The sequence below is a fragment of the Leptonotus elevatus genome, chromosome 2 (assembly GCF_054856555.1).
Source record: "Leptonotus elevatus isolate MCC_2025b chromosome 2, RoL_Lele_1.0, whole genome shotgun sequence".
Taxonomy (NCBI): Eukaryota; Metazoa; Chordata; class Actinopteri; order Syngnathiformes; family Syngnathidae; genus Leptonotus; species Leptonotus elevatus.
Genome location: NC_141240.1, coordinates 7,253,494 through 7,325,582, shown reverse-complemented (window position 1 = coordinate 7,325,582; position 72,089 = coordinate 7,253,494). Strand labels below are relative to the sequence as shown.

The 72,089-nt window shown below is 40.0% G+C and overlaps 1 pseudogene; it reads right to left on the bottom strand.

Moving 5' to 3' along the window:
- Window positions 1-33,793: 33,793 nt before the first annotated feature.
- On the bottom strand, window positions 33,794-70,671 carry LOC147178297 (zinc finger BED domain-containing protein 4-like; annotated as a pseudogene).
- Window positions 70,672-72,089: the final 1,418 nt, after the last annotated feature.

The window sequence follows — 72,089 nt, the reverse complement described above, 5'->3', positions numbered from 1 at the left end:
CCCGCGACATGGTCGAGCCTGCTGAGACATTGCTTTGGCTTTTCTGTATAATCAAAGTGCCAAGTCCAAGGGCATGAAAACTTTGTATTTCAGTTTGAGTGCATTTTTTTTCCATTCCCGCACGCTCAGGTCAGAAGGCTCTGTTTTTGTACATACATCACCGTTATGGCTTGTAGCTTCTCATCTAAAGCTCTCACAAACTGTGATTTAATACACAGTTTGACCTGTATATTGTGTCTGTGGCTTTAGAGCAGCTAGTGAAAGTGGATCATTAGATCTTTCTTGTCCAAGTGTCTTTTACTTATACTGATCATTCTACATTCAACTAAAAGTACTTCCAATGCAATGCTGAGAAAGTTTTATTTGATCGCTTTACCTACTGTACACTGCAGGTCTAACGTCCACAAAAAGTGTCCTGAACCCACTTTATTGAAATGGTCACCCTTTTGGTAGAGCCTTGAGCACTTTAAACACAACTTGCAAACATATTTTAACCCACTAAAGCATATGTTTCACTTTGATGCAGCTGTGTTGCATAATGGTAAATACATTTTGAAAAAGTGAAACTAAATTAAAGCACAAATTCCCCCAACATTACCAGAGCCTCTCAAAATTTATCACATTTGGCAAATGATGTGAAGAAACAATTCTAAGCCAGTTCAATGAGCATTGCTTGTTGAAACTTCACTATAGATGGAGACAATCAGAGAGACAGAGGCAGAGTTAAAGGGACATTCAGTGATCCCAAGCGCCATCTAGTGGTCAAAGAATAGCATTAGAAGCACACAAGAGAACGCACACTACGGTGGCTCAGAGAGACCATATTTCACAAGCATGCCACCAATTCTTATTTTGCATGAGCAAACGAACATCTCGGCAAGCGACGGCAACTTGGCAGCCGTTGTGAAGTCTGGCGAGCGACGCAGAAACACCGAGCGAGCTGGAATTAGCCGGTGCAAATAACAAGAGCGGCTAGCGGAAGTTAGTCGGAGCCATAGGCTGGAGTGGCTAACAAGAGCGGCTAGCAGGAGGAGCTACAAAAAAAAACTAGTAAAAGCTTGCGAGAGCAAAGCAGAAGGTGACAAGTGACGGGCCCGAATCAAGGGAGTTAGTGACGACCATCTGCAGGCACCAGCTGTGGAAGGTAAGCGGTGGTCGACCCATTGGGTCCGACACTCTATGCAATATCACCTGGGCTAACTACATTCACGAAGTTGTCCTTTGGGCATCCATAGCAGGAAGATGGCGGCAAAACATGGCAGCTGTAATAAGGTGAGATTACAGTCATGTGATATAATTAGTGATTATTAGACCTACAATTATATATTGAAAAACTAGTTTATGTGATACAACATATATATTTTGCATACTATTGACATAAACAGTCCTTTTAATTTAAATTAATTAATTATTAGTTCACCACTAGATGGCACTATGGATCACTGAATGTCCCTTTAGGGCTGCATTCAGACTGCAAGCATATTTAATTCCAGTCAGATTCCTCCTTGAATCCGATTTTTAGGGCTGACTATCCACAGTGTTTTCAGCAAGTGTCCAAATGGGATCTGGCCCTGTTCAGACTGGCCACATTTTCGACCCATCTGAGAGGTTGCTGTTGCAACGACATCGGAACGGAGGCTCTAGTGTTTGAAGTCATATAATTATGACAGCGGCAACGACAACAATGGGCTTGGTTCGATACATGCCCTCGAGCTTTGCTTGTATGGCGCTATCTCCCCACAGACCGATAAAGCAATGCATTTCCTCTGTGTCTCGGGACTGCCGTTTTCAACTACATCGGTGTGCTCCATTTTGTTTTTAATGCAAATGCATTTTAGCGTAGCGTGAAAGAAATACAGTAAACTGTTGCGTTCAAGTGCGCCACAGAAAATTGCAAACACATCTACACCCGCAGTCACAACTTAGAATGACGTGCTTCGGAGATGAAATATGGCACCGTTTCTTTCACATGAATCCGTTCCGTCTTTGGTACCCATCCCAAACGGAGTTCACTGATACACTCTCTGGTTACCTACAACACCCACATATTTTTTCATCGGATCTGCACGATTCACGTAAGTGACCTATTTTCGTTTCAAAACTGCGAATTTTGTCGAAAGGTGAGGGATTTTCATGCCTGCTGTGGTGCGATGTAAGGTATTGAGGCCAAGCCTGTATTGATCGAAATTTAGACAGATAAAAGTAACAATACGCCTTGACAGACTTGAATGGTTTTCCATAGCGAATGTGGAATGTGGGCAATCCATTTGAGTTGTGAGTTGAAGGTTCAGGTGTCGGTGTCGGTTCAGATGGCATTGCAGCAGATATCGTTTTGAGAGTAGCTTGTGATATTTTCGGACAGGCAACATCAGTGTTTCAGAATAGAGATGATCTTGGTTGGCGATTTGATGGCATCTAGTAGCAATTGTTCAGGCTGTATGCATTGTAGAGCCATGTAGTGTAAATCCAGCCATAGTCAGCAAATTGGAATGGGTTCTTCTTTGGCCCACGTGGTTTGTAGTTAGTTTGCCAAAATGTCAAAAGCATACTGGCACCAAAAATTAGCCCTTATATTTTGACCCGAATCCCAACCACCCCTGGCTACCACATAGCTCTGCCACTGATGTTGATTGGTTCAATTTGTTGTCTATATTTTTAATGAATGAATGGGCTGTTCCTTCTAAATTGTGGGGTGGTCTAATAATAATAAAATAGCACCACTTCAGCTCCAAGGGAGGCCGACCCACCGGGCATTTGCCCAGTGTGCCAGATGGCCAGTCCAGGCCTGGTCAAAAGTGACTGCTGTGAAAAGGGTCATATCAAAATGTATTTGTAATAACTGGTCACACATCAATTCTATGCATCATTTGCCCTCAGATTTGTCTTTGCTGTGTTATGGTAAAATGTAACAATACAAGGCTAGAACTGACAAACAAACACAGATGACAATGTCAGATTATACTGTACTAGCTTCACAAAGTTAGTGGTGGCCTTTCGTATGTACAGTACTGCAGTGCATGGTGACCAAAAACAATAAACAAAAAAATTAATGTCATGATGCTCTCTTGAAGGTTTCATGAGCTAGGCCGTTTCAAAAGGCAAACACGCCTGAAATGGAGCACAGTTAAAGTGAACTAAAATGTAAGGCGCTCAAATCGTAGCCTAGATATTTGCAGCACAGCACAACAGCATTGAGTATAATTATCCAACAGGAGGCTTGCTGGTTTGTTTCAAACAGCATAGCATTTTGGAAACAAGAGAGTATGGCCTCAAAAGATAAAATGGAGCTATTACTTTCATGCCCTTATTGAATGCCATTTATCTTTTAGGAAAAACACCTTCATTAAAGATTAATTATAACCCTTGCACCCTCTGGCTCAATGTAGTGAGTGGGTGTGCAGGTTTGGCTGCAAGTGGATACTTGCTACCTAATTAGGCCATATATAAATAGAAATAGCATAGCGATGGGCTGACTTGCTCTGAAAGTTCAGTAAGGGCCAATTTAAAATTGAACATTTGAATGCAAGTTTTATTTACATTTATATTTCTCTGATGTTTTGTACAGTAGGCAATATACAGTATTCCAGCGTCCACCCTAGAATGGTTGCCACTCAGTCACAGACCACCTCACAGACATCCAGTCACACTCACATGAATGGCTATAGTCACTGAGCAGGAAATAATGCCATGATACCTGCAAGGAAGTACACATTTACCACTACGCTTGATAATCGCACAACAGAGTTCAGCTGAGTTGAAAAGCAGCATCTGTGTGCAGGAAGACAGTTCAGTCAATTCTACATAAATGAAGTCATAAGAGCCGATGATCCAAGTTGGCCTTTATTTTATTCTTTCATCTGGTTCATAGTGAAACAACATAATTCTGAATGAAGTATTTCACTTGTCCAGGTAGCTGAGTTTAAATCTGTTTATGATTATTTAAAAACCCGTCAGCTTCAAACTAAAAAGCGACATTTTCATACCTCACTTTGCTTAGGCCGATCTTTATATTTGAAGGGATTATATGTCTGTGTTGACACAATACCCTTGCTGATTTGTAATATTTGAACACTGTTGCCTAGATACCGGTCAAAGGGCATATCTGAGCAGGTTGTTGGCAGAATATCATGCTGGCAAAGGCATCTTTTTTTATTTCAATGTATTTATTATTTATTATTTATTTATAGCATTCAGTTGGGGTGGAAATGTTTGACTGTCTCACGATTTGATTCTGATTTTTGGGTCTGCCATTTGATTCAGAATGATTTCTGATTCAAAATGATTTCATTGACAATTATTTCTGCTTCAATTTATAGATGTGCAAAGAATCGTCATGTTCTCCTTCAGTCTGATTCGCTAATGCTAATTAGCACACTACTCTAAACACTTTTATAATTTAAAAGAACGCCTATTCATACAAAACGCTACAAGAATGTATACAGAGAAGCATTTTAACATTAATCATTGGCATATGCTCCTCCTACGCTGCAAAAAACAACTTTTATTGGAATAACTTGATCGTGACATTTTCCTTTTACCGTCTAATGTGGCTACAACTTAACAGTGTATCAGAACCTGCGGGACCACGCTGCCCCTAAGTGGCCAAATCGTGTACAAAATGAACAGCGCTCCCAATAAAGGCCCACACAAACAAGGGCAAGACAGTATAAAATAATTTAAATAAAATCGATTTTGGGACATTTAAAGTTGATTCTGAATCGTACTGAATGAAAATCGCGATTCCTATGAGAATCGATTTTTTGGCACACCCCTTGTATTCAGTATCTTCTTTTGAAGAAATCCCAAATTTTTATTGAGGATTAATAAAGACTGCAAAGCACAGTCACCATAACAGATGTCCATGGATAAAGAGTACAAGCTCTGGCTATGATAGACTAAACAGCTGATGTAGTGGCACAAACTTTTGCCGCAAACATATGCATAACAGGGAAAACAGCTTCTCGCGAAGGTGCAGGCATATGGCCGGCCCGTGTCTCGACAGCAAGATGCTGTGTCACCTTGCTTGCCACCTGTAGCTGTTCACCAGCCCAGAGAGGAGGATTTAAGGTGATGTGTGCAAACATGGGTCAGCATACATATTTGCCTCTATTATCTCAGAGGCCATATGCTTATCTTGTTGATCCATGCGGCATCCGACAGCGTGTCACACTCTGTCGCCGTGGCCAGGCAGGCGTGAAGAGCAACATAAGGAGTCACAAAGGCCTTTAAAGAACATGGGCGTCACCTCCAAGTCTATACTTTCTCCACTTCTCCTTTTTTTTTCCTGATTGCGGGCACGTCCTAACAAGTCACAGCGATTTGCATGATATGATCGACCTCAGCCTTCCTGCAGCTACTTAAATGTGTAGACGTTTGTGTTTCCTTGTATTTAGGGCACAGTATTAGTTGCCAATGAATTCAACGAAGAAGAGGAAGACAACAGAGTACAGAATTGGATGATATATATCCTTTTTGGGATATTTATTCTTGGCATGTGAATTTTTATAACACTATCTACCATATTTGTATTATTCTTGGCATAAGGCTGATTAACTCATTCAAACCCCAAAACGTGTTAATGTGTTTTTTAATGCTCTGTCCTCCACGCCTCAAAAAGTATTCATACATTTTTTATGTTTTTTTTTTTTAATGCAAGGACAGGCTTTGTTGCAGCTTTTGACATGAAGAGGTGTCTTAAAGCATTGGTATTTATTTAAAAAAGTGACCAGCAGGTGGCAGCAGAGTATAAGAGATTTAATCTTTTGGCGGGATCCATGTTTTGATAGCAATAGAACGCAATATTCTGTAGGCCTGGCTAAATCAGTCAAAATCTAGTAAAACAGCCAGGAGCGAAGGGGCTTGCTTCAGTGAAAATGGCTGAGAGTGAAAGAGTTAATATGAGAAAACAAGTTTATTTATTTATTTTTTTGAGAAAGGTAGTTACCATGCTACATTTACACAGTGGCATTTACTTAAAGGGATACTTGACTCATTGAGCCATCTTCAGCAGCAAGAAGTTAATATTTTGTCCAGAATGAATTTTGGCAACTTAGTTATTTTTCTAATCCTAACCTTAAACCTAATACCTTAAAATACAAATTTTTCCACCTAGGATGGCATCACGTGTGCTGAGGAAGTAGGTAACGACCAATCATGTCTCAGTTTACTAACCAAACCCAGAAAACAGGTGAGCCATGATTGGTCATTACCTACTTCCTCCGCACAGGTGATGTCATCTTCAGTCAACAAAAAGTGGAAATATTTGTTTCTAAAGTTATTAATTGTACAAGAAAAATAATGAAATTATCAAATTCATTCTGGAAAAAAATGCTAACTTTTTACTGCTGAAAATGGTTCAATGAGTCAAGTATCCCTTTAAAGTACACTTTTTTTTGATATATTGTACTTGTCAGAGTTGTTTTCGATGCGGCATACTCATGCACAAGTACTTTGGTTTAGAAGAAATGCTCTTACTCCGTCTCACTGAGCCACATTGCATTTGCTATCATACACGTCGCCGTGGGCGGGCCACAGCAGGCCGTGACCGCCCACCAAGTTGCTTGTGCCTTCCCATCTGAGGCACGGATATCTAAAAATATATATTTTTATGTATTTAATTCTATTTTACCATAGTAGCTCTTTTGGTGTTAACAAATATCACTGAGTTCTCTATCACTAAGACAATAAAATTCGAAAGAATCACTGGTGTGATTTTGTTTGATTTACGGCCAATCTAATTTGCAACAGTATAAAAGCAGCAACAGCTCACAGCTTTACTAAAAATAATGCTAAGTGCAAAGGCCTACAGTACATGACGAATACATCCAACACATTTTTCAAAGCAAATCTGCAAATGCATGCCGTGTCTTTATAGTGTGCATATTTGTAAATAAGTAAAGCCAAATTAATGGGTATGCTTCTGTATACTGTAGGCACACTCCATTGCAGCGCATTGCAATGTCAATCGTTGAAGTTAGTATAGAGCTGGGGGCGGAAACTCAAAAAGCCATTTAGGCCCATTTCATACAGAAGAGAAAACACGGGAGCCACAAAACCCTTTTGATACCTAACATGAAGATGTTTTATCTGTCATTTCTTATTTCTGGTACTGACATCGCCTTGTGTGGGTGTCCCTTTCAGTGTGATGCGTCAGCATGTGATATGAGCTACAAATGCTACAAATGATGCTCGTAAAATGGTGTTAAAATAGACTAATACAATCAAATGTCTTAACCCCATGTGTTTAAGCTTTAAGTGTAAAATGGTTGATACATCTCTAAGCAGCAAATAAACAAAGCATCTTCATGCATCGCCTCACTTTGTCATAATCAATATGGCTGCAACGTACATAAAGTTGTTACTACTGTATTTTTCGGACCATAAGTTGCTCAGTAGTCACACCAGTCCCAAAGTGAATTATGAAGAGGGGGAAAAAACATTCACTGTCCCCTTAAGAGGAACCCCGATTGTAATGACAAGTTTGCTCTATTATTTATTTGGTTGTTACTAACATAACTATGAGATTACTTTTTCATAAATCATTTCATACATTTTGTAGAAACTTTATTTGGACGTACGCTGCCATTGTTATTTACGTCGCAACGCATTCAGTGCGTAGTGACGTAGAATGGCGTGTCTTTACCAGATGTGACCTACAAATGACGTCAGGCTACCTGATTTGCTGGAAATTGTCAGTTTACAATTGTTCAATAAAGTTATACGGGGGGAAAAAATAATTGTCACGTCAAAATATTGGAAATAAAATATTAAAGATGTCATTTAAATAACAAAATGTATGGACTAAAATTTTAAAAACGTAAATAGACCTAAGAATATAAAAGCAGGATACTTTAAGATTGAAGAAATTATAAAATAGCTTAAAGCGCCTTCAAGCTTGCCGGTGACATCAGTACAATACAGCGCTAACGAAATGCGTAATTCAGATGTATTCACTTCACTTCGGTTTCTTTTTTAGCTGTTCACAAATCACAATACATCACAAAAACAGTCTTAATGATAATAGGAACACATTAACAATCTAAACTGACAATATTTGTCTCATCTCAGGCAATTAATTTGTGTATTTATCATTTATTCAATCAATTGTATTATTTATTCAATATATCTTGCTTTTATATTCTTAGGTTTATTTATGTTTTTACAATTTCAGTCCGTATATTTTGTTATTTAAATGTCATCTTTAATATATTCTTTCCAATGTTTTCCAATGTTTGACGTCAACTGGATAAATTCCAGCCAGTCCTGTAGCTTGACGTGTTCTTTAGGCGACCCCGATACGATCTGGCAGCCCCATCACATCTGGTACCGACAGCGGCTCACTCTCTGCCAAGCAATGTGAAGTAGTTATTTGGAGAACTTAAAAACTACAACTTTTCTTCTTTGTGCTCCTTTTCATTCAACGATGAAGAATATTGTTTTACTTGAGTCATACATTTCTAAAATACTCTTGAAGTACAATTTTTGGCTATACTCATTAGGTACTATACCTTTGTTTCCATTACCCCAATAGAAATGTTCCCCAAAGTGGCTAACAGTACAAATTTGATATATTGATCACAACTTTTGACCATATATAGTAAGTAGTTGTAAATTAAGTGTGCACTGTACCACCATTGTGAGAAGGCAGCAAATGATGCTACAACTACATGCTGTACCCATCACCATAAATTCTGGTCGGTGTGGCAAAAGGGAGCCAATTATTTCTCTACTTCATGGCGATTGCTGCATGTTTCTCGTTCTCAAATGTGACAGATTAGTGCAGAGAGCAGTAATGAAAGGGAGGCATGTGGATAATAAGTCTCACTTGCACCAGTGTTAATTAAACGAAAGAAAAGACAGCATATGGCTCGGTCTTGTATGCATTAAAGTGCTGTTTCGGAGTGTTTTCGCCGCGAAAACGGCTGCTTACATTCTAAAGCTACGACGAGTAACACCTTCAAAGGAGGCGGAACGTCTTTGTTGACATGTCACATTCGGCAGCTTAATGAGGGATTCCAGTCATAGGCAGGCTGTTTCTCACTGCAGGCTGAGGGCAGGATGTGCTCCGAGCAAATGAGGGATGGAAGAAGCAAGTGTGAGAGCGGAGGGGAGGAGGAATAGGCAGGATAAAGTGGGGCAGTTTCAAGCTGCTGCGGGATGCGGGGAGCGATGTTTTCAGGACACATGAAAAAGGAACACCAGGGGACCTTGGTTGGAGAGGTCAAGGTTCCAGGTTGCTCAGTACGTACCATCAAGCTGAGATAACTCAATGAAGACGCAGTGTGGCTTTAAGCTTGGTGTGAGGTGCGAAAAACTTATTCCACCATCATTTGACAGTAACTGGTAACCCATGGCAACGCCTCCCCCTCTGACTGACTCAGAAAACATAAAAAGATACTAATAGCAGTCAAGTCCACATGGTGAGAGGGCATATAGCGTTAACTTGTAATTAAGAAGATATCACATACATAGTGTTCATTCTGCTTAATGATCCACTGACTTAATTGACTACCAATGAATATTTAACGACAGCAGCTGCCACATTTGCAGTGGAAATGAACCAGTTGGAGCAGCTTTGTCTGAAAGTCAATGTGGGCGGTATCATTTCAATATTTTCTGACATTGTACACTGGGGGCTGGGACAGGGGTGTAATTTTAACGCTCTACTGTATACCAACATGTATATTATTCATACTCAAGCTGCATGTGTAAACTTGAAAACAGTCCCAACAAAAATACATACACAATGAAAAATAAATAAATAGAAGCACAAATTGACCATAGTTTGTGTCCTGAGAGATGACTTACGACTGGAAAATAAAGGAGTGAAAAAATGTGAACGTCGTTTGGAAAGTAGGTTGAGAAAGTCAAAAATAGCTTCAAAGGGTCTCAGACTTGAGAACAAAATCCCAAGAGTAAGCCTTCTGAGGTAAGAAGAAAAAAAAATCCAAACTCAATGAGGGTTTCTATGATGTTAAGCATATTTGATGGTTTCTTTCGGCAGCCTTTTTAGTCATGTACTACACTGTAAATAAACAAATGGGACAGTAGGCGCTACTGACATTGCATTGGAATATCATCAAAGCTTTATTACAGAATACAAAAACATGTAGACTACGCTGGCTTCACTGAATACTCGAAATGGCCTGCATGTCTGAACGTAAACGACTGTCTGACTCTCAGTGGACCAGCTCTTGCCTAAAGTTCTGGTAAGAAATGGCTAGCAGTGTCAAATAGAAAGCGTCTGTAAACAACTTCCCGAGTGACATCTTGCATTTGCATAGTGCATATATCACCCAAAAAACATTGGCAACTTTAATGGAAGTTTTTATGGGGCCAGAATGGCAAACTAATCCATGCCAGAGGTCAGACTTTGTGGGTTCAAATTGGGGGTTGCTGAGTGTGCTGCGTGTTTTTTATTTCACTCTTTAAAAAAGAAGAAGAAGAACTGTAAAGGGAACAGAAAGAAGTAACATTTGTGATGTCTGCCCCTGATCAACACAAAATGAATGACAGCAAGCTGTCAAGACGTTTTCAGCGTAAAAAAATTTACACTCTGAAAATGGATTGGTAAAAAAACAAAAAAAACAATCTAGTAGGTCAAGCTCATATTGGCTTGATTAACCAATAGATTGGTCAGACATTGACCATTCCGGGCATACCAATTTTATTGGTTAGCCAAACAACCAATAAAATTGGTTACAATAGAAAGTAAGTCTAGATAGATTACTTGGAAATATATTTATTGTATCAATTAATTGTATTCTAAATTTATTTATTTATTATTATGATTACAATATATAAATATAGTGTTTAAAAATGGAAATGTGGGTCTAGATAGATCACTAGTCCTGTCCAGCTCAGTGTCCTAGTGGTAGAGTGTCTGCCCTGAAACTGGAAGGTTGTGTGTTTAATCCCTGGCCAGGTCATACCAAAGACCATAAAAATGGGACCCATTTGCATCCCTGCTTGACACTCAGCAATATGGGATGGAATTGGGGAGTTGGATCACCAAATGATTCCTGAGCACGGCCCCTGCTGCTGCTCGCCGCTCCCTCAGGGGATGGGTCAAATGCGGAGAACAAATTGTGCCCCACCCATGCGGGTGTGACAAACAGTGGTACTTTATTTTCCACGGATCACAGGATAACTACCAGCTTGATTGGTCAATTTTAACCTTTTTTTGTGTGTGTGTGTGTGTGGGGGGGGGGGGGGGGTAAATTTGACCAATCTGTTTTTAGGGTGCTCGGGTGTTCACGATTTTATATATATATATATATATATATATATATATATATATATATACATATATACACACACATACATACACAGTGCTGCTCAAAAGTTAGGGTTTATATTATAAATATTAAAATAACCTTATTAAATATTTAGTCATACCCAAATCTACAATGCTTACATTGAAGATAATGGACTAGAACAAAAATAATGATAATATTGTCATTCATTCTTGAACAAAAGTTGTTGATTTAAGAAAAACTCATGGGTGCAAAAAAGTTAGTAATTGTGCTTTTATACATTAAAAAAATAAATAAAGATAGACTGAGAGGATTTGGTTTTACAATATAGATTGTTCCACAAACTGAAACCTTGAATTGAAATACATCGTTCTTTTTTATTTGTTCTGCGTTTAGGTTTGGATAAAATATTGATTCCTCTTCATTTATACTCACTTTTTAAAAGTCACATTTGCATGTTATTTGGTAAAAAACAATTATGGGCTTTATACAGTATTTTATGGCGTTTATACTCCATTAATTCATTAAAGTGTGATCTCTGTATCCACATCCGAAAATTACACGAATATCACATTTCTGTAGAAGAAAGATGGGTTCAGTATAAGTTTTGCCAGCACACCCCCACATTTCAATGCAATGGGTCAGTTATGGAACAATCAATAAATTATATAACAATAAAGCATTCTTGTTCAATGATTTTTTTTAACCTTATGTAAAACGGCTACGGTTTGGGATACCTTAAGTTTTACGTATTCTATATGCGTTTCCCATGTTAAATGTTCATCAATAATAATACCTACAAACTTAATTTAATTAGTCCTTTTCTATTTCTATTCCCTGCACTGTCAGTGTTGCTTCGACATCCATAACTGAAAATCATAAATCTGGTGTTTTACTAATACTTATAGACAGTCTATTGGCGTTGAACCACTTCATAATATTCTTAAACTCTTTGTCTATTACTTGTAACACATTATATATATATATTTTCCCCCGGCATAAAATAAAGTGGTGTCATCTGCAAACAAAATACATTTTAACAATTTTGAAACAGTTGTAATATAATTTTTCTCTGTGTTTCAGGTTTCCTCTCCTGTTCCAAAGGCATGCATGGTACTGTAGGTCAATTAAAGATTCTAAATTGTCTGTGGATGTGAATGTGTGTGTGCAAAGCTCGAAATAACTTTTCTTCTTTGCGGAACAGTCTGGCTACTCAATGATTTGAGGAGAAACTTTGTAATTTTGAGAAGCACATACTACTACTCATCTTTCTAACTACTACAAAGAAAATAATCTTTCAAAACTAGAAAAGTAAAAATTCAACCCACATTATCCACTGCAGGTTCAACTCTCTTATAGAATACATTGCAATAGAAAAAAAATGTTGGCTCAAAAAATAAAAACGATGTCAGTTCATGTTAGCTCCAAATCTTACCCATCAAAAACCTTTTAAGTTCAAAACATTAGAATTTTCTCTCCTTAACACATAAATAAAAAATCAAACACAATCGCCTTCTTTCCTTTTTCTATCTACTATTTGGCACCCACTCTTCCACCTCTTTATTATTTTACTTTTTTTCTCTTTCCTTAATGCCACTATCATCTCTCTGTCCTAAACATTGTTGTATTTGTAATTTTCTCTTATCCTCCTCTTTTATTATTATTATCAGTGTTAATGATATTATTGATATATTACTATTATTTTTGCATTATTTTAATCATCCTCATTCACCATCACTCAAATGATAATCATATACTGATATAATTTTTATCTATTTTTGTCATACTATATTAATTTAGTTTGTTATTGTATTTCTTTAGACTATTATTTTATGATCATATATACATAAATATTTTGTTTTTCCTCATGTAGCTATTATTTGGGTTGCCGTAATGGAACCACCAACCGCAGGGCGGGCGGAGACGTGGAGTCACAAAACAGAAAGCCTTTAACTAGACGAAGCCTTTGCAACACCGAGAGCAAGTCTTTCAAATCGCTGTCGTCACATAACGCGTCAGGCGAGACGGGGTTGGTGACACGGTCAGGCAGGTGTAGACTGACTTCAAAAAGCGCGGGGTCGCCGGCTTGCTGGGCGACCAAGTTGGAGGACCGAACGGGCGATATGCACGCTACGGGTAGCCCGTGCAGGAGTGTCGCAAGAACCAGCGCGGCGATGCCTGAGACCTTGAAACTACAGGGTGGGTTGGGAGGGAAGCCAAGAGATATTGAATGTCCCAGAAGTCCCATTCAGGGCCCCTAGTACATTGTTGATGGCGAACAAGCAAGTCTGCACCCACCAAAAGGGTGTGGGGCGCGTCCAGGGAACCAGGAAGTAGTGGGTCAGTGAGCGCCGAGTCCACTGAAGGTTTAAAGCACACACGCCCCCTTCAGAAATGGAAAGAGAGGGTTCCATGTTCAACGGAAACCGGCAAGACTTGGAGACGAAATAAATGTTTGGGTCATGATCCCGCAAGTCGTCAGCAAAAGCTGTAGAAATGGCTGATTTGTCACGGGGGTGCCACGTCCAGTTGATAGACGTCGGCGTCTTCTACCTTAAGGAGTTGAAACTTTTAATTTTGCATAGCCCTTAGCTGCAAGCTGTTTAGTGTCTGAGGACACAAAGCCAATTTGAGCTTAGGAATTTTGTCAGCAGCGGTTCTCAGCAGTCTTTCTTGCTCTCAATTTGTGTCTTCGGTGAGAGCTCGTGTTAACTCACCAATCTTTTGAGGCGAGTCATCGTCGGATGCAAATTCATCTGCATCGCTGTCTGAGTTCTCAGCCTGCACGGCGGCTGCGTATTCCAACTGTGCTTTAACGCCAACTAGTTGGATCTCAACAACCTCCGCTCAGTCGTTGGTGGCTTCCAGCTGCGCCCTTGCTTCGCGGTTCTGCTGTCGTGCCACTTCGCATCGCTCAACTTCAGCCACGCCACAAGATTCACTGTTAGACATCAGAGCATTCGAAGGAGTGAATCATCTCTTGGGGCTGTTGTTGCAGCTTCGCCCATGAGCTGCGCGAGGTTACTGTTAAGCGTATCAACATTTGCATTTTTAACAGACTCTGCGTGTCCCGGTAAGATATCCTTGGTCAGCGTCTGAACGAACAGTGCCAGAGAGTCAAGGCTCTCACATGGGCTGGGAGCTTCTCGTAATGCAGCCATGTTGTCAACAATTAACTATTTTTATTTTTTATTAGACGATTAAACTTTTACTAGCATTTGGTAGTTAATCAGCTAGTCGTTTGCGGCTACCTAACTACCGCTATCAAGTATTATTGTCAACAATGCACACTGGGTTAAACCTGTCAAAGGAAACAGACAAACAAAAGAGAACATTTGCAGTAAGTTGTGAGAACTCTATCCCAAGTTTATCTAAATTCAATTTGATTCACTCACTCACTTAAAAGCTGAGATAAGAGCTAAAATTTAAATTGAATTAAACAAAACCCGGAAGGGTAAATAAAATTAAAATTGATCAATAATCTTAGTCAAATTAACTAACTGGAGTGTCAGCATAGTATGCAAATGTCTCTTATGGGTTCAGTTAAGACAAACTGTACAAAAATATTTGGGCTGAATCCCTAATATATCACTTGGAAACTCACAACCTTCTTAATTAACTATAAACCAAAAGTAAACAAACAGGGAAAATTTAAATAATGAAAACAATAGAATGGCGCAGAGCCAGACAAAATAAACAAACCAGACAGCAACCAAATATTTAAAAGGGAATGATAGTCCAGTGCTAGACAAGCAGTAGTATGAGAAAACTAGAGGAAAGTGACTCAACAGTGCAAATAATTATTTTAATATGCTTAACCAGCAGTGTATATAGTTTATGCAAGCAAGCTAACGCTCCTTACAAATCAGCTAACACAGGTGTAAACCTTGTGTTGCTTTTCCTCAACCGCGGGCCTATTTATGTAAATAGATAGCGCGTAGCTAAGCTATACGTCACAGGAGGCTCGAACGCGATCGGTTGTTAATATAGTAATTAAACACAAGCAGTCAACTAGCCCACAAATGTGTTTAATCGGCGCAGATAATTGTTATCTAGCGGGTCCCACGGTAGCTAAAAGCCACTCGGGGAGAGGGAGGCTCGACACGAGATTGAAATCAAAGTCGGCGTATGCTTAGCATATGGTTCGTCACGTAATTCAATAGAGTTAGTGAGTTAGCACACGTAGCTAGCAACCGTCTTTAATACTTACCAGCGGAGCAAGCAGACGCTTGCACAGCGGTCAGCTTAGCAAGCCACCGGCAGCTACGGCGGCTAGCAGTGCCGGCCGGTTAGCTCTTCGGCAAGCGAGCGGAAAACAACTCTGTTGCGGCCGGTGGGCCACGATACACTCGTCTAATAGCCTTTGGGCCTACAAGATGCGGTCAGCCTCGAGACAGGTTCAATAACTAGGCAGCTAGCGGGCAGGCTTTGCGTCCTGGCCTCTCCTTAACCACAGACAGCTCAAATTCACAAGGACAAAGGCACCACCTTGTGAGCAGGCTGGCGCGGTACACGTCTGGCATCCCAGCACAGGGGTACGGCGGTGGCCGAGCTGTTATTGGGCTTGCGTTATAAACAATCACACCCAATACGTCTCCTACGATCTGGAGGAAAAACAGGGACAATACTTTAAAGCCGTTGTGTTGGCCTCGGGTAGCTACTCCGAGGTACACAAGACAGAGTGTCGTCACGTCGCGGTGCACATCAAATTAAATTCCCAGGAAACAAAAACAGAACTTTAAATTAAGCCAGCTGAAATTTACAAGTTGCAAAAAACAAAACTCGAGTTCTATTACGTACTTCTTCAAAATACAAGTCACTATACTTACTCAATTCCCACTTTTCATTCACAATTGCAATTCACTATGTTCTTGATCTGCCCAAGATGGCGGCTCAGCATTGCCCTTACTCCACATACAAGATGGCGGCTCGGCCGATGCTTGGGAACATTAAAGGGACGTGAATCTACTAATTCAAAAAATGGTGTCTACACGCGTTTCTCGCACGCAGCGGTACTATACAACTGACACGCTGCGTGAAGTCGTTCAACCTGAATCAAAGCGTTTCTCTGAGTGGACACTGCTCTTAATAAAAGCCTCACACGGGCCGCACCAATATGTAGCGATTATTTGGGTTGCCGTAATGGCTTATGAGAAATTTAGACAGTACTGAGGGGATTTGTAATTTCCTCAGCAACCTCTGGGGCACCACGTTGATTTTTGCTTGTTTGTAGGAGCAAAATAAATGATAAAAATCATATTATCAAGTATTCATAATCTGAAGTTGCTACTTAAGTTAATCATGGAGTTCTTTGATCTCATAAGAGAATTACTAATCCACTCAGTAAACACAAATGATTCGGCAGAAATGGAATTTCTAGATAACAAATTTATTTAGTAAACACACTCATATATCAGTCACAGCCCAACCTATTAATGAAACGGAAGAAAAATGTGAATCAAAGATAAAAAGAAAACGTGCAACCTAACTAAATAATTCAGCGTTTTGACCTGTCAATCCTTTTAGGTTTGAATAAAAGCGTTACACCAGTAGGATATGGTCAGATTGCAATGAAAGCGCACCTTACGGACTAGTTCAGTCGCACGGGAGAGAGAAAGACACGACGAGCGTTGATCCTCGGTTGAATGCTGGAATGCTGCACCAGGTCTCCGGTTGGTGGTGATGTGCTTGCGCAGTTGAGAGGCCGCAGTCAGTTTGTGTGGGCGCTGCGGGGCGCCTCGGCTCACGGCTGGAAAAGACACAGGGTGGTTGAGAGTCCTTGCTTGATGCGTGCTTTGGGGCGCGCGTTGTGGCTCAAAGGAAGAAGCCGCGTGGTCACCCTCAGCGACCACATTTCTAGTGATGATCAGAAGAAGTTCATGTGGCCAGACGTGTGGTGACGAGCAAGAGGGGAAGAGAGAGAAGTTCCTTTGCGCTGGCTTTTAAACCGCAGTTTGGTTCCACCTCTTCCGTGCGCATGAAGCAGACTTGGTCAACCAAGTTGAGACCAAGCTTTTGGGATAGTATTTGATTTCTGTTTTTTCAAATCAGAATTGACAAGCCAGATGCTTCATTTATCATTCTGAACACAATTTAAACAATACCGCGATCATTAAGTTATTGAATCCGCTAATCTTACTAATAAGATAAACTTCGGTGGCTACAGAAATTACACACATCATTCATTTGAGATAGACATACAGGTTGTGTTCAAAGATAAACAACAGGAGTCACTTGATGTCAGTCAAGTACATAGAGTATGTATAGTAGTATGTCCCGAATTATGTAGACTTCAGATAAATTAGGAGCGGCAGGATTCTTGAGGATAACCGATAGTGACCGCTGAAGGGCACTGTTGTACCATATAACTTCCAAGGGGCATTGTTTCCAAAAAACACATGGCTAATTCCTGTGGATAGACCAGACCATAAAAGATGGTCTGGGGACTGATAAGCAGTCTTATCGCTAGTTTTCTTGCTCAACAGGCTTCCCGGTCTGTAGGAGCTGTGGTATGCGTTTCCTGGGGGTTGTACAAACGAAATCCAGTCCCTGCTGGAGGGAAATAGTCCTTTTTGAACTGAAAACAGAGTTAAGACGTGCACACACATTCCCCAGGGGAAATGTTCAAAAAGGCAAATAAAATGGAAAAATTGAGGGTGACGGGCAATATTTGTTACACTCATCTTATTATGGTTGTTTTGGGGACCTTTTCTTGTTTCCATTAATCACCTTAATTCTAGGGTGAGGTGCACCGAGGTGGGTTTCAGTCTGGACTGGCCCTCCAGGGCCCCGATGTGCTGCCTCTGCTGGTCCCCTGTCACAAGCTGTAATGATTTCCAGAATAATCGGATAGTGGATTATATACACAACAGAATTCTACAACACAAAGCGCTGGACGAAGCTAGGAGAAAAACAGTGAATAAGAAAAAACTAAATACAAAACGAGCTATACAAAGCGGATAAACTAAAAGCGACGTGGGAAAAACAACACGATACCAATCACTCAAGCGTAAAGCTGAGGAAACAACAACATAAAACCAGAAGACGCGCATTGAGTGAGAAACTGGAAACAAGAAACAAAGCTAAAGATAGGAATTTGGAACACAAGCCAGAATAAAGCTCTTGGGCAAGGACGTAGCAAGGTCAATACTTCAACGAGGAGTGTCTGCAGTTACAGTCTTTTTAAAGCATTGATTTGCGAATGAGAAACAGGTGCGGCGCAGGAGGAGACGCCCCTCTACTCAATCAGAGACTGAGAAAAAAAAAAAATGCAATGAGAGCACAACCATAACACAAGCCCTGCTCTTTTTAATGCAGTTCACACCAGTTTAGGGAAGCAACTTCTGAATATATTTGTAGATTACAAACCAAAACAAACACATGCCTTTAATGCATCATATACACTTCAATCAATGCATGGAAGTAAAATTTAAAAATACAAACAAATGCGAATACCTTCATCACACATATTAATAGTTTCAGCAGGTAGGGTGACACGGGACCTGTAGAGCCAGGGTGTGGATGTTCTCTTGACCAGTGCCGGGCGATGCTCCCCCTCCCCTCTTAAGTGAACCAACTTCTGTTTTTGTATCCGAAAGGGGGGAAAAGTAATGTTACAATTGAGATTCTAACCTGGATCTGCTAACTGTGAGACAGAAATCCTAACCATTGCACTGTCTTCAAAAACATTTTTCACCTGAACAGAGTATAGTAGTTGGACTGAGCATAAATCGAGTAGTTATGCCTGCAGAGTGGGGCGCAGGGATGACGTGCTAAAGAGATGACTGTTACTGTTCCGCTGGCTGCCATGCAAGGCGCTGCCAAGCCTACTGGGAGCAATTTAGAATTCAGTGTTTCTCACTTTTCTGTGGTTTCTTAACAACTGACATTGAGAAGTGGCATATATCCTGCATTGATCACCAGGACTATGTGAATGACTAAATAACACATCCCTCATTACAGAAAACAAAACTCTAGATTAAACAGATTTGACAGATACAGTGGATATAAAAAGATTTTCATGGTGTAATAATGAGACTAAATGAAAGAATGAAAAAGTTAAGTCTTTTTAACTATTGATTATGTTGTATTTGTGTGGTCCATAATTGAAAACATTTTTGGATCATGAGCAAACAGTCAAAATTTTACTTGTGTCACACAGATGACAGAGGATTGTATGTAGAAACAAGCAAACAAACAAACCAAGCATAATTACAATTGATACATGAATAAATAAATGAATACATAAATAAATAGCCTACTGGCCAATAGATGATTGCAGTGGACATGACATATTTGCTTGTCTAAACCAATAAAAACGCATAATTTGGATGATGTCAACACTTCTGGTACATTATTGGATCTTAGCTAACCAATCACAATCGCAAGTTGATTTGCATGATGTTCATGTCAATTTGTTTTTTACATATAAGCTTGATAAGTTTACAACACGTTACAACCATACTATCCTAGGGTACATTATAACAAATAAAAGCATGAGATAACCACACAAAAATTCGCATGTTGTTCTTATGTGGGAAAAGGGTAACAATTAATAATAATAATAATAATTATTGCCCAGCAGACAAAATGCGGGTCTGAAGAAGTAGTAGAAGTAGCACCCGTGTGTGTTTGCTGCTCATTTTGTGTGCTGTGTGTAGATGACAATAAAGACGAGTATTAATAAATAAAAGTACGTTTTCTAGGTCATGATTTTTTTTTTCCTCTCAAACTTCAGCACAGTCAAGTGAGTCTGAATTCATGTAAAAATTGTTGAGTTTGTCACCAAGCAACAGTTGCATTTAAAGCAGAAACAATTACAAGTATGTAATGCCAAGGGTTTGTACTGCTCCAATCCTGTGAATCAGGTAACCAGGGAGCTGTTTCAAAAGAGAAGACGTTTGTTTCTTGTTTTGATGTGCACTGTCAGTTTGGGAGCATGCTTCAGAGCCCCCCCCCCGCTAATAATAGTAAATGTATTGTAAATCTACTGCATGTTCTTCTTTACATTATGCATTCTTGAGGCTGAAACAAGCCATTGATTACTGACTACAGCTTGTGAAGTAGGTAGTAATGTTGTCCAAAAAAGACATAAAAAAATGGCCCAAACTTATATAACTTTGTAACGACTGCATTTAATTGATTGTGAAGTAAGCAATTTCAGTCAGTCTGGTCTGATCAAAAGGGTGTATGAGCAACACAAAATTGTAACTAATGAGTACAAAAACTCAACTTTGCTTAGGCAGTTATTTATTAATTTGTATTTTATATTCACAAATTTCCTTCTCAGCATGTAGTCTTTATTCACTTTACTCCTAAAAGGGTAAACCAACTGTTTCATCATAATAGCGTTAACAAATAAATAAACAAAAATCAAGCATTATTGCCTGATTATATGCCCAGGCAGCAGCTCTCTGTTGATGGCTTGAACCGGGTCACAAGGTGATCAGGTCCCTCTTTTCTGAATAGGTTCCATTTAACTCATTCACTCCCAGCCATTTTCACTGAAGCAACCCCTTTCACTCCCAGCTTTTTTACTGGATTTTGACAGATTTTGTAAGGCCCGCAGAATATTGTGTTCTATTGCTACAAAAATATGGAACCTACCAAAATAAAGATTAGAGTCTCTTCTTTTATCAGGAAAAAAAGTATATTTCTATCGGTTTTCGTTTTGCAGCAATTAAGCATTAGAATATTGCTAAATTTTATCATTATTCACCAATCTGTTTAAAACACTAGGGAAAAGAGCTTTTTCGCAACATGGCCCTGGTTGATCAAATTTGCTTGTCTGCCACCTGCTGGCTGTTTTTGTAATAACTACCATTTCCTCAACCGTTCTCTGCACTTGAGAGGCTGCATCAAAGCGTTCTGTATGCTGTAGCATAAAAAACAACAACGTATAAATACGTCTTTGGGGCACTTAAACCTTAAAAATAGAACATGTATACGTTTTTGAGAGCAAATGAGTTAAACTCATAAGGGAGGCGCATGATTGTTTTGGTATATAGTATACAGTTTTATTATTATATACAATTTTATTATTATTATTATTATTATTATTATATTTTATTCATATTACTATTGACGAAAAAACACGTGAAGGTAAAGTCGAAACCCATAATCAAAAATACAGCAGGTCCTTATGCTTAATTTTTATTTTTTGGTCAAAACCGATTTTTTTGTGTGTGTCATCGTTCACATTACATATTAATTGTGACATCAGTCTGTCTGCTGTGTGAACCATCTGCGTCCGCAAAGTGACCCGCATGTGCACTCCTGGGTTTGCTCTCCGGCCGGTTAGATGTTTCTGGGGTTGGTGAAAGACTCTGGTTGGTAACCCGGTGGGTAGTAGGTAATGTCTGGTCGGTGCTGGATTTAACTTTCCTTTCTTTTCTTTGATCCTTCCTCGGGTCTCCTGACAACCTCATGACTGGATTCTGAAGTATTCGGTTTAGGTGAACGGTATGGGATTTTTAATTAATGAATACACACTCACACACACGCACACATGCACCCCTGCACACACACACACACACACACACACACACATACACACGCACATGCACATACTCACCCACATACAAAATAAAAATAAATAAAAAAATAAAAAATACAAATAAAAAGAGCAATGATGATATGTCAAATCAGTAAAATTACCGAATGAACAATACTGACCCCCCCCCCCAAAAAAAAAAAATTGGGGGGAAAATGAGACGAGCCTTTTCGAGCTAATTTCATGGAGACGTCTATTAAAGATGAGGTCACGTCATTTCCGTGCGTAATAAGATAACAAGATGAATGTAGTAATAATACTTTTAATAATAATGCCCAGAGATTTATCAACCTTGTTGCAAGCACAACTAATATACCCATTCCAAGTAAATTTAAGTCTAATTTATTAATATCCCTAGGAATCTTGTTAATTTACTGTACACAGTAAAATTGGGAGAGTATTTTTTACAGAGTCACAATTTGTTTCCACTAGTTGAGTTGTATTAAAACATTGTAGAGTGCAATTGCCGCCTCAGCTATCGTTGAGTGCATGTCATAAGCCTCATTTAGCTAAGGAGAGAAATGTTACATTTTGCGATCATTTTCACGTGACAGATGCATTAACACTCCAGTATTAATACAAATCTATCTCTATTGTATGCCCACGGCAACCTCTGAAAATATAAAAGATGATCGCACCAATAATTTGCATTTTATGGACATTAAATGAATGCACGAATGACGTCGTCGTTATCGTTGTCCTCTCCGCTCATAATGGGGCTAAATGAGGAAAACGCTTTTGGACCTCCTCGGTCCAAGCTCGCTTTCAGATAATGCCATCTTTCTCGCAACTGTTACTATACTGCCGTGTTCTGCCGTGTGTGTTAAATCAGGCGTAAATTTGCTCCCAGCTGTTAAACTTTGTGGACGTGTTTGCGCTGGTATATCATTAGAGCAATATCCTTATTTTAAGACGGCCAATTGTCATTGCATTTTGGCATTGCAAATGTGAAGGATAATTGATTGCTTTGAAATTGAATTCATTTGGATGGAATGTTTACTGATAAAGGCTACATTTATCACTATCCTGCAAGCATGGCGGTCTCAACGAACGTGGGCATGTGTTTAGTCCACATAGGCGGTGGCGAGGTGGGTCCACACCTGATGATGTCAAAGAGTGAGCACCCGCTCGTTTTCTCAGGTTGTGAGGGGTTGGTGTTTGGAGAGCAGAATGACCTAACATTTCTCATAGAGGGGTGAATGGAGGAAAACACCACTTTGGTGATGTTTTTGGTGAGGAATTAGCATTTTTACATGGCTAATAGCTCCAAAAAGTAGATTTTTCACGTTACTGTCCCTTTAAACACACACACACACACACACACACACACACACACACACACACACACACACACACACCCACACACACACACACACACACACACACACCCCCACACCCACACACACACACGCACACCCCCACCCACACACACACGCACACACTGTGTTCCTATCATCCAACAAATTAAAATTACGCTGTTATCATATTAATATATATTAGTGGGTAAGTAGATGGAATGTCGTCATCAAAGTCACTTCAGGTGCCGTGGTACATTCCTGGGAATTTGGTGCAAGCAGTGTAGTTTCAGTTCCCTCTCAGTGACGATGAAGTGTGAATAATTTTCTGCCTCTTTATGTGCCCTGTGGCAACTACTTCAGGGTGTAGTCTGCTTTTCACCCAGACTGAGATTGGCTTGGCTCCCAATGACCATTAACGTGTGTAGAAAATGGATGGATCAATGCAGGTCAATCTGTGTGATTGCCTTGATGATTGTCCCTGTTGTAAACAAAAAGTGTGTGTTAATAACGCAGTCCCTGATTTATGCATATACCAATATGAACTTTGACCCCAATCAAATATCAGTTATTCTAAAGCATTTTTAAAGTGTGCTTGGTAAATCGTTTAAATGAACATTTACTTGTCATGTAATTCCACTTTTGACGATACCCCAGCCAATTTTTGTCAGATATCAGCTAAAATAAGTTATTTTTAGGATTTGCCCAAATTTTGAGATAGTAAAACACTACATTTCAAAGATCAAAATACTTTAAAACTCATTTGAACTTAAGTCAGGGGAATTTATGTATTGCTCGAGTTGTTGCAAGGAAGCCATTACGGAAAGGTCGGACATGAGGTTTGTTCTTTAATTAAGATTCCAGAAGATCACGGAACAAAAGCGGCACACTAATTACATTTTTGCTGTAATGTAAGGTCAGGTGGTCAGCGTCTCCAATTATTTGTAAGATGACAAAGAAAAGAAGACTGAAACCTTAAATTTACAATTTTATTTAAACAAAAAAAAGAAAAAAGCCTGCATCATGAATTAAAGTTATGGCTCAGTGAATCAGAGGTGTAATTAAGAGCGGTGTGGGGACCAAACCCCACCTCCCCACTTTCTGAATCTAACCAACCCCCCACACACTTTTACAGTCATTAAAACAATTCAATTCCTTTTGAATGTTTTGAGGCATTTTCCCAAGCAGCCCCTGAACGCAACATTAGCAGTCACCATGCCGATAATCAACGACTGTATTAACTGCTGAAAAAAAAAGTTCGACAAACCAGCCCGCCAAACTGCACAGATTTTTCCAAACAAGCCATGTAAGTTGACTAAAACCGTTACATGTTGTTAATGTTGCCAATTTATGATAATTATTTGCTAACGTTAACGTTAAGGGATAATGTGGACTGGCCAGAGATATATTGGACTGCGATGTCTAACTTAATAAAATAAAAATAAAAAGTTGTCATTATTGTTATTATCACTCACAGCCCTTTTAGATCAGAAATTATGAGCATATTAATATACAAGGTATGTATGATAAGGTGAAAACTGTAGTGTGTGAGGTTGCTCACACTCATCACTAACATCATTATTCTAGTCATGACAACTATGTGGGAATTAGTGATCCTTTACATGTAAGATTTTATATTTCAAATTGGGCCCCAGTGCTCTTCTAAATTTGGGAATGACTGCCTGGGCAGTAGTTAATTAAAAAAATGTCAGAAAGGCAATAATCAGTGTTCATTCCAAGTTGATATCCAAGTATGTCTGGTTGTGTCTAATTTGTATTCTTTCATGGAGCCAGTGGCGTAAATTTCACCGGTGCAGCCTCGCACCGGGGCAACAGAGACAGCGCAAGGGGCCCATGACGGAAGGGGAAAAAAAGGAAAGAAAGAAAGAAAGACAGAAATAAATAAAGCGAGAGAGAGAGAGAGAGAGAGAGAGAGAGAACAAAAACGGAAATAAACTGCCAGAGTTATTTTGTAAATACGATTTTCGGCATCAGTCAGTCATGATGAGTCTCGATGACATCTCGATGATGATGCGAGTTGAAAAAAAAGTGGTACCTAGTGTGCGTGCCATCATCAGCGTCATGATTTGCAAAAAAAAAAAAAAGTGGTGCGCAAAAAAAACACGTTAAAGCTATTGGAAGATATGTGATAGACGTGGTTTGAGTTATTAGCCAAATGTAGTCTCCCGGTCCCACCAGAGTCGAGCTGTAGCTTGCCGGCAGCTAGCTCCATCGCAGAAGCGACCCTCCAGCCGCGTCTCTCTTCTCTCAGCGGTCAAACGGCGGCTTCCCCATGCCCCCGCAGCCTCAGGGATGAATTTGACGTCAAATGCAAAAAGCTAATATCGCATTTGGCTCAGGCGCTCTGGATCATTCTCCAGATACAATAAACAAGGAAACAGGTGTTTTTCTGACAAATGCTACTTTGGACTTATAGGAGCATCGTAAATGACTTCGCTGAGCATGACGCGCAGATGAGCTTCTAATGAATGAGTATAGCTACAAATTATTTTTGTTATGAAGTGCAGTTAGTGGGATTCAAATCTATGACAAATTACTTTGTTTTTTTTGTGGTGCCATTGTGATCCTTTTGCACATGTCCAAACAGATTTAAAAGTTGTAAAACAGAATATAATGTATTGGAATATTTTTGTGGGATTTTTAATGTTCAATATAGATGTCACAATATTAAAATTGGAGGCCCTGCAAAAATCCTTGTTGACAAGTCGCATTTCTCTCCAAAGACTGTGTGCGCGCACACGTGTGTGCGTGTGCGCGGAAGTGCTCGTACGTGGGTGATGGATGGGGGAAAAATTGGGGGAAGAGGGGGCCCAAAAATCTTTTTTTTGCACCGGGGCCTCTCAGCATGGTGTTCCGACACTGCATGGAGCACAAAGGAAAGTCTGAAATCATAGTATCTGGACTTTTTATTTAACTAGCATTTAAAATTGTTGAAATTCTTTTCACTTCTCATTTTGTATGCAAAAAGCTTGCTCACAAGAGTGATGTTTTACTTAAATTTGGTTTCAGTGTTGCAAGTGGACATTTAATTATCTCGCTACTTTTGCTTTACTTTTCTGTTGCTTTACCTCAGCCTGAGTTTGACAGCTTGGTTATTCAATTGTTTGGCCACCATGGAGAGAAGCAATTCAATATAATTTGCACATCAAGGCTGGGTTACTCCAGGACAATATGTAACTAATAACCCCACCCCCACTTCATGACTACGCCCCTGCATGAAGACATGGGAAAGTAGTTGTGACAAAGCCCCCCATCAAAACTATATTTCATATTCTTCGAATTGGTGGGAGGATTAGAATGTCCCCATTTCTTTTCTCCTCTTGCATCCACTAGAAGTCAGCCTGGATAAAAGTGTCGGGTAAATGCCAAGATTTAATATTAATATTTTCTTTCTTTGAAGAAGAAAGAAAAAGGCCCAGAGAAGCTGTCATCCAGCCGCAACATACAGTATTTTTGTTCCTAATCTTTTGTTAATGGTAAATGACGTTTGTCCAAACGGCAACAGATTGATGAGTATTTTTCAGTCGTTCTGGAGTCAATTATTTATTCAACCTTGGCTCCCCATTGAAGCATTAAGGTAGGAGGATATTATTATATCTACATCAATATAATAACTTCTGACGTTTAAGACTTTTGTAAAGCGGACCAAAAAAAAAATATTGTAGAAAAACTTATTGAGAACAAACTCTTTATTGAGATCCAGAAATGTTCCTCATGAGCTATTAATTTAGGGATGTTTGGCTTATTAATTTAAGCGAACATTAATCATTTCACAGAAGATTGTAGTGCCTGTCAGCACTTATCTTAACGCTAACCCTTAGCCCAGATAATGGATTTTAAGTTGGCCTCAGCAGGACATGTACGGTACATTAACGGATCAACAATTTCCTCTGCTGCCGTGTCACAGTAGCAAAACGAACCAGCAAAGTGCCACCAGATGGCTACATTTTAAGTTCTAAGCGTGTTGCAGCAGGCTCTCATGGAGGGTGGCACCAATACCCGTTAAAGACCATGTGAAGCTGATCAGCTGGGTCTCATTTTACAGCAACGGATGCCACTCTGGCACTTATGCAACAAGACTTGGGGGAGTGAGGAAACATGGCGATTTACCTGCTTGCCATTCCAGCTCATTAAATTCCAGAAAAGTACCCACTGGTTTGCTTTCAAAATGTAGAGAAGTGACAAAAGGAGGCATTGCACCATTAAAATAACTGAAATTAACTTAATAAATTAGCCTCTTTCACAAAACATTAATTTGTTTGTTTAGTTTGTTTTATTAAACATATAAACATAGAAAAACATAAAACACATTACAAGTATAAATATAAGTTGAAGTAAAAAAGAAAAAACAAGAAGAGGAAGAAAAAATAGTTTACATGTTCAAAAGGGAGAAGGAAGAAGTTAAAAACGTTTTTAGTGCTACCCCTTATGTTTTGACTTATTTCAATAGATAAAATAATAGGTTCATATATTTCAATGAAAGAAAATGTATAAACATATTCGTGTATGCAACTGCACTTTAATATGTACTTACATTTGCCAGTAGCATATGTACATGTAATTCATAGGCATACACCATAATAATTCATCCTCATATTCACACATACAATTTTCATTACACTCATACTGATACATCGAAATAAATGACACAATTTCTTATTCAGGACATCCTTTGTTTTAGAGAGTATCTCTATGATTTTTGACATTTTCCTTTTGACATTTTCTATGTGTGACTTCGAACATAATTTACCATCAATAACTACTCCAAGAAATGTATTTATACACTCTTTCTATTTCAGCTGAGTTTACCATAATTTTAACTTGATGAGTGATTTGTCCAGTGCCAAATACTATGAACTTGGTTTTGTTTAAGTTTAATGATAATTTATTTAAATCAAACCAGTTTTTAATGTGTTCAATCATAATCCACAGTAGTCAGAAGCTGCTTCAGGTTCTCTCCTGAACTGCAGAGAGTTGTGTCATCAGCAAATATTTTTGAGACACCATTTATATACAATATAAAAAGTTTTGGGCCTAGCACAGACCCTTGGGGAACTCCATGACTGATCTTCAAGTGTTTTGATTGTATATTGTTTAACTGTAAGTACTGATATATATTGTCCAAATAACTTTTCATTAATTTATATGCTAAACCTCTTATGCCATATCTCTCTAATTTATTCATTAACATAGAATGATCTATGGTATCAAATGCTTCTTTTTAGATCTATAAAAATCCCAACAGTATTTTTTTTATTATCTATGTTAGTAGATATTGCTTCCACGAGTTCCATGACTGCCATTGAGATGGTTAATTTTTTTCTAAACCCATATTGATTTTCACTTAAAAGCTTATGTTTCTCAATAAAATTGTCCAGTCTATATGAAAATATTTTTTATAGAATTTTCAATAGAAATAATAGTTCAACTTGAACTGAACAAATCCAGATGTGGCATTCATTCGGGCTGGTGTTACAATATGTGCTCCAAAAAATAGGACTGATATTTTACATTTATTTATTTATTTTGGTTTCTCATGGGTCCCTCGCGCAATCCCTTTGTAGAACACGCGCATTTGCCGGCCTGCCAATGACAGCGGTGGGCGGCACTGGCGGTAACAAGTAATTATTTTTTACAGTGAATGACATAAAATGACAATGAGTCATATTATGCTTCGTTTGAGCTTTTCCAACTACGAGTTGAGCTAGGTATTAGTGTAACACAACATGTAAGTATCGTTTATGTAATGTGACTAGACTAGAGGAACTTTGGTGGCTGACGTTTCTTTGAATGCAGGAGAGTAAGAATATGAAGATTATTACTACATTGCAAATTTAAATAACAGCCCATGTATGTTTCCGTTGAGGATGTTTAGGTTATAGACAAGAAAGTCTAATTTGCAACAACAACAAAAAAATAAGTTATTTAATAGAACAAATGATTTAAAATACCATAATATTTGATGAATCTAAAAGTACTTGGTATCGGTCTCTGCGATATTGGCACCAGTATTTACTTGGTATCGATCGATACCAAAATCTCAAGTATCACAAAACCTGGTACATAACAGCAACACACAATACAAAATGAAGATTAATATTGAAACACTGAAAAAATTAAGACCAGCAACAGTCCAAATGCACGTTACATTTGAATTGTACAGTAAAAGGTAAAACTTCATGATGTTGCCTGACTAATATTAAAGTGCTGTATCCCCCATTCACATGAAATCATACCTGATGTTCTTGTGACACTGCTCTCTCTTTAAATGGCTCCGGTCAAATCTTCTTGACGTAATGCAATCACACAGTTCGATTCGCTCTATGAACCTTTTGTCCACAAAATGAAAGGACCACATATACAAGGTGGTCTTTTTAAATCATGATTTTTAGCCTAATCCTTCTGTGTGCCTCACCCCCGGATAGGTGGTGAAAACTGTATCTATTCTCCCACGTTTGTCTAATTTTCTCCTCAGATTCAACTTCATCTGGTAAGTAGTACAACCGCAAACAGCGCAATAAGTTAACAAGCTGTGCAATACATTTTTAAATACAATGCAGGCTGATGATCATTTAGAAAATAAAACATACAAATGTTCAAATAAACTGGTCTGGGAAACAAAAGTCGGTCTAAGAATTATCTCACTGCTACATCCAATGTTACACAGGAAGTTGCACCAATAATAGTTTCTACATGAATAGGAATAAGGTGGATACGTATCTAATATAAATTGGATGTTTGCTGATGTGATGGCAATGTAAATGGGCAGGTTCTATCCCTCAAAGAAATATCCCTCAAAGAAATATGGCAATCAGTGGTGCATACATGTGTCTTCCCAAACTCAGTGTGCGAATGTGAGTGCTAATATTTGTATGCCTGTACACGTGGCTGTGTTTTGGCTGGAAACCAGTCCAGGATGGAGTCTTCCTATCGCCTGAAGTCAGCTGGGATAGTTTCCAGCTCTTCACAATCCTGAAAAAGATAAGCAGTATACTGTAGATAATGGATGGCTGAATGCATGAGCTCCATAGGCCATTTCACATTGCAGTTCAGGCAAACAAAAAAATTCTTAAGCTCCTGTTTCCTTTTGGGTGTCAGACTTGAAACTTACATGTCAATAGGCCAGTCCAGTCAGTCAGATATATAGATATATTTATATACAGTGCAAAATTGTGGTCCCAATACACTTTACATTAAAAATCACACATAATCAAAACACTTAATAATAAAATCAGTTTAAAAAAAATTCAGAATAAGCTATGTCAAAATGCTTAGTGAAAAGGTATATTTTAAAGGGATTACATCACTGTATTTTAAGCACTTCCACAGTAAACTATAGGCATATAATGATAAAATCTTACCTTTTGACACCATAGCAATGTAATTTTTTATGAAATATTAGGTGCGTTGCTGGTTAGTTTTCCAATGCGGAAGTAAAACGCCCGGTTCAGTAAAACCCCGCCTCTCCCCGTGTGCTTGCTGCACCCCCGGCGAGCTGGCTTCAGTCTGCTGTTGGGGCTCTGGATTTGAAAACTCCTCTGAATGGCCACGCAAGCCATCAATTCTTCAATAAACATTTGAAACAAAACGGCTCCTTGCCGCAAGAAATTGTGGAGGAGGAGCGGAGGAGAAGGAAGAAGGGAGATGAAATAGGAAGGAGGTGTTGTGGAGTAGATCTTTTCCTCCGCGTGTTCGTTTCCTTTCGGGTTGTGAGAATGTTGGTTAACCGAATACAGGCTGGAGATCGATGAACAGTCCCTTCAAAGCTTTTATTTCTACAGAATATTCCGGGCACAAGTGAGTTACAGACAATGGCTGCAGCATCTCACAAGTGCGAAGATTACAGAGGAGTTACAATATTCGTATACTATCTTGAAGAGCGGTACCACACAGTTTCCAGTAAACAGTTCAACCGAAGTTGACCGGACATGAGATAAAACTCAAGGACATCATTCAAACACAAACCAAATCGTCGCAGACGGCTGGCGCAACATTAAGCAAGGGTTGTGTGGAAAGATTGGACATTATCATCTTATCAGTAGAATAAGAAACAAAAGCATGCAACAATGAAACATCCCTTTAGCAGTGAGATAAGGTTGTTTAGCAGTATGTGGCATTAAAGAACAATTTGATTCATTGAAAGATTTTATAGTGGAGTAAGGATATGTGTACCACATGTTGATAGTTAAGGGATGTCCCCTGTCCATGGGGTGCCAGGGAGTTTGTGGAGAATCAATAGTTCGCTTAGTACGATGTGTTGTGGTTACAATCAAGGTTGTACTGAGGGGCTTCCAGAGATACCAGTGTCGTGATGTAGCAGCAGATGGAAATGCGTTCCCACTTCGAAGCCATCTCGAGATGATGTTCTTGGGTTGCTGCTGGAGGGCGCTGTCAGCTTCTTCAGGACCTTAGGGTAGACTGCCTGGTCCCAGGATGAGTCACCGGGATTATTCTGCCCGTATACCGTGAACTCAACCTTTAATAGAACGATGTCAGTGGGAGCCGGTTTGCTTCTCGGTTGTTGTTGGGTGATTGCCTGGTGCAGGGACAATGGCTCCAGCCGGTGTCCTTGCCGGTCGGGTGGAGGAGATGTGATACCACGTATCACCTTTTCCGTGCAGGCGAACTGCAGAAGATGTCCTCTCCTGTCCACCTGGGCTCAGACCATTTTTGTTTAATCACTTTCAACCATACATAATCACAATCATTTATTTCTGAAGGAGCATCTGTTTTGTTTTTTTGTTAGCTGGGAGAAAGTAAATGTTAGTCCTGGAACGTGTGTCTCTTCCAATGGAGCTGTTGGAGCCGAAAATGGTCTGTTGGTGTGACATTCAAACGGAGTCCAGCCTTTGGCGGATTTTTGTGACATTCGCACATTCATTAATGCAACAGGAAGAGCTTGTAGCCAATTCAAATTTGATGAGGCCAGTGCTTTAGCCAATTTTTCTTTAATATTTCTATTCATTCGCTCAACCTGTCCTTGGGATTGGGGATGATACACTGAACCAAATGTGTGTTTTAATCCCAATGCCTTTTCTACTCCTTGTAGATGTTTGTTTTTTAAATGGGTTCCATTGTCTGATCAAATTTTTCTAGGGAACCCATGTGATGGTATGTAATGATTAATCAAATGTTTTACTACGATATTTGCTGTTTCTGTTTTACAGGGATATGCCTCTGGCCATTCTGAAAAGGAATCCACTATTACCAGCAATTATCTGTATCCTGACACTGGTTTCATCATGTCAGTGAAATCCATCGAAACCACCTGACCAGGAGCAGTCACGTCCGGATCGTGACTGCCATGGGGAGGTTTAGAAGTAGGCATACTGTTATACCTGCTGCAAACACTGCAGTCCTGCAGTTCACTTTTAACAATTTTGATCTCATGAAAGGATGCCACCAGGTGTGTAGTCATCTCAGTGTTTCATTCACACCTACATGGCATGTTCCATGGGCTTCAGAAATTAGATATTTCAATTGTTTCTGAGATGGAATGCATTTACCTTCTTTTCTCCATATACCTGCCTCATCTTTTTGTCCCCCTTTGGACATCCACACACTCTTTTCTTCTGGACTTGCTTTTTCCTGCCACAACTTACCTGTTTCTACTATCACCTCCTGTGGATTGTCACATTCAGACTCACTTACAGTTAGTTGGAGTGTAGGTCGGTACCCCGCAACCTTTTTTGCTGCTCGATCTGCTGATACGTTTTCTGCTGATACAAAATCATTAGTTCGAGAGTAACCTTTACATTTTATTACTGCCACCGCTGTTGGGAGCATTAAAGCATCTCGCAATCTAAGAATATCATCCTGATGTTTAATGGGTGTACCGGTTAAAGTTTGCAGTGGAAAGATGCTGTTTCAAGGAGATGAAGAGCAAAGACCTGGTGGCCTCAAGACAAGAAGCTTCATATGGAGCTGCCAGCAAGAGGTCATCCACATACTGCACCAGGAGAACACCAGGGGGCAGTTCAAGTGGAGACAGCAACTGGCGAAGATAGTCGTTGAAGAGTCCAGGTGAAAGGACAAAGCCTTGAGGCAGGCGATTGTAGGAGTAGCAAACAGTGAAAGCAGAAAAAAATTGCTTCATTGAAGGATGGAGTGGAATGCAAAAGAAAGCATTAGCCAGGTCAATGCAAGTGAAATTAGTGTGGGTTGATGTAATTTGGGACAATGCCAAGTGAGGGTTCGGGACAGACAAAGTAGGAGTTAAGACGGCCGCATTAATCGCTCGCAGGTCATGGACCATGCAAAACTTTCCAGTATATTTCTTCTCAACGGGTAAAATAGGCGTGTTATAATCAGAGCCGGGAATTTCACACAACACTCCTGCTTTGAGCAAACCGTCAATTGTTTCCGAAATGCCAATCATCCCAGCCTCTTTTACAGAGTGTTGGGGAACATATATTTGTCCTGGTTTCATCTGAAACACAACAGGTGAGACGTTACAGAGACCAACATCAGTGGGATCCATGGACCACAGCGATGTGGAAAAGAAATCAAGAAGGTAACCAGCAAAATCGCTGTCGGTTGTTTCACGTCCATGGTGCCCATCCAGAAGCTGGTGCTCCAAAACGGAAGTGGGTAAAAATGTGTTAGACTGAATCCAATAAGCATCAAGTGACGGGAAATAGAGCAATTAAGAGTGAAATACATTTTGCCAATCAGTGGCCTGTGTGCATGCCAGGACAAACGGACCGAGATCCTTTGCTGTGAGCCTGCAAACAAATCACCCATGTTCAATTTCCTGAAATGCCTCGCTATAGATCTCATCCCCTGATCTGTCATAGTACAGAGTGCAATGCATACAATCAGTTACCATATCATAAGATCTGAGGTTACGAACCCAAGGTGACCAGAGAGCTCAGCTTTGAGCCAACCACTGGAGTCAATATCCACTCTTGCCCAGTAGATGTCGGCAGTGGCGCATGCCACAGGGCGTTGTTCAACAAGCGGGAACTGGGAGGTGACACTGGAGGCAGAGGAGGCAGAGCAGCAGTAGGTGTTATCATCCGGAAATTCCAGGATAAGTTCATCAGGGCTGCATTTGATGAGAGGGCATGTGGCGATGAGGAAATCTCTGCCCAAAAGATTGACTGGACAGTTAGGTGCAAACACAAAAGAATGCAAAAGAGTCTGTGAAAAACATTGAACAGTCACTGAGCATGTGGATTCAGGGCACCATCATTGTGGAAACTGTCCACCAGAGGGAGGCAGATACTGTTGGTTTGGCACCGGGGAATGTTGTTGCTGCTGCGGTTGCTCTCTGTTGTTGGCCTCTGCCTCTCCAACCAGACGCTTGAGGTCGCTGTCTGCAATCGCGGGCCCAATGACCAGGCTGTCCGCAATTGAAGCACATGTTAGGCCACCCAGGGGGCGCACATTGACCCATGAATGAACCTGCTTGATACATCATGCACTCGGAATCGACAGAGGGAGATGAGATCACAGCAAGAGTGGTTTCTTCCTTAGACTCTTTTTCTTTAGCATGTCTCCTTAAATGATGTTTAAGATGTGACAACCACCGGTCAACCTCAGCACCGGGAAGATCCGGATTGGCCTCCATGGCCTGTACCACAGACTTGGGAACGCCCTTCAAAATGGCTGCCGTAGGGGCGTTTCCTGTTTTCAGGGTGTTATCAGTGAGGGCCCGATCAACAAAAGCCGCAGCCTCCTCATCTGCTTTGGGAGCGAACACCAGATCTGAAATAACACACTCAGGGAGGGGAAACAAAGGTCTAAGGCTATAGACAAGGTTAAATAATTTTCTCGCGTAAGAGCCTAATTATCAGGGAGAGAAAAGAAAAAAATTATAAAAAATAAATGAAAAACGTAAATTTTATTTTATAAAAGCGGACATAATTGTGTAAAAAGAACACGGATATCACCTGCTATTAACATTTGTCCCGTACCCGCTCTCTGCACTGCTTGAAGCCAATTGGCACCACCAAATTGGATAGGCGGAAGTTTCTGCATCAAAACACTCACACATCAGTGGGAGAGAAAGGTTTGTAAAACATAGCAGAGTTACCAGTGGACGGGTCAACTTTAGCCAACATGGGGGCCTGCAAGATTTGGGAACTAGTCACAGGCCGATGAGGAGGAAAAGCTGGACCTTTGGAAGATTATTCGGGGTCTTTTAGGAACTCTGGTTCGGTCCAGAACGGAGTCAGGGTGGGCACCTGAAAGATTCTGGACATGACACTTGAGCAACACTTCTCATCCACTCCCTTTTTTTTTTTAAACTGTTCTCTCTCACTAGCCCCCCCCCCCCCCTTCTCTCTTCTCACCCCCCCCCCCGACCCCCGTTCTATCATACATTCAGGATTTACTCACCAGCACACTTATTCAGAATGGTTTGGTATTTGTCGTAAATTGAACCATTCACTTTCACTGTCAAACTCTCCCTTCATTTTGTTTTATTTATTTATTTACTTACTTACTTATTTATTTATTATTATTTTATTTTAGTTACTTCATTGACGTATTATTGTGGTACCACAGTTACACATAGGCCTTCTCTTTTTCCTTATTCAAAGACACTTGCTTATTCCCAAACAAAAGTGTCCGAGCCTTAATTTTTCAGAAGTGGTCGAACTATTCCTCTTATTTCAAAAGTGCTTGACTAGGACCAAACAAAAGCACTCAAACCTTAATTTATCAAAACCACTCGAACTTCTTATTCTCTTATTTCTTATGCACTTATTTCTTCGTAACATTACCCCATATATAAGGACTTCAGTTTCTAAGATTCTAAAATAGAACGAAACCACCTTGTATATTTAATGTCTTAGTAAAATCCAAAAACAAGGATTTCTTGTTTCTAGGATTCCGTAATGGAACGAAACAACCTTGTGTTTTAGATGTACTCATATCTGTTCACTTAGATCTCATATACAATTTAGTTACAAATTAAATTACTTGAAAACAGGTCTCGGAGTATTCAACAGACAGAAAATCAACTAGGAGGATAAATGTCCTCTTACCTTTAATTACTTTGGCGCCAGATGTTCTGTCTGTTGATCAACACCTCAGCCCGAGATCACGTCGGGGTCACCAATTGTTGTAGAGTAGATCTTTTCCTCCGCGTGTTCGTTTCCTTTCGGGTAGTGAGAATGTTGGTTATCCGAATACAGGCTGGAGATCGATTGCGATGTCAGCAAACTTTCGGCCCGATTGTTGAACAAAAGGAGCCACTTGATTTATTATTATTTTGACACACTTTTATTTCTGCTGTCACACACGCTTGTCTTTTGCCACAGACTCGTCCTCACACTCCCAAACACTTCCGCCTTCCCAGCGCTTCTGCGGAGCAAGAGAGAGCGTGCACGCGCCTGACTTCACAAAAGCTTAAGATTGGTCCCGAACACCCTATCATTATTTCACTCTACAGGTAAATAGAGGCAACAGCCATTGTGCCACAGTAGTGCCTCCTGTCCATTTTACAATTCTTAAAACATGTGTGGGTGAAAAATATGGTTATTTTAACACTCCAATTTGCGTCAGTATTGCAACATGCACCTTTAAATGTTAGGAGTAGAACATTAAAATCAGCTCTAGCCCGAACAGTGGCAGTCTGAATTCAACAGAGGAAAGTCATGTTCTTGGAATATGTTGGAGAGCTGGAGTTCTTGGGAAGGGGAAGGATCGGCATGAGGTGATCTCCTCAACTTCTTTTTATGAACAGTTTACCAGCCTTGATGAGGGGTAGAGGACTGAACTCTTGGGTTCGGGGTGAAAGAAACACGACCCAGACTTTTACATTTGGCACCCAATTTACTCTTTGAGTGATTGGACAGGAACGGTCAACTGCGCCCATCATGACCACTGAGCCGAGGAACATCTCTCCGGAGTTTATAAAGCGATGAGATTCGTTCCTCTAGCTCGCCGACGGTTTGGGTCAGGAAGATGCAGTGGTCACAGGACTTCGGAGGGGTAAGTGCAGGCATATTAATGAATCACGTCAGACTGGTGGGAGCAGAGAAAACAGCCACGGTAGTATAGTTGTTTAGTGTGGTTGATTCAGCTGTTTGTGTCAATGAATAAAGTTTTGCGGACACACGAGGACTCCTCAAGTGGGAGTCCATGGTGTTGAAGTGGCGTGCCTGAGATAGAGCTTTTCCAGGAGCAAAGACTTACTGGCACGGGCCCTAAAGTGGATAGGCTCGATTGTCTCATGCTGTCATTTCCCGTCTGGTCGAGTCATTCCGGAAAAGCTAAATAAAAACTCGAGATCTGTGGTTATAAAAGAAAAAAGAAATTGCAGTCGGCAATCCGAATAAAGTATAAACATTAAACATTTTAAATGGCAAATGTTGGCAAAAAAGGTTGATAACAAGGCTAAAACTGATCTTAAATCATGAGTCGAGGTGACAGAGAGAACGCCGAGAGGACACCGGAAGTCAAGTGAGTCAATCAATGTGCACCACTATCACCATTTACCCAGAAAAGCTTTAAAAGCGTCTACTCTGATTTGTAGTATAACATTAGCAATAAACAATTAGTTACGTAGTATAAAGTCGGTCACGTTAAGGTTTTTGTTTTTTGTTTACCACCTTTTATTAGAACTAATTTAAGAAGATGATTATGAACAGAGTTGTGAATCGGGCCCTCTGTTTTCAAATTTTCACTCACAGTTGCACTTAAGTGTGACTCATACTTGCAAAAGCTGACTTGTATCACTTCCTCTGCTCTGTGAAATCCTATTGAGCATTCTGAGCTGTTGCGCAAAACTGAAGGGCAATTTACGTCACATCACTTGACACTTGCTTGTGTTAACAGGAATGTTGATCTAGCCTCATGTATGAAGCTACTGTGTGATCCACCTAGCAATAAAATTAATCACTCATTTGAAAGGAGCTCAAATACATTTACATGGGGCTGACAAGAATAGTTCTGACCACAGTAGGTTGCACTGAAACATGTCATGCCCCCCCAACAAATCATTTATAGTGCTATGCAGCATGTCGGCACAAACTATAAACATTATATATCCCTTACACAAAGAGACAGCAAAGCAGACTTTATTTGAAGAATGGTGGTGGCATACTGGGTCCTGTATTTTGATTGATAACATGGACATGATCCAACTTATAGGTGAACTCTTGACACGCAAAGTAAATTTTGCAATGAATCTTGTGATCAATAGCACTATACAGTTCCACAGGTAAGGATTCATTTATTTATTTTTTACCCATGAGTTGTTTTGAGAGATTTAACTGTTCATCAAGTCCATCTAAACAATCAGAACTGCAGTCAGGCAAACATCCCTGTGCATACTTTTCTCTTCCTTGAGCCATTGAGTCAATTATCCAACACGCTGCTCCCACAAAATGCCGGCAATCAATCTAACCTGAACACTTTTACTTTCTGAGCTCCTGTTTGTTTTCTTTCATAACAGGCACGCCAGTATTCTGTGTGATTTTTATTCTCCACAATTTTTTGCAGTGAAACAACTCCCACATAATACTTCCAATTTACATTGTTCAAATTTCAACTTCCTTCAAAAATTCACGCCTTACGGGGGAAATTTATCGTCGGATTCCACATTACTTACCGTATTCGCACAATTTAACGTTAAATTCATTTTCAATGGAACTGACATTGAACTTTTTCTGAGTCACTTTCCACGCCCACTTCCATACATACAACTGATCATCATTACCAGTATCTCTGATACTGCTCAGTGGCGCACTTGGTAAATTGCAGTAATCAGGAGGTCACAAGTATGAATCCCACCTCCGACTGCACATAGCAAATGTAGCCATGGCAATTATGCACACTGGAAAACCTGGTTTCAAACCCCGCTAGGGGGAACTCTTTAATACAAATGCAATATTGAATACCAATCATTTTAAAATTATTTCATATCCATTACTTTTAATGTAATTTATCATTATTACGTTTTTACTCCATTCTATATTCACAATTCAAATTCAATGCAGTATATACTGACGTATTCATTACAATTATATACAATCACAGATTATTCTGCGCCAGCAATGGCACAGTGGTTTGAGCAATTGCCTGCCAAACATGGACATAGTTTCAAACCCCGGTTGGGCAAATCTTTAGTACAAATGCAATCTTGAATACTAATCATTGTCATGTTATTTCACTATTAATACTTTGTAATTTTCACATAATTTATCTTTCAATTTACTTTTTAAGAATTCAGCATTCAGCTATTAGCATTCAGCTATTAGCATTCAGCTATTAGCATATAGCTTTCAGCATCCCCACACAATATTTGCAGAAATTGCACTTAGTCTAGTTAATAAATACAATAAAAGTAATTTAATCAGAGACTGTGCTCATGAGTGAATGTATATTTGGAGCTGTTCCATTATGAAAAGCAACTGAGCCGGTCATTTTTTAAGCATTGCCGACGCACACGCAAGTGTGTGACACTTCTATGTATTTCACGAACAGGCTGGCATATGTCAAATAAAAACAATTGTTTCAAAATGTAACTCACACTTGCCACCATTTGAATGACTGTAGTCCATGTAATTCCAGGCCACTAGCACTAAACATCAGCTGTTCAGCCTGACATGGACATCAAGGGGCATATTCTCCCATTTGTGCTTAATTCAATTTGGGCGATCACTGAGAATGCGTAACGGATGCGGAATATAAAGCATTTGAGTCTGCGTGTCAATTCACACCATATGCGGTTCGTATCTGATGCGGAGTTGCGGAAGGTTTCTGACAGGTTTCCATTTTTTCCGTATTCCGCATGCGGATTTTCATGAAGCTGAGGAAATTACATGAGCCAGACAAAAAGTCAGGCGTCGGTATATTTCAAAATAAAACCGTTTGCGAACTTGTTTTTTGGGGAGGGAAGCTAGCTAACGACATAGCTTGACAAGAGCTGAACATTTAAAAGACAAAAAAACGAGCTAAAAATAAATTAAACATGACAAAATAACACTATTTAATCACAAAACGTATTTGGAGCCATGGTAGAAGCCCCAGAAATATTTAATAAGAAATAATAATATAGGTCTAATTTATTAAAAGGAGATGGATGCCTTTAGGGAGAATAGATACAGCTATAATGAGATACCGCTTCCATTGATGTGCAATATGCAATATGTCTTAAATGTCCAAATATGCATTTTTCACTCGTCAGCTTCATTTGGCTCTCTGGGTTCCAATGTGTTTATTTTTTCCCTTACATATTATGTTATGTTGTCAAGTACCACTGATTGATGTTGTGTTTTTCCATGTTTAATAAATAATAAAGTAAAAACAAAAAAAACTAAAAACTCAATATTATTTGCCTGACATTGACAAGATAGCTCATTCAAGGGGTACTTATATGCTGCCTTCCGCCTGAGTGAATTTAGTAATATTTGATTCAGACTCATATAAATGTCAGTCGTTATTTCAAGATTCTGCTCCATTTGCTCGTTATTATCATTAATCCACTTTGGCCATTCCGGTCTATAATATTATTTTTATGGTCCCTCAATGAAACTAGAGAAATTTAGATCATGTACCTTAAATTGGTGTAATGAGACGCACGAGAGAATGAGTATATCAGTAACAATAAATGTCCAAGTAAATCCGGTCTACTGTGTCACATTTAAAGGTCAATTTACTTGCTACTTAGTCATTCCCTTGCATATGACTTTGTAGTCCTATCACATATTTATTGAACCACAGGCTGGGCTTAAATTTTTATTTTTTTAGGTTAAACTCCGGTTATGCATCCAATTAAATAATGCCACTTGCAGTCGAGCATCACCTACATGGTAAATTTTGTAAATTATTTTTTACTCTAAAAAGTCTATATTCGGTCCCAGTCTAAACTGGAGTAAACTTTACACAAGAGAGTAAAATATTTAAAAAAATAAAATAAAATACTACTAATAATAATAATCACTCAAAGGTTGATGAATGATCACAGAACCTTAAGGTTGGGAGCTATATCGCTGGTGTCAGGTGGAATCCTATATCTCCGACCGTTTTTGGTCTCCTTTTGGACACACCAGCAATGTTAGCCAACAGTAGGCATGGCATAGCTCAAGTGATAGAGTGGCAGTCTCCCATGCTGAAGGTTGTGGGATTGTTCCTTAACCCTTGAGTGAGTTTTGATTTTTTTTTTTAATGTATGTATATTTTACTCTCTTCCAAGTGTAAAGTTAACTCTGTTCAGGCTGGGACTGAATATACTCTTTTTCAGAGTAAAATTTACTCTATGGAATTTACTGTGTAGTTGCAGTCCAAGCTTGAATGGTGCCTTTTGGGAGACCCCCTTTGGTGCCCCCCAAACTAATTGTTTTCCCACATAATAGTTTGTTTCTTTACTTACCTGTTCCTTTTCATTTCATTGTGCTGTTTTTTTGTACCATTGGTGTGGCTAGTGTTCTGTGTGGTGACACCCCGCCCAATGTTTTCAATAAGTTTTCACAAGTGCGCATCTGCTGCTGTTGAGTCATGAACTTCTTCTGTGAGCTAGTAGCTCTACCTGACATGACTCAACATCGCCACAATACGTGTGGCCATGGCACTCTTAGTCAAACTTGCCCAACAAGCCATCTTTAGCTCCTCCACCAACTATTTTGGAACATTAATGAAGTCATACTTGCTTCACATTGATAACCTCTCACTTCAACATTTCATAGCAACAGTATTGACAAAGCGCTGTCTCTAGAAGGTGGCGCAAATTCCCCATATAAACGGTAATGATTTACATTTCATGATCCTAACAGAAAACCAACGAAAACGTTTGTTTGTTTTTTGTCAGCTGTTGCAGCTCCCTCCCCCAGAAATGACGACAAACACTGACCTGTCCCCACCCAACCAATACTCCAATCCCCTATCTGAAATCTCTTCTCAATCATTTTCTCCACAGAGCCCATCCACTTTACCCTCCAACATCTCCTCTTCAGTCAAGCACGAGCCCTCCTTTGTGGCAGAATGAGATTGAGGGAGGCCGCCTTTCATTTCCGCTGCTTGACTATGCAGCTTTACCTCACTTGCATGGTTCTGACAAATTCTGCTATTTCCCCTTGAGAGGCTGATCTAGTTTGCAATCTAAGGCCTTGTAATACAGTCCCTGGCCCACAATGATAGATCTTGCCACATGCTGAATAGTTATTGTCTGCCGAGCTGATAAAGTGCAGTCGCATTGGCCGCAACGTGCCTGACTGCTGCTTTGTATGACAGATAAAACTTGGACTTTTGGGACAATATTTAAAGTTAGTTGCACATTTTGTTCTTGCAAATGTACTATAATCTGAGGCAGTATATAGATCTTATTGTCGATTGTACCACCTTTTGCATAATATCATAATTGTGTTTGATCAAGAAGCATGTGCGGTGCTGGTTTTAATGTACTGTATCTTTAAGATTGGATTAAACAGGAGGAACACAAGTTGTAATATGAATGGTTCTACAAACACTACACCTCAATTTGATTTGCTTGGGATTGATTATAAATGGCATAAACTACTGTGCCATTGAAATAAAAAAAATCTTCCCATTTTAATAATTGTGTATGTCTGAATGTCGTATATGTATATACAGTGGTTCTTAACTTTTCGCGGGTGATACGTTCCACGCACGCGCATGTTAGGTGAATTTCAGCAAAGTAGAGGGTGTTAAAAAACAAACAAAAAACAATCGCTATCGCTAAACTTAAATGTTGCTTGGGAACTTTCTCGCTACATCTGACAACTTTCCAAAGCCTCTTTGCGACTTTTTTGATTGTTTGTCAAAAGTGACTAGCGACAAATCTTGTGACTTTTTTTCTGGTGTTATTTTGGGTGTTTTTACTCACATTTTGCCTCTCCCACGACGTTATTCCTCTCTCCTACAACGTCCATTACTATTACATGCAAATTGCAATTATGCAAATTGGGCGATGACGTCATTTAAGCGACTTCTAGAGACTTTTAGGACAGCCAATTTTTCTTACTGGGGAGTTGGCAACACAACGTACTTGCGGTTTCCGCCAACATACTTCCTGTTTGCGAGCGAAACAACATGTCTGCCTTCACGGAGCAGTATGAAATTGCAATCCACTGCCATCCACGTTGAATTATCAAGCAGGAATGATGTATGTTTCGTTTTGTTATACTTTATGCTTTAGTGTGAATATTAATGCTCATTTGTGTTGAAATGTTATAAAAAATTGGATGTCATTTCATTTGCAATGATGCTACAGTGTATGTAGAGATTGATTTATTATGTTATGGACCCAAATAAAAATCCGCGATAGATAGACTTCGCAATAAGTGAACCGCGAAGTAGCGAGGGACCACTGTATTGCTTTTTGTGCACTTTTCCACATGTGTGCAAAGGGCTCCTAATGAATTTCATTCCAGTGTCATTGCATTTAAAATTGATTAGGGAACATTCGTGTATTACAGATTTGAATGAACCTGTCTTGAGTAGATTTGTAGCTAATATATGTCAAAAAGGCATTCCGTCTCCCCAAAACAGTAATTAAAATGATAATAACACCAATCTAAATGTGATGTTTAAACATTTTTGATTAATAAGTTTATGTATAAAACAGATGATATGATCAGAAACTTTCTAAGAATACTGCCTTTTTGAGAACAGCTTATTTTTGTGTATGTGTGTGGCGGCATCCGTGTGATGGTTTGAGCTCAGATCTGCCTTGTGGCACTGCGCTTGTGTACTAGGAGTTGAGTTTGTGTGCGAAGCTTCCTTCCTGCCTCCGCTCTCGCCTGCCAGTCGGGTTGGTCTAAAGGAATCCTGACAGCCTAACTCACGCTGAAGAGCCAGAAACAGATGTTAATTAGCTTTAATGGGCCTTTTGTTATGCTGCCAAGCAACACTAAAGACACATCCCTGTATCCTATTTCCTATGAGAGTTGTAGTTTATGTGGAGAGGATTCTTTGTGGCCTAATAAGGACACATTTCCAAAAAGCAGTACTTTTCAGTTCAGCAAGTTAGGATACTTTTTGGAATATGATCTTAATTAATTATTACTTTTTAATTAATAATTTTTTGTAATGTGCTTTAACATTGTATTGTCTGTTGCAATGTACGCTTTCTGTTTACCCTTTCTTGTCTTTGTTGTCTCTTTTGTCTGTGGGTTCATGTGTATCTCTGTGTCCTTGTTTTTACTACAGGGAGTCCTCGAAATACGGACCCGAATTTCGATGTTAGACGGATTTCACCGTAAGAGTCGATATTTACATCAAAATACTTTGTACAGTAATTAAAAAAAAAAACATATTTGCGTGATCCGGAAGAGCCGGAACCAATATTTCCCCATGGACATTCATTGCTGACGGACGGCAAAGCGGAGCTATTGATAACTTAAACACAGAAATGTGACGCGCCTGATGGAGAGCTGACCTGCTCAATGGACGCCCGTTGTTGGGGGTAACAACAACTTTAAATAACTTAAAAATGGCGTGATTACTGTGGGAAATTAACAAAAAAGAAGGTGCTACGGACAAGGCACGGGCACTGTAAAGTCGAAACGTCGTATGTCGCGTACGTTGTAACAAAATTACTCCCTGTATTGTTAAGTGCATTGAGACACTATGTTGTGATCTTGTTCACACTTACATGGAAATTCGGGCTACGTTGCCAGCGTAGAAATGGAACGTGTACATAACTTGAGAACTCCCTGTATTATTATTATTATTATTTTATTATTACGATTATTATTATTATTACATGTATATTATCAGTAGCTCAGTCCTTATGGACTTAGACTTTGTAGTCGGAAGACATACATTCAAGTTCATTTCAAGTCCCACTACATGTAAAAACGGACATTTAAAAATGTCAAATAGTTTTTGGGAGGAGTTTTCTTTGTTTTGGTATTTTCATAGACTTTGCGCCGGTAGAATTGGGTGTAATGGGGGTTTGTGTCAATGTGCACCTTTGTGGGATAAAGCAAAGCAATTTCCTGGTCAATTGTGGCAGCATCCCTCATTTGCGGAAGGTACGCCCGACTATGCGGGGCTTGACATTACGGAAACAGAAACAGATTCGCGGGGGGTCCGTGCCTGACATCGGCAGATGAACTTCAAGATCTCCCCTTGCGGATGATGTGATGTTGGTAATTTGAAACCACCTTGTATGGAAAAGTCTGAAATCACCCTGTAAATTGCCATTGCCAAAATTAACACCTGCATCAGATTAGATCTGCTCATTATTCTGCAGTTAAACAAGCGTGATCATACCTTAGAGAGCTGTTGCATCAAGTGGACTGACATGAATCATGGCTCAAACACGAGATATGTCAAAGTGATGTCAGTGTCAGTATCAGTGACAATCAGTCCCTCGCTACACAATATTGATGACTTGCATGCTGCAAGAACTGAGACAAAGGCAGAATTTTCTTCAAAATTTTCTTGGAGTCACTTTTTCTAGCAATCGAGGGTGCTAGGGCACGCCCCCACAACTGCCTCACTTGAGTCACCTTGAATAAGACAACAATGAAAATGTACATTATAATACAAACAATGTAATTTAAAAGATGCGTGCATCTATTTTTATAGATGAACGGGATTGTATACAGTTAATGGTGAGTAAAATGTATTTGTTTATCTGTTGTCTCCTTTTATGACATACTTCCGGTTTGGGCACAAAGATGTTTCACGACTGACACTCTTTAAAAGTTTGACATGTGCAGTAGCTTTTCTTTGGTGCAGAGGTCAGAGCCCACTGAAAATCCCGAACTGTAGACTTCCTGGGGTTAGTGTTGTTGATAAATTCTCAGATTATATTTCAATGTCTATCAGCACGCTGGGGATAATCAGTAGTGGTAACAAGGTTACTGTTACTGTTACGCTTTACCAGAATAACAGTAGTCTCCGTTGTTGTTGTTGTAACATATTCATTTTTAACACTGCCATATCACTGTTTAGCAGTATGGCATACGCTAAGTCTGTAAAGATTTTGTTGTGCATAAGTGTATTTGTTGGTATATTTGTCTGTATGTGACGTCTAAATTCCTAACCCACCGTTAACTAACCCACACTTAAATATGCGTGGTTCAAAACATGGTTGGTCACGCTGTTAGTTAACAGCACCGTTAAAGTTAACCGTGCCGTTTATTTTTGGGTCGGCGAAAGGAATGGATACTATCCAAACGACCAACCAAACAAACATTATTCAATCAATGATTGAAGCAAGTTTTTGTGAAATATTTTTTAAATATTTTTTATTCATTATAATATTTTTTTTTTACTGTGTGTGTTTTCAGTGAATATTATGGGTAATATTTTTGTATTTTTGTAGCATAGAATATTGCATGTTTTTGTTGGATTTTGTTTCTCATATTTTTGTGTCTAACATAATTGTATTTTTAACTTATTAGAATTTTTTGTGTAATATTTTTTGATAGAATTGCTTTTATTCGTCTTGTTTTTGTATTAACATACTTCTAATATGTGTGTATTTTTTTATCTAATACTTGTAATGATTACTAAATATTTGTAATGACTGTTTTAAATCAAAATTAATAAAAACAAGAATATTATTATAATAATATTACATTTAAATTAATTTAACGTAAATAATTAGCCGCTATTCACAGTGTTGTTGTCTGTTTGATTATTGACGTGAAAGCAAACAAGAAACATTACAGGTAACCTCTCTTTGGAATCACCTCCCACTAAATATTGGGCAAGCCCCCTTCTGTCCATTTTTAGAACTAGTCTTAAAAAGCAAATTTTTATTCTTTCTCTTTTGACTCAGCATGAGACTTGGCACTGCTAAGTGGCAGCGTGCTCTTCATCAGAATAATCACCAATGTCAAGTCAAGCCCTTGATAGACTTTCTTTTTCTTGCGCTCAACGGGCAACATGAAGGCAGCATTAGCCACGAAGACAGAGTTAACCACACTGTTAAAAAGTTAGCGGCGGTCCCTAGGTGTGTTAACTTTAACAGCAGGTTAACAGCCGGTTAAAGTTGACAGAGTTTTGAACAACAAGATAACAGTGCCGTTAACGGTCGGTTAAATCTACTTAACCAGTGGTTAAAGACAACAACAAGTTTTGGACAACCGGGCCCTGATCTAGAAAGCATATCTGATCGTATAAAATGTTATCTTTAGAAATCCATTTGATATGGATCCAGTGTTTAAATCTCTGACAATTGACATCAGTTGAGGTTGTGCTAATGTAGCCATGTTTGCATGCCTACAATAAATAGGGATATGGCTGAAACCCTGTTGTCCCCTTTAGTTAATGAGCTAATAGATCTTTGCTACTCACTTATTGTTCTGACTGTTCTTCATATACTGTATGCTAATTTTCAGAGTATTTCAGTAAACCTGAAGATATATTTATTCACGCTATTGCTTGCCTGAGAGTGCTGGATCTAAATGCCTGACTCAACTTACATCTAATTTGCCAGTGGGGCAGCTTAGCTCAGCTGTCTTGGTCTCTTGACAGTTCGGCATGCTTACATAGGTAAATATTGTAGGTGAGTTTTTATCTTTTAAATGCACTTAGGGGGTAAAGCAACTAAGAGCTATTAGTGTTAGTGTGTGTGTGTGTGGGGGGGGGGGGGGGGTTCTGATGAAATGTAATGTTGCTCTAAGGGAAGAATTGAATAGCTCCAACACTGGTCAACAAGGCCATGAAAGAAGAATGTAGTAAAACAAATCAGCAGCTTTGTGTTGTGACTTTTTAACAAACACAATAAACACTGAGGCTGAAACAGACAGTGACAAATGTTTTCCATCTCTTCCTGTTTAATATAGATGTTTTGCAGATGGACATCTGTGATTTAGTGAACACAGTCACACAGGATTTGAGAGGATCTGAGAAAAGTGCTCCTTTTATATGTGCTTCCTTTCAAATCAAAAGGTACACACGTGACTTATTTGTATGCACGCATAATCCGTGAGGTCTCACAGCACTGGAGGTTTGATCTTGCATATCAAGCACACACATGACAATTGCTGCTTTGTACCTTGTTCTTCCAGCGGAACTGATTTGTTGAGTCACATCTCACAAAGAACGGCACAGGAATGCCATTTTACGGCATCTACGAAATATTCTCTTTCTGTACTTTGTACAATTAAGTATACAACAATTTTAGTAAATTTCCACCATGTTACATTTTAAATATGTGCACGTGCAAACACATATATCGGAGAACGCCACATTTCTTCTTTTCCAGAGTCAGACTGAGGAGAGATAGTAACCTTACAAGGTAACGCGCAATGAGAAACGTGGCCATCTTCAAGGCCTTTCACACTTGCACTCTATTCTTTGAAGGCTACTGGGCTTGAGTGTTAGTTGGAGGAAGGTGATGCAAAGATAATCATCTCCCTAAATTGCGCAGCTAGAGGAAAAATGACAGCGGTCAAAGATGGGGGCAGAGAGTAGGAATGAAAGAATGCCAATAAATAAATAAATAAATAAATACAACTGTGTATCATCCCAAGCCAATCTCTTAAGAGCACTGAGAAAAACGTACTTGTCTGACCTCAGATGCCACTATAATCTTGAATCATAGGATGTTACTAATAATAAATAACTTTCTTGCTTTTAAATACAAAATTAAGCCCAAAATTGTGTACTCAAAAGAAATGTTAAACTAAACTAGGGGCTGTGGGGTTTGAGAGGCATACAGGATAATAGTTGATAATGATAATAGTTTTAATAGAGCAATTTGAGGTCAACATTATGGTGATGTCACTGCAGTTACAGAAAACTCACAGCAACAATTGTGTGGAGTCAAGTGCATATTCTGTAATAATTTATTTTTGGACTCAACAGAGTCAGTGGGGGGAGAAAGACGTCACATCACTTTTGCCCACTTTTACTATGAAGACGTACACGGAATTGATGTCCAGTTTATTGATCAAAAGTAAATACTGGCATGAGTGCGGGCCTTTTTAGATGCATTCATTACTTAGATGTTGGTGTTTATGGGCATACTAACATATTTGATTAAATAAAGTTTAATTAAACACACACAAATGTAGTGTGTCTAGTGTTGTTTGACTTTTGGCTTAGTCCCAGTCAGTCAGGGGTTGCCACAGTGAGTAATTTGCGTGATATTTTTCATTTAGTTTTTATGCCGGATTCCCTTCTTGATAGGGCTGCACAACATATAAAAAATATATATACTGATATCACGATATTGGTCCATGCAATATGCATATCGCAAAGATGCATCAAGTTTCTTATGGAATTGTATGCTTTTATCGGAATTTGTCCAGACGCAAACATAAATGTGCATAGCCATACAAATGGCAAAATGTGCAAGGGAAATAAGTTTGAGTCAGAAATAAATAACCAACTAGAGACTTATATTAATATATATTCAGTGAATCACACAATCTACAAACACAATCACCAGTTGGTGGCATAACCAGTGGCAAAAAAGCAAAAATACTACAAGTAACTACAGTATTACAAAAATACATCATGAACTATAAGCCACTACTTTTTTCACTTGCATTTGACCCTGCGGCCAATACAAAGGTGCGGCTTATCCATCAGATCACAAGGTGGCGCACTATAAATGAAGCAGAAGCCCGTCAGGCAGAGCAAAACAAATCAAGCAAGCACAAATACAGTAGGAGAGACAGAACGAGAGCAAGACAATTTGTGCCCTTAATATGGAAAAGAAAGTAGCGGTAACCACCGGTGCGATAACATTAAAACATTACAGTCGGGGTGCGGCTTATATGTTTAACAAACTTGAGTATTCTATAAATTTACCTGGTGCGGCTTATAGTCAGGTGCGCCTCATAGTCCAGAAATTACTGTAAATTAATTTAATGCCTTTTACATCAATAGAGTTTATGTGCACCTCTGAATATAAATATTTATATATAGACAGACCCTTTAAAAAAAAAAAAAAAAAATCCTCAAAAAGTTGAATAATTTCCATAATTCCATTTAAAAATACACATTCATAGATTATAGATTCAGAGCCCACAATTTATGTTATTTCAAGTATTGTTTATTTTCACATACAGTAATTTGGGCTTCCAGCTCATAAACCCCACAAAAACAGGATTTCAAAAAATTTGACTACTGTGAAGAAATCGTCATGCATACTTCCCAGTTGGGGGGGGGGGGGGGGGGGTAATGTTTGTGGGAATTGTGGCCCTTATTTTCCTCTTGTAATACAGTACATTGGCCACCTTCTTGTTCACCCCTATCTCGATCCCCACCTCCATCGCCACTCCACACCCCACTCCCATCTCCATCTCCCATGCCCCCGAAATTCCCTTCCACCACCCCAGACCTACACTTCCCTCACCCCTGTTGACAAATATTTTCCAGGGCTGACTTTTGTTCCCAGTCCGTCCCTGGATATAGCTATGGCCTGGGAACTCTTCGAAAATGCTGTCATCTGACAGCAGTGTGTCCCGTCACACAGAACAGGTTCTATGTTTAGGTTATAGGTTCTTTTTTCAGATGTTACATCTTTCAGTTATATCGTATTCTAATGTGTTCCTCAGGTCATGTATAATCAAATCAATAATTTTTCATTTCAATGATGTACTCACATTTATTGTTGTGTGATTGGTTGAGTTGAGGTTAAAGCCAAAGGTTGAGACGGCTTCCCTTTCAAATGAGTGATGGTGAAGCTAGTGCCTGATGAGACTTTTGAAAGAGTGGAATCCCTCCAAAGAATTGACTTTTGCACCATCCCCCCCAAAAAAAAATCTACTCAAAGTTGAATAATTTCCATATTTCTAAAAGTCAAACTTCATTAGATTATAGATTCAGGGCCCACAATTTCAAGTATTAACTTGTTTACTTTTACATTATTTGGGCTTCCAGCTTATAAAACCCATGAAAACAGGATTTAAAAAATTTGAATACTGTAAAGAAATCACCATGTATATGTTCAGAAACGACTGACATTTAATATTGGGGGGGTGGAGCCTGGACTTGTAGCCACTCAATTTCTGTTGAGATATTTGGCACGAGCAGGACGAAGCCTAAAGGCATCACTATTAAATAAATATAAACATTTTGAAATACTATTTTGATGACAATTAGCGAGCATTATCTTATTTGACTATTTAAAAGCCATTTTAACAATTGTCTGTTACTTAATAAAAAACATGCTTTTATTTATTTGTGACTCTTGGATTTCTATACTATAGGAGCACACCAAATAAAAAAAAAATCACTTGCTGAATTTTGAATTAATTTACATATGGTTTCTTGTATTAAAAATGTCAGACGTGGCTACTATACAGAAAAATGTGTGTTGAAAATACTTATGTACTCTTTAGGAAGTAGCCTAATTGAAAAAAAATAAAAAAACACCAGTTAGATGCATGACACCTACATGTATAGTAGATATACATATTATATGTTTGATGTGATGTTTGTTTGTCAGAATGGAGAGCGTATTTGCAAAAAAATTATCAATCCGTGCCAAGGTAGTTGCAGTGAGAGCAACCCAAAATTTGACTGATTGGAAATTGACTGAGTCTGGCACAGCTGAGGCAAAAACCTGCCACAAAAACATAGAAGCTGCTCTGTGTGATGGGACACACTGCTGCCGGAAGGTAGTTTTTCAAAATCTGGCATCACAGGTTATCCCAGGCCGTAGTTACATTGTACGACACTACTAAGGAGGATAAAAGGAGATCTCCTCTGTAAAAAGAACACAAAGTTCTTTGTGTACTCAACCGTTGATGTCTCTCCTGACTTGGGGGAGAAGGCAAAGAAGATATTCTATCCACAAACTCATTCAAAAAGACTATTGGAGAAATGGTGGCCGCAAACAACGGCGATTAACTCGTGACAATAGAAGGATATTTTGACATTTGAGGTCTTATTTTTTTCAGTTGCATGTTTTTTCTTTTCAGATCTTATTTTTTAGGGTTTCAAAACGTATTTTTTCAGTTTCAAATCATTTTTCACTCTTAGATCTTTTTTTTCAGTTTCAAATCTTTTATTTTTTTCAGTTTCAGACTTTTGACCCGAATGTTACGTGGGGGCGTGGTGTGAACTGAGCGGGGTGTGGAATCATGAGTGACAGCTGCACAAAAGTGCTTTGGAACCATCCCCCTGTGACAAATTGCCAAGTAGACGTTGGACATATCAAAGACTTAAACGTGACTGTTGTAAGGCAACATCTGGCATAATCAATCGCTCAAAGACCACAATTGATGCTCAGTACTGTCTAAAATAGGGGTTTTAAATGGAATTTTGTCGTTGGCATCAATTCATATGCTGCCAATCACACAAATATGGTGTATATAAGTGTTGAGTTAAGAGTTGTTTAATTCCTACGTTCCCTGAAGGCACAACTGGGTGGTTCCAAAGCACTTTTGTGCAGCTGTCACTCATGATTCCACGCCGAGCTCAGTTGACACCACGCCCCCACGTAACATTCGGGTCAAAAGTCTGAAACTGAAAAAAAAAAAAGATTTGAAACTGAAAAAAAAAGATCTAAGAGTGAAAAATGATTTGAAAGTGAAAAAATACGTTTTGAAACCCTAAAAAATAAGATCTGAAAAGCAAAAACATGCAACTGAAAAAAATAAGACCTCAAATGTCAAAATATATATGGAAGCAAAAAGTGAAAATAAATAATTTATTCAAAGGAAAGTGAATCCAAATAAATTTTGACCCGAAAAAACGTTTCACATGCTTATATTTTATTTTGAATACCTTTTTATATTTTGCGAAATTCAAGATCAACACAACAATTTTCAGTTTCAAGTTTAATTTTTTCAAGTACAAAACTTTAGACCCTAATTTAACTCCATAGGAAACATTTAAAACCTGCAGGACTCTGGACCTCAAGGACCGGAATTGGTGAACCCTGCCCTAGGGGGTTATGCGTACCCCTGGTTGGGGAACACTGATCTACTGTATGTTACTTTACTCCAAATTAGTCTGAAGACCCACTTCTACAGCATCTAAGAAATAACCTGCTGTCTTGTCAAAATCCTTTGTGATAATCTGGTTGTAGATTGCGCTGCAGATCAGGGGATGATTAACATGCACACACACTGAATGATACTACCGACCAATTAGTGGTGCTGCAATAATGATTGACAAGGGACCATCCGGTGATTGCATAAACATTAGCTGAAAAGTTAACTAGACATGCTGCAGATTGGTGTTGGTGATTGGAGTTTACTTTGATAAGATCGTCCCTCAAGCCTTGTGTGTGTGTGTGTGTGTGTGTGTGTGTGTGTGTGTGTGTGTGTACTTGTACATATTGCATTATGAGGACTGAGTAAGTTTTTAACCAACAGAATGAGGACATTTTTGGGAAGTGAGGCCGGTTTTGGATGATCCTCAACTCAAAACCTCTTTTTGAGGGTAAAGACATGGTTTTAGAGTTTAGGTTTGAATTGTATATTGGTTGTGGTTATGGTAAGGGTTCAGGTTAGGCAATCAATTGTGATGGTTAAGGTTAGGGTAAGGGGCTAGGAAATGCATTATGTCAATGTATGTCCTCACACTGATATGAGTACAATAATGTGTGTGTGTGGGGGGGAAGGGGGGTGGGGGGTGTTTTAAGTCCTGTTTTGTGATGAGTGCAGATAAGTAATGATGTCCTGCTGGGATTTTCTGATAAGCATTGCTTATAGTTTTGGAACGGGCATTTGCTGATTTTTTTTAGTAAATATACCAACATAGAAAAGAAAACTCCATACTCATGAAATTGCAGCCTTTATTTAAGCAGCTTTGCAACACCATTGGGGCATCATGGCCTTGCCAACCAAAGAAGAGAAAAAAATTGGCCAATGTTCTTGCCCTCCTTCCAATTTAGAGATTATTGTGTTGAAACCTGGAGCATTGTGACACTGACACAAGTATTGCAATTAATGGGTCAGATCCATTTGTGGGTTTTTACTCCCCTCTTGACATCTAATCTTTTCGTCGTTGTTACATTATGACAAATTTTGCCTTGGCTTTGCAGCCCAGAGAGCTGACAATATGCTTTTTTTGACTCACAGATATGAGATGGTCATGGAACAATGGGTGTGAATGTCGCAAGAGTCTTGTTGAAAAAGGCTTTTATCTCATCTGACAATTTCAATACTGTCACTAGTTGTTTTTAAAGGAATCTGTACAGAAAAGAAAGTGGTACTCAAAGTTGTAACATCTAGAACTGAGTCCTTGCATATTTGTCTCATTCCTACACTAGTTAAGATTTTTTTAAATAATCAATTGTGCAATTAATGTCAACAAACGGCTTTAAAGGTGTATTCAAGGATCTTTTGTCGCTGCGTCTTCTGGGTGGATCACCTTAACGATTGGTTCGCGATTCCTTCAATCAATCTGACATAACGACGTCGTGCGTGCTCGTTTTGTAGCTGTGCAGGCGCATTTCGAGTGTTTGTAGCATGTAGCCGGTGAGCTTAGGACTCAGCCATTCATCGTTTTAGCTCCACTGATCCCACCACATTCTTTGAAAATGGCTGAGAGCCACAAGACGACATCCGTCAATGAAGCGTGGCCGGCTGCAGGGACTGATGAAGATGAAGATGAGCCTGCACGTTCCTAGCATTTAACAGGCGTTTCCCCCGGACGAGCAGGAGAGATAGTAGGATGGTCTTCCGCATGCGAAACGGAACCAATCAAGTAATTGGATGAATAAAGACCTGTTACATGTATGTATGCGGTGAAATAAAAATAAAAAGTTGTTTATCCTGCCAAAATGGCGTTGATTACATTTGGCGTAGTGCATTGTTGGATGCGTGACGTCGTCTGGAAGTCTATAGGCTCGCGGCTTACTGCTAGTTACAGTAAGTGCCAGACTAAAGACTAATGACTTGTTGGTCATGACCAACAAGGGTGCAGCCGGAGGTTCTGCCCTCCCAGCAATCGTATAGTAAACTGTGGGACATTGAATAACAACACAACAGGATGTCATAGAATAGAACCATGACAATTGCAATCATGAAAATGTCTTTGTGAAAGTATCACTGAGTCAAAAACTTGATAAAATGGCTAAAAGGAAAGTAGTAATTGATACTTTTAGTTGTGAAGCGGTGTCATGCGCACCAGACTCCTCACACTTTTTTCCCAAAATCAAATAATCTGTAAGATATTTGCTTTGGGTAATGTTTAAAAATGAGTTTGAAATTATATTAAAGTGTTTTGAGATCATAGCTTGAGGGTGTATATAACTCATTTACTGCCATTGACGGCTAAAGACGTCAAAGATCCCTTTTTACTGGATTGGCAGTGATTTGAACTATTATTATAGGCAATTACTTAAAAATATGGAGGGTCGTCCTTTACTAGCTATTGGCTTTAGATGTTGTCCCTAATGACTGTAAATAGTGAGTGTTCAATGCATATGCTGTACATACTGCAGATATACAGCATTTCAGAATTGGGCAAAACCGTTGTCAGTGACATATGCCTACCTTTCAAGGAGTGCTTTATGACGAAAAATAACAAATGATCTAAGGATGACCGTCCATGTTAAACCGGATCAACGGACGTAGCGGTATTAGAAAGTATTTTGTGGCGAATGAGTAGCCCAATGGCTGTTTGTTGTTTTCTCAATAGTGCGCATACGTAAAAATACCCTCCTCCTACATTGCTTTTTACGTAGGAAATGTAGCATCAATAAACCATTGAGCTGCATTGACGCTGATGTCATTATACAACTTTACATGTTTAACAAGATTCATAAAGTATAGTTCTTACTCAAACAGTAAACTGAAGTTACCTGTTTAGCAGAAACTTAGCGACCAAAGCATCCGTCTTCAACCTCTCTGCTGCTTTAGAAAAAAAGACTTGCCCAAAATGACTTTTGTTTGGCTTCGCTCTTTCAGTCCTTGTCTCGGTCGTGTATTCTTCCTTGCCATTGTTGGTTAACTTTGAGCACGCACAAGGAGCTAGCGACAGTAGGAAGACGTCTTGGCGCTGGTAAACACAATTATGCAATTATGTTACAGGTTGATAAAGCGGTTTTTAAGTGAATCAGACAACTTAATTTGTAGTAAAATCCTCTCTAATACCTTTCAAACCTGCTTCAATTGGTGCTCATTCTGTGTATTTTTTTCAAGGTCAACAAATGCAAGTCAACGCATACAAAATGTCTAAGTTAACTTAACTATAGATTTCCCGTGTTATTGTAAATATTTGTGACAATAAAAATGCCTGTGGGCTTTCCACGACCGCCGACCAGCCTTTGCCTAATAACTTTCCCTTGTAACTTGGTCTTGTTATTGAAGTTCAACAAAAATTTAAATGATGTTATGTTGCAGAAATACTGCACACTTTGATGAGTCTTGCGGTCCACACAGTAGTGATGTTCTGTTGCCTGGCTCCACTATTGGAGTTCATTGGCAGGTCAGAGACACGCCTGCAGTCCATAAACTTACAACAAACAGACACTTGCTCAGACTGCATGTGCACATCATAACTCCACATGGTGGTGGTGGTGGTGGTGGGGGAGCATGGTTTGGAGGCTTGGGAATACAAATTGAGTGATATCACATATTCTGCAGGCAATGGTGTCTTTATTTCCTCTGGGTCTTAAAAAACAAAAGAGCAAACCCAAGGGAGGTGGGGATTGTGGATCAAATTAGATTGGAGCTAATTACCAGTGCAGTCGATACGAAATTGAGTTGATAGGCATCCTTTATGACTTAACCAGATATCAGATAAGCAAGGGTAAGAAAAGGCATTGCAACATGAGCCGATGGATGAAGGTGATACAGAGCTGAGGAAGCGACTCGCCAAATTATCTGATATGCCGCCGTTGTTGTTGTTTGGCAGTGTTCCAAAATCTAAAATTGAGAAGACACAGGATGAAGGTTGTCAGTATTGTCTTGTGGAATCTGTAATGGAGCCAAAGCACATAAGAGCACAAAAGGACCGTGGAGGTCATTGTAAAAGTCGTTTTGAAGTAAATGCATTTAAAAAATTGATATTAGGTTTCCTAGACGATTACTTAGTTCCATGGTTCATTATCCCACATTTGTTGATTTGTTCATTTTATACATATACATATATATGTATATATATATAATTTTGAATTGTTTTGATTGATGAGTTTTGTTCACTTAAAAATTCACAGTAAATTTGTAGAGTAAATTTGACTCTACTTAAAGTGGGACCAAATAGACTCAGTTTTAGAGTAATATTTACACTTGGAAGAGAGTAAAATAAAGAATTGAAAACAATAAAACAAAAGTCGCTCAAGGGTTGAGCAACAAACTCACGACCTTCATCTTGAGGAACGAACTCACGACCTTCAGCTTGGGAGACAGCCAATCAACTCCCTGAGCCAACGCAGTTCCTGCTGTGTGTTAGTATATCGTTTGTCTCAGCTGGAATCTTCCTAACTCCAAACAATGTTTTTGGTCCCTTCTTGGAGATAAGCAAACAGTAGGAGGGGCATAGCTCAGGTGGTAATGTGGCAGTCTCCCAAACTAAAGGTCATGAGCTCGTTCCTCAACCCTTAAATGACTTTTTTCCCCAATTCTTTATTTTACTCCCTTCCAAGTGTAAATATTAGCCTCCTCTAAAACGGTCTATTTGGCCCCATTCTAAATAGAGTCAAATTTATTCTACAGAATTTACTGTGTTTGTGATCAGTATACATTGGTGATAACTATAACATGATTAAAAATATATATATTTTGTTGGTGTTGCGGTTTTTGGACTTCAAACCAGACTTTGGTGGTTTAAATTAATTGAACTAAAAAAACACAAGACTCATTTGTAGTCCACACCTTCACAAACAGCCATGAAGTGCACCATGAAAAGCCAAGGTAAGCATTTGTTTAACCATGTGGTGTTCATTGCCATGGCCATTTACACAGTGATGCAGCCTGTCACACTGGCCAGGTAGTCGGCTTATCAATTTAGATGGCGAGTGCAATAACCAAAAGGTTGTAGGTCTGTTGCCCTGTGATTGCCAACAACCTTATCACTGCCACAGCGGCCAGAAGCTAAATCAGGATGTTTGTAAATCAAATCCAAGCTTAGTACACTACAATTGTGTATGCTGTCTACTGACAAGTGAGGGGTCAAACTTTATTTCTGCAATGAAGTAGCTTTGACATTTTAGAGGTGCACTTGATGGGTGTGAGATCAATAACTGTCCAAGAGAGAAGGTGCAAAAGGTGAGTTTTAATTCGAAACAGCGAAAACAGTCACTGTCTGCCTTTTTGCTTTTGTTGCGGGTCTTCCTTTCAGTGACTTTTATAGTCTCTGATGGCTAGCCTAATCTTGTGTTACAGCAAAAGGGTTGTAACAAAGATTAAGATACTACAAGACACACAATGCAGTTAAAATGTGTGTTTGGGGGCATTATTTGCGCTTGTAAAATTGACAATTGTGCATTAAAGAACCTGGATGCTGAAACAAAGGGACATTTATGAGGAAGTGCTATTTATTTGTAAAATAATTATGCCCTGCCAAATTAACCTTCTTTATTACTTTTGTAGGGATCCATTCTAGGAAAAATATAGTCTCCATGATACTCAGCCAAGTCAAGGCAAAGTATTCTAGCCTCCATTATTTGTAAAATGTGCTTATGACACTGTAAATAACCGTTCCAAATTTTTTTGGGGAAAACAGTTATGACTGTATGTCGTACTGTGCACCAAAATGAGTCAGACTCTCAGAAGCGGTTTTGGGGCATAATTTTAATGATAAGCCGGTTTCCCAGGTTTGGCAGTGGTGGAACCTTGGTTAACCCCCACGAGATGACAATTGCAATGAATGCAGTTAGTTCAGGGACGGCCATGAACCATTCCACATGCTCTATTTGCCGTCCATGTTGAACAGTCCATTCTTGAATTATACGAAACATGTCAAGAGTGATGAAATAGAGGAAGCTCTGAAGGCGACTCAAGATACTTCTCCTGCCCCCAGGCGTTGGCTCTCCATCAGCGGCGTATGCTCCTGTTGGGGTGAAATGGAGACGTCTTCCCGCCTGTTCTTTAGGCCACACTATGTCATCTTTCACCATCTCTCTCGGCTCAGTCCCCAGCTGATCTCTTTTTCTTGGTAGACGAGTAGTCTCCTCATCTGCAGTTTGAACAATTTCAAATAATATAAGAAATGTAAAACTCAAACAATATCATAAATGCATGCGTAAGTGCTGATAATAGTTCAGTATATCTCAAATATGCCTCCTCTGTATTCGGATATTGTTTTCAGGAAATGAAAATAGGAGGTTTGGGAAATCTTACCTTAAGACATATCAGAGTCTAAATTTGGCTGAAGGTCTGTGTTTTCCAGGGCTACCCTGCCCACTTGCTCTGAAAGGCCATTGCAGGCTACACACAGGAGCAGGAAACTCAACTCAACTTTAAGTAGAAGGACCCTCAAAATCCCCCAATTCCCTGTTCACAAGTAACTTGTGTCTGGTGGACAGTGTTTACAAGTTTACAAGTAGTAAATCTGATATTACAGCATTACACCCAAAATGCACAGAGCTGTAACCAATGTTTACATACTATAGAAACACACTCTTCTTAGGGGGCCGTGCCCGTTATAGATGCTGTAAACTTCAATATTATTTTTATTACTTCTTCTTCTTTTGTTTCCGGCAGACAAGGCACATCATGTGCATTGCTGCCCCCCACCTGTCAGATTAAATTCTTACCCCTCGAAAATTGCTAAATTCTAACAAATAACCCAGTGTCACACAAAAATATTTGCTGGTAGAAACTGAATTGGGTTGAGGTTGATATAACCGCTGAAGTATGTCCGGTTAGAACATAGTTTACCCAGGTGGCAATGATCAGACCAGGTTATCTCCTTCTGTTGTTTAATTGTGGGGTAAGGGTGGGGGTATATGTGTGTGTGGTTTCTGTAAAGCAAATACAATACAATACAAAGCAAATTAAAGAGGAGTGATTGTATGGCTACACAATGCTACTTAGCTGGGCTACTTAGCGATACATATAGTCCAAAAATAGGACGAGTACCATTAACTTAAATGAATATATAGAATTACTAAAATGTTACATTGAGGCACCTACCCGCTAATTCACGCACACATTGAGAAATGAGAAAATTGTTGCAAAGCTTGAACATGTAGCGACCAACTTTGTATGTTTGTCGATAAGCGTGGGTGCATAGGTGGCCAAGAACATGCCTAACTATAATTAACTATAATAATCTGTATACAAAGGACAATGCAATAACACATATTTAACAGACTCCTCAAATCCACAAACCACAAAACATCTATTCAGATGCCTGTAGTACCAACAGTGCGCCCCACGACTGGATTAATACAAAAAAATGTCGCCCTCTCTCTGCAGTATTCCACAATTGTTGCCATTCTGGAAGTACCACTTCCCTAACTTTTGCACGACACTCCGCTCTCCCCAAAGACACTTTAACCTGCACTCCCAAACAGTTCTTAGCAATAGTATCTGCAATTTCATTACACATGATACCCACTGTTAGAATACATGTACATGAGTTATCCTATATTTACTCTTTTAGTAATTGCAAAGCATTTATTCAGCAGTGTGTCCTATGTTTGAACCATGTGGGTTGGAGTCGTCTGTAGAGAGAAGAAGGTACAGTCGCAAAACAGGAACTTGAAAGAATTTCCTCTTCTGCATGGCTCTGGAGAAGGTTCACTGCAGCAGAATCAAAGGATCTATTGTGGATGGATTTCAGTAGACCTTTCAGCAGGGGTGGGAGAACAGAAGCTGTAACATAATTGACCACCTAAGAAAACAGTTGCTTGCTTATAAGCCTGGAGCACTTCATGCTCACTCAGAAGAACCCACTGATAATTTTTTCAGATCCAGGTAATGTTTCCCACGGTGTGTGACTTCTGGGTCTGACAGTGTAGCAACCACTGGCCACCGCTGTTCTAATAAACGTTCAACCATGTGGTATGAGCTGTTCCATCTGACAGCTACATCCTGGATCAGCTTATGCCCATGTGTGCCCATTTGTTGTTGTTTCTGCTTCAGATTAGTGCTAGCTGGCTCCCTTTTCGTGATGTGCTTCACAAGGCCACGTGCTGCTGATAGTGTGCTATCAATCGTGGGGTCCTTCATTGCATGGTTTACAACCAGCTGCAACGTGTGCCCAGCACACCGGTAGGATGCAACTTCTCTTCTAGTTGTGGAGAGCTGCGACCACATTACTTGCATTATCATGCACAATTGCAAGAACGGTGTTCAAAGAAATGTGGAATTTTTCTGCCACCTTCTCCACCCAGGAGGCAATATTTTCTGCTGCGTGCCGCTCATCAACTGGTAGTGTTGTCAGGTTGCAAGAGACAAGATTCCATTTCTCGTCGATGTGAAGTGACATGTTACTCCCAAGCATGCCTCTGTGAGCATACTGGTCCAGGCATCGGTTGTTAGGAAGATTTTCTAATTCACCACCTTAATTTGTTCCGTAGTTTCTGCACTGATGTTTCATACTATTCGTCCATCATACTAGTGAAGTGGCGTCTGGATGGCAGACTGTAACCTTGATTAAAAGTGGTGAGCATTTCTTTAAATCCCTCGCCCTCAATGATAGAAAGAGGCCTCATGTCCTTTACAATCATCGAAAGGATGCTCTCAGTAAGTGCAGTAGCCTCCTTTTCAAACTTTTCTGCTGATCCCTGAAAACAAAAATCACAATCACAGTACACAGGTTAATAAAAATATGTATTTCTAAATGATCTGCCAATATCAATAAAGTATAATAATAATAATAATACATTAACCTTGAAAGTTAGAAAACAACAATGAATGTTGTGTGTGTGTGTATGTATGTATGTATGTATGTTAAATATATATATATATATATATATATATATATATATATATATATAAACAGACAGAGAGAAAAAAACTACTGTATTTGAGGAGTGTGTGTCTGTGTCAGCTTAAAAAAAAGTGTGTCAGCAAGAGGCGAGTGTGTGAGGCGTGAGCGCTGTGTGTGTGTTTAAGTGGGCAGTGGGTACATGTTCTGTGTGTGCGAGGCTGGACAAAGTTAAGTGGTGCAGTTTGGATGAATGCACAAGTTACGTTGTGCGGTTTGGATGAATGACAGGGTTAATCATTGCCAACAACGAAAGAAAAAAAAGTTGAAACTTACAGTGACTTATCCTCCACATAAGCAACTCCAGGGTGCCTCCTCTTCAGATGCTGGTTCATGGCGGTTGTGCTTTTATGATAAGCCATCTCCATTCTGCAAAAGTCACAGACCATCGAATCATTACCTTTAGTTGAAAAGTAATCTCAACTTTTGATGTTTTATTTTTTTCTCGCCCGACTCGCTGATACTCGAACTCGATGCCGATGCCATTTGTTTCCCGTTGCCACGCCACAACGGAAGAAAAAAAAAAGAGGCATTTCTGCCTCGACAATTAAAAAAACAAAACAAAAAAAACTCACCAGATAAGCCAACCTCAACGCTTACTTCCTCCAAGTCATCTCAGTAAATTGTCCGGGCGTCCGCATCGCAAACCACAACGATCATTTTGTCCGCCATTGCTACACATTGAGCGCAATTTACGTGCATTGCAACCGCATTCAGTTTTTTTTTTGTTTAGCGCCCCGTGTTTTGTCTGCAAGGTGACGTATTTGGTGGCCTAGACATTCTCAACGCTGATTGGCTGTCGCTGACGCAATGACGCCAAAAGTGACGCATTGATGTGCAGTTATTGCGTCTTTTTTGTGTCTACGTCATCGCCGTCGTCCCAGCCCTAACGGTGACGTCATTGCCGCGCATAATAAATGAGCCGTCAGCGTGGCTAAATTACTAATATCACCACCACAAATGTCATCTTTATACTTCATGTTTCAAGTGGGATTAAATTTAAGTCAAGTATAGTCACAACTGTTACTCAAAACAACTTTGCCGATTCATGTACGTCTCCCGAGCCGTGCGGACCTCGCGGATGCGTCAAGCATAAATCAAGCTTAGTGCCCCCGCCAGCGCGGAGCGCATATTGGATTTTTGATAGCGTCGAGGTCGGATATATGCGACCTGGCCGTTCAGACTGCGGTCGCATTTCAAAAATTCGGATACGTATCCGATCTAGGACCACATACGAAAGTAACCCAGGTTGGATATGAAAAAAAAAATCGGAATTGAACCATGCAGACTGACATAATAAAGTCAGATACAAGTCGCATTTGGGCAAAAAAATCAGATCTGGGTCGCATTTGCCTGCAGTGTGAACGTAGCCTTATTCAACCCACTGCTACTTTCCCAACAATCCTCCAACACTGAGGCTAATAAAAGAGCTGCACCATATGCTTTCATCTTCAAAACATAAATAAAAGTCAACTTCTTGCAACGCAAAGTCAAAGGGCACTCTCCTTTTTCCTTCTTTTTCTCTCTCGCGAGAGCTCAGTATTGTTCATTCGGTAATCTTTACCGATTCACATGTCATCATCATTGCTCTCTCTCTTTTTTTCTCTCTTTTTCTTTTTGTATGTGCGTGAGTATGTGCATGTGCGGGTGTGAGTGTGTGCTCATTAATTCACCTAAAACATATTAAAAATCCCATACCGTTCACCTAAACCGAATACTTCAGAATCCAGCTAGAGTCGTGAGGTTGTCAGGAGACCCGAGGAAGGATCAAGGAAAAGAAAGAAAAGTGAAATCCAGCACCGACCAGACATCACCTACAACCCACCAGGTTACCAACCAGAATATTTCACCAACCCCAGAAACATCTAAATTCCAACAAATTAGGGAGACCTTAAGAGACCAAAGGAAAGACTGAGGAAAGGAAGGATGGATAAATGAAGCAGAGTGAGATCATCAGGCATCAGCCTCGACCAGAGGAAGAAGCAGATTATGTTTGAATTTCGGTAGATGCTGGCGTGGTGGATCTGGCATGCATGAAAACCTCCACCAAAGAGGGGAGCCGTCGACCCCGGCCAGGATAGAGCAAGCACAACCCCCCAGGAACCCCAGGCCACGGTAGCGCCAAGGCACAACCCCGCAGTGGCCACCGGCCGGAGAGCAAACTCGGGAGCCAGGAGCGCCCCCCACCCCAACAGGGCCCGTGCCCCAAGCCCAACGCTGCAGAACGGGGCACGGCAGGCCCGCCCAAAGCCCACGCTGCCCCCCACCCGCCACCCATCACAACCCAGCCCCAGCTGCCCCCAGACCCCAAAACCTCGACCCCCAAACCCCGGGGACCCCCCGTACCCAGACATCGTGCCAAAGAGAGGCCGGACAGCGGAGCGGCGAGGGCACCCGCGCCCACCCCACCTCCAGCCGCGTGGTGGGGCAGAAGGGGAGATGGGAGCACTGGGAGACGGGCGGCACCCCAAGCCCCAGGCCCAGCGGGGAAAGGCCACGGTCATCACGCCAGCGTACCTAGCTAACCCTGTTACTGAGTTCGCCAGCTCGCCGACTGGCGAACTCCACCCCTAAACCGTGGATGTGATCTCACCCAGTGTATATACAAGTGTGTCTGTGTGGTGCATTAAAATTGGGAACAGGTGAGATGAGCCACCGGCTTCTCAGACGTGTCAGTGAGTGTATGTGGTGCCTTAAAAAAATAGGGGGGGGGGGGTGCGTGGTGGCGCGGTGGGGATACAGATGGGGGACCGCAGCACTGCGGTCTGCCACAACCAATGGCTCCCCACCCCGACACACCCACCCACCCCAGCTGCATTTAATTGGAGGGGAGTTGTAGGGCGAAGACGGTGTCCCTACCCCCCACCCCCCAAAGTGTGTGTTATGTGCCCTATGTGTCTATTAACAAAGTATATTGTGCAAAACTAGTGCAGTGAGTTAAGAGGAGCGACCAGCGGGGCCTCTCCCAACCCGGCGGGGGCAGGAGGCGCACCCGCCCACCACAACACCAGCCACCGCACCCAACCCCCTAACGGGACCCCGGCGGGCATATGGGAACAGTACGGTGGGGCGATAGGGCCCACCCGAGGTGCCAGAAGGCTCACTGGAGCGGGGCAGGCACAACAAAAACTGGCATGCAGTGAATCCGAATATTAACCCTTAGTGCCCATTAGAGGTGAATCTTGAGGAGTTGGTGACTGTAAGGTGTCATTTCATGTGGTCTGCTCGATCCTGCTGGCAACTGGGTTCCTGACTATAAAAACACAACCATTAGTTACAAATTGCCAAATAAAGAAACAGCAATGTAAGTTATCGCGATGTGGGCAGAATTAAGTAACCAGATTTAGATTAAAATATTCTATATAGTTTGTATAAATTTTGATATTTGGTTTTTATTCGAGGCAGATATTTTTCCATTAAAATGTGATTTATGAGAAGGTTAGACCATTGGTCGATATTCAGGAGTTTGTTTATTTTTCCAGTTAACAAGAATAGTTTTTTTTAGCGATAGTAAGGGCTACAAGTGTAGATTGAAATTGTTTACGTGGTAAGTCAGTTGTTGTTAGGTCACCTAGCAAACACAAGTTTGGAGATAAAGGTATCCTGCAGTCATACATAACCGGAGTGCATAACCATAAAGCATGAAAATAAGTGTCTGTAGTGTTTAGTAAACACTGGAGACAAATGTCGGAGTCTGAGAGTCCCATTTTCTTCATCGTATATTGAGTAATATATGTTCTATGTATAATTTTATATTGGATAAGTTGTACATTTGTGTTTTGTGCATTTTAAATACGTTTTCACAAGCTTCAATCCAAAAGTCAGATTCCGGAGCTATAGACGAGTCTGTCTCCCATTTCGAGATGGGTAAATACATTTGATCAGTATACGAAAGTAAGGTTTTTTGTTGTCGGAGAAAGCTTTGTAATATCTTTTGCTAAAACAGGCGGTTGGAGCGTACCCTGAAGTTTTGGAATTTGTTTCTTTACCATATTTTTAACTTGCAGATAATGTAAAAAATGTCCGTGTTTTATTTTGTACACACCTAAATAAAAACGATTGGTTGTTAAGTTGAAAGTCGGGGTTATGCCATATGGGAGAAAGCCCGCAGGGCTCCAATTGGGCTTTTGTCATTTCTAATGCCTTCCACCAGGCGGTCAGGGTGGCGGAAATCATTGGGGTTTTAAACAATTCTGTCGGTTAATCGATGTTGTAATAAAGAGTAAATCTAAACGTCTGAGGTTATTACAATTATTCTGTTCTAGTTCCAGCCAACAGTTAGTATCTCTGTTGGGTTGTGTCCATTTCCTTTGGATTTACTTTTCTGAAGAGTAGGTAGACTAATCTTTGCTTTTTTTTTTATTCCAGTAAAATTTTATAACGACCGAGTGCAACGACTGGAACCAGTTAGACGTAGGTCTGAATGGAATCATTGAGAAAAAATAATTTATTTTGGGTAAAACTTTCATTTTAATGGAGGCTATTTGTCCTATTAGAGAAATGGGAAGATTATTCCAGCGCTCCAAGTCACTGTAAATGCTATCCAGAAGTGGGGTAAAGTTTAAATGATTTAAATCTGTTAATTTAGGGCACTCTCCTGCTTCAACCAAAACAGCAGGAATTGGGGTAGTCCTCACTGCACCCACACATATTCTAAATGCCCTAGCCTGAACCACATCTAACTTTGTCAGAGTGGTCTTGGCTGCAGAGCCATAGACTCATAGTCAAACACAGATTGAATCATTGCCCTATACACCATCAACATAAGATCCCTTGCCACCCCCTAAGTTGAACCAGCAAGACACCTCATTATACGTTTATAACTTTATTACATTTAACAGTAATATTCCGGACATGCTTACCATATGTAAGCTTCTCATCCATCCATACTCCCAACAACCTAAACACACCCTTTCAAGTGGTTCACCATAAAGTGTCTGTCCAAAACTACCAATTTCCCTCTTTCTGCCAAAAACAACACATTTAGACTTACTTACAGACAATCAAGGCTACGTTCACACTGCAAGCAAATGCAACCCAGATCGAAAATTTTTGCCCAAATGCGACCTGTATCGGACTTTTTTATATCAGTCTGAACAGCTCAATTCCGATTTTTTCATATCCGACCTGGGTCACTTTCATATTTTTGTATTGCGACCGCAGTCTGAACGGCCAGGTCGAATGACTGTGACGTCATCAAAAGTCCAATATGCGCTCCGCGCGGGCATTAAGCTTGATTTTTGCTTGAGGCATCTGCGAGGTCTGCACGGCTCGTGAATCAGCAAAGTTGTTTCGAGTAACAGTTGTGACTTTATATTTGACTTTAATTTAATCCCACTTGTAACATGCAGAGGTGGACGCAACAATTAAATTTGAGCGTCTGTCATTCTACAATCGTAAACAGTCAGGACACCCTTCAGTCATCCTCAATATCTTAAAATGAACATTGTAATCATTATTCGTCATTCCCTCAGCGTAAAACGGGGTCCATCATTGATTCACCTTCCATCAACAATGGCAGACTAATGGACCTGTGCATATCAACGGTGACGAACTGATGGGTACCATGTCCACTTTGTCAGGCTGGCATGCATGGCACTGCATGCACTAGGTGCTACTGACACTTACCTGTAACAACACACCCTTCAAGTCATTGTTTGTGACACTAATCACTGTTATGGTTTCATGAAATAAAATTCCAAACATAAAAAAAAAAAAAATACAGGCAAGAACATATCCAAGAAAATTCAGGGTTTATAAATTATAATTGTGAAGAAGTAAGAGGTATTGTGCATTTTAGACATGGTTTCAATTGAAGTGCAGTGTGTTGTGCCAAATGGAGATCACTGATTGGCTATTTAGCTTGAAATTGCAAATCATTCCTCCGGGCGGGCATTGCATGCCGATGATGTCACATCAACGGCATTACACCTTATTAATCAAAATAAGAGTGATGAATAAAGATTTTGTCAGGTAACTATGCAAGATATGTTCTTGAATGTAAATTTGTGTTGAATTGTGTCAATTAAAGCATATAAAAAAATAAGACTAATGTGCTCATTTATTAGTTCAATTTGTTCATTGAATTCACATGGAACATTTGTCTCCATGTAGTAAAGATAATGACAATTAACTGAACTTTGTTTTGTGTTTTGATATATTTTTGTAATGAAATAGAAAAAAAGGTCACTCAGACACAGAGGAAAAGTATCAATTGATTTGCATTTCCTTTCAAGCACAGCCAATCACGGCGATTTTCACCAACACCAATTTGCATAAAAAGCAAAATGATAGAAACATCTCTTAATACTCAAAATCACATTTTTTTTTTTTTTTTTACTTTTCGTTTGTTCCCAAGTGCACCATGAATGTTTTGAGCAAAATTGTGTCCACTTAATGAATTTCACTTAATGGCACTGTCAATGTGGGTTACACTGAAAAACATGACCTTCCAGCAATGTGCCTTATCCTTCACAATGATCACACTTGCTTGACTGTTACAATATGACACAATACAGGTTGTAATAAATTGCAGCATAATGATGTATATCAGGGGTCCTCAAGCCCCCCTATCCAGCCTGTTTTTCATTTTTCTGTCCACTTACACACCTGATTCATGGTCAGGATCGTCATTAAAGCTTGCTGATTAGCTGATCATTAGATTCAGCTGTGCTGCAGGTGGGAAACATGGCAAACAGGCTGATAGGGGCTCTCAAGGACTGAACTTGAGCACCCCTGATGTATATCATGATTGCCACACTATACACAGATGCTGCCTTATTTGGGTTGCCGTAATGGCTTATGAGAAATGTATACGGTACTGAGGGGTGTTGTAATTTCCTCAGCAACCTCTGGGGCACCACATTGACTTTGCTTGTTTGTAGGAGCAAAATAAATGATAAAAATCCTATTATCAAGTATTCATAATCTGAAGTTGCTACTTAGTTAATCATGGAGTTATTTGCTTTAATAAGACAATTACTAATCCACTCAGTAAACACAAATGATTCGGCAGAAATAGAATTTCTAGACGACAAATTTATTTAGTAAACACACATATATCAGTCACAGCCTAACCTATTAATGGAACAGAATAAAAAAGATGTGAATTAAAGGTAAAAAGAAAACCTGCAACCTAACAAACTAAGATAAAAAGGGAATGAAAAAGGTAGAGGGAATAGAGATGGAAGCGTTTTGACCTGTCAATCCTTTTATGTTTGAATAAAAGCGTTGCACCAGTAGTATATGGTCAGATTGCAATGAAAGCGCACTCACGGACTTGTTCAGATGCATGGGAGAAAGAGGGACTTGACGAACGTCGATCCTCAAGTTGAAGAAAACTCTGTTGGAGGCGATCTGGGCGGTCGGCGTTGTGGCTCAAGTCCGGGGCTCAAAGAAAGAAGCCACGTAACCACGCTCTCAGCGTGTTAGGCGACCACGTCTCTCGTGATGGTCAGGAGGAGTTTGTGGGGCAAGGAGAGAGGTGAAGAGGAAGAGGGGAAGAGGAAGAAGTTCCTTCGCGCGCTGGCTTTTGAACTGTGTCCAAGGGGGTCGGCCAGTTTGTCCTGCCTCTTCCGTGCGCTAAACAGACTTGGTCAATTGAGACCAAGCTTTTGCGATAGGAATTTTATTTTAAAAAACTATCAAAATTGACAAGCCAGATGCTTCATTTATCATTCTGAGCAAATTTCAAACTTTACCGCAATCATAAAGTTATTGAATCCGCTAAGCTTCCTAATTAGCTAAACTTAGGTGGCTACAGAAATTACACACATCATTCATTTGAGATAGACGTACAAGTTGTGTACAAAGATAAACAACAGAAGTCACTTGATGTCAGTCAAGTACATAGAGTCCGTTTATGTCCCGAATTATGTAGACGTCAGATTAATTAGATGCGGCAGGATTCTTGAGGATAACCGATACGGGTTACAAATCGGAATCTTTCACCAACCGCAGAAACATCTCAATTCCAACAATTTAGGGAGACCTCAAGAGACCAAAGGAAAGGCTGAAGAAAGGAAGGAAGGATAGAGGAAGCAGAGTGAGATCCACAGACATCAGCCTCCACCGATTCAACGACCAGAGGAAGAAGCAGATTGTGTTTGAATTTTGATAGATGCTGGTGTGGTGGATTTGGCATGCATGAAAAGCTCCACCAAAGAGGGGAGCTGTCGACCCCGGCCAGGAAAGAGCGAGCACAACCCCCCAGCGGACCCCAGGCCACGGCAGTGCCAAGGGACAACCCCCGGGCCTCGCAGGGGCCACCGGCCGGAGAGCAAACCCAGGAGCCAGGAGCGCCCCCCACCCCAAACTCAAACTTAGCAATAATAGGACGGGGTTTGTTGCCCCTACAGGCTCCAAGCCGATGTACCCGGTGAAAAGAGATATTATTTACCGTCTCCTGAGGAATTTTTAACGACGTCGTCACATTTTTTTTTATCTCGGCCTCTGGATTGTCAGAGGTATTCTCGGATATGCCTGAGAATATTAAATTCTCCTGCATGCTACGGGATTGGACATCCAAAACCGTTTCTTTTAGCGTTTTATTCTCCTTTTTAATCGTTTCCAACTCGGCTGAAACAGCCGCGAGTGAAGAGCGTAACTCGGCATTATCTCGTTGGAGGTCACTTACCTGTTGGCCGACGAATTCCAAACTCGCCTTTAATTCTTTAACGTCCTCGCGGATAAGGCAGAGGACATCTAGTTTTTTATTTATGGAGTCTAGCATACTGACCGAAACGTCCATAGTGGTTAGATCGTCCGTGTCCGTCACTGAGTCATTTTTTCTCTTCTTGGAAGGTTTCTCGAAGGAAGGACCCTCCATCGCGCAGCTGTAAAAATATCCGTTGATGAAACGTTCAAGGTCCTCCACGCTGGGTGGTATTCCAAATCTGCCGGATAAAAGAGAGAAGAGAAAAGAAGAGAAAAGCCAAGTTACATGGTGGTTAAAATCAGATTTAGCTTAGCATAATAGAGCTAGTTCTATTTTAGCAGCAGGGCGCCGCCATGTTGGGTATTCCGGTCTTGCTGTAGGTCTCGCGATAGTCACAGCATCTGGCGATAGCCTGTCTGAAAATGTAATTTCTACCTCCTCCTGCAACACTTCTCTGTAGATATGAGATGGTAAAAATATGAGCCAAAATGACGGACTTGTAAAAGTCCGTGGCTCTGGCCCGTGACACAGATCGGATTTTTTGCCCAAATGCGAACTTTTTATGTCAGTCTGAACGGCTCAATTCCTATTTTTTTCATATCCAACCTGGGTCACTTCCATATGTGGTCCTAGATCGGATACGTATCTGAATTTTTGCAATGCGACCGCAGTCTAAACGGCTAGGTTGAATATATCCGACCTCAGCGTCATCAAAAATCCATTATGCCCTCCGCGCGGGCGGGGGCATTAAGCTTGATTTCCACGGCTCGGGAGACTTACGTGAATCAGCAAAGTTGTTTTGAGTAACAGTTGTGACTTTATATTTGACTTTAATTTAATCCCACTTGAAACCTGAAGTATAAAGATGACATTTGTGGTGGTGATATTAGTAATTAAGCCATGCAGACGGCTCATTTATTACGTGCGGCAATGAACCTGACGTTATCATTAGGGGGTGGCGGGGGGGGGGGGTCTCCATGAGATGATGCGTTCGAACAGGCTTGCCTCATTTTCACAAAATATTGTTTCTACCGCCTCCTGTATCACTCCTCTGTAGATATGAGATGGTAAAAATATGTGCAGCATTGTGTAACGTGTAGATGTCAAATATGTACATATTTATAAATAACAAGAACCAAGGACACTCTAAACAACCTCCAAACAAATGGTCAATCAAGGCTGAGGGCTACTCCCCCCTGCTTTGCAATGCAAGACCCCCCCCCCCCCCCCCCCGGCCCCCCTCCCCCAATCAGGCCCTTCTTATTCAATGCAAGCACACTTATCTAAAAGGTACCAAAAATAAGGACACGCTGCAATTTGTGTCTGGCCCATTGATTCCTGTTGATGCTTTGGGATGTTTATGGCATGCCCAAAAATATCCACCAAATGTGTTTTTAATTATGAGCAGATTGAATAGACCTGTTTATGCAGAGTGTTGCAATTTGTGAACATCAGGAATCCAAATTTTCTGTCTTTGTGGAGGCTATACCGCACTGAGGAAACGGTGCATGGCCAGCCATGTTAAGTCATTGGCAAAGTCCACAGAGCCAACAATATACAGTCGTATGCCAAAGTCTCAGGCCATTAGA